The following is a 70,400-nucleotide window of genomic DNA, read 5'->3' on the forward strand; positions in this document are numbered from 1 at the left end:
ACAGATTTGGGGAGCAGTTTATGTTTTAATGACACTGATACAGCAACCAAGTCAAGTTAGAAACCTGAAATGAGCGAGCGGCCGTCTCCCCTTCCGTCGGGATTGTTACCTTTTTCTACCCCTTTGAGATGCCTTCAGTTCAGCTTCATCTTCCACACATTTTATTTCTAGGCACCATGCTACATCCCTGTTTATTTCTTAGTGTCTCCTCCGCTCTCCCCGATCGCTCTCACATACCCACCCCCTCACCTTCTTCCTTCTTTCCCCTATGTTTATACCCTCCCCTCCCATGGCCACTGGCAGTTTTCTCCCCCAGGACTGTTTCTTTCATTGCTTTTATATCCAGTTTTACACTTTTCCCAGGACACTCTGTTTATTTCGTTGTACTTGAACTTTTCCTTTTGTTTTCTCTCTTGCCTCAGGTTTAGCTCCTCCTGCACCAACCCTCCTCCCCCACATTTTGTAGCCTGTCCCCAGCCCAGCCCCCCATCTGCTCCTCCTGCAGCCCCAGGTATTCTCCCCCTTCCTGTCTCATTGCTAGGGCTACAGGAAAAGAAAGGGGGAAGTCTTATAGAGATGAGGAGCTGGGAGCCCTCCAGGGTCGAAGGGTATGTCTACACTACAGCGCTAATTCAAACTAAGGGTATGTCTACACTACCCTCCTAGTTCGTAAAATGAGGAGTAATGGTAGTTCGAACTAGGAAGCCTAGTTCGAACTACCTAGTTCATGCCCCGTGTAGCCGCGCTGCACGGGGTTCGAACCAGCGGGGTTTTAAAAATGGTGGCTCCCCGCTTATGCAAATGAAGCCCGGGAAATTCAAATCCCGGGCTTCATTTGCAAGTGCGGTATGCCTACATTACCCTCCTAGTTCGAACTAGCGGGGTAGTGTAGACATACCCTAAGCTAATTCGAACTAACGCATCCAGACTAAAAAACTAGTTCGAATTAGCGTTTTGCTAATTCGAACTAGCATGTCCACACAAAGTGGACCCTGAACAGGGGTTAAGGATGGCCGGAAGCAGTGCCAGCAGGGAATCAGATGAGGACTTAGAGCGTGGAGCTGCTGTCTCAGGCTAGCCGAGGGCTGTGCTTAAAGGGACCCGACCCCCACCCCAGACAGACAGTTCTCAGGGGTGCCCCGCTTGCAAAGCAGTCCTGGCTTGGATTGCCCAGAGTACCCACACTGCACTCGGCCATCAGACCAGCTGCACTTGCCGCAGGCTGCCATCTGGGGAGAGGGGGTAATTGGGGGGCTGCAGGAGAGCTTCCACTCCCAGAAGCCCACAGAGCAAGGCCAGTCCTCCCCATCGGGGGCTCGTACCGCATTCCTCCCTCACCTCCTTCCATTTACCCCTCTCTAGCTCCCCTTCCTGATGTACAAAATAAAGGACAATTGTGTTCAAAAATAGAATCTCTCTTTATTGAACAAAACTGGGGGAGACTGGGAAAAGGAGGTGGGAGAGGGGAAGAGAGAGGGTGGGAGAGGGGAGGGCAACTAAAAAGATCAGGGGTTTGGAACAGGTCCCATATGAAGAGAGGCTAAAGAAACTGGGACTTTTCAGCTTAGAAAAGAGGAGACGGAGGGGGGATATGATAGAGGTCTCTAAAAGCATGAGTGGTCTGGAGAGGGTGCATACAGAAAAGTTCTTCATTAGTTCCCATAATAGAAGGACTAGAGGACACCAAATGAAATGAATGGGTAGCAGACTTCAAACTAATAACAGAAAGTTCTTCTTCACAAAGCAAATAGTCAACCTGTGGAACTCCTTGCTGCAGGAGGCTGTGAAGGCTACAACTAGAACAGAGTTTAAAGAGAAGTTAGATAAAGTCATGGAGATTGGGTCCATGGAGTGGTATTAGCCAGAGGGTAGGAGTGGTGTCCCTTCCCGAAGTTTGTGGAAGGCTGGAGAGGGATGGCACGAGACAAATGGCTTGGTCATTGTCTTCGGTCCATCTCCTCCAGGGTCCCCAGGGTTGGCCGCTGTCAGCAGACAGGCTAGTGAGCTAGCTGGACCTTTGGTCTGACCCAGTAAGGCCATTCTAAGCTCAGGGCTCAGGGTCGGGGGTCTCAGTGAACCACCTTGATTTTCATGCAAACCTGCTCCTGGGTGGCCAGGCTGGCAGCTCTCCTGCCCTAGACGGCCGCTTTCCTGTGCCTAATGCGGAGGTCGTGGACGAGGTCCATGATTTCTGCACTAGCCCAGGCGGGTGCCGGCCTCTTGCGGTCCTGGGCAAGCTCCCAGGAGCCGCCAGCCTGGTCCTGGGAAGAGGGGGAGGGCTGGGAGGCATCGGGTGGCTGGCTCGAGCCGTGCCAGGTGCAGGGTCTGCTGTCTGGGTGCTGGCAGGCTTGCACCTGGGACGGGCACCGTAGCCAGCCCGTGCCCCTTTAAGGGGTCCGGGGCCGAGAGGGGGGCAATAGAGTTTCCCTGGTGTTGACCAGAGTGGCCACCAGGGAAAGCTGGGCAGGGCTAGCCTCCCACTAGTTCAAATTAAGGGGCTACACACCCCTTAATTTGAACTAGTAAATTCAAACTAGGCTTATTCCTCGTAAAATGAAGTTTACCTAGTTTGAAATAAGCGCTCCGCTAGTTCGAATTAAGTTTGAACTAGCGGAGCGCTAGTGTAGCGCCTATCAAAGTTAATTCGAACTAACGTCTGTTAGTTCGAATTAACTTTGTAGTGTAGACATACCCATAGAGACTAGACAGGCTGATTTAAAGGTCCCCAATGGGATGTCACCCATCCCCATGTCTCCAGGGCTCAGGTTGAGCTGGGATCCTGACCCCACCCAGAGCCAGGGTCGGATTTTCTCCTCAGGGAGGGAGCCCAGCGGGAAAGTGAAGATCGAGGCCTCAGACCCAGCATCGATATATGTCACCAGCCCCCCATCACAATCCAGGAAACCCGAATCCTGCTGGGTGTCTGGCTCAGGGTCAGGATGGTTGCAGAGTCATTGAGAACCTGGAACTGATCCCCCCACCGCCCCATAGCCCAGATCCCCCCTTCAGGGTTTGCTTTGTCCTTTCCTCCTCCCAGACTTCCTGCCCACCCCCACAGCCCAGTGCCCCCCATTTTCCACCACCACCTCCCAGCGATGCCTCCCTGAGGTGAAGCCCTCCCGGCCCAGCATGGAATGATCACTGTCAAATTTTTCAGTGTTGTCGGGCAGCAGCTGCTGGCTCTCTGCCCGGCTCACGCTTTTCCTATCCTCTGACAGGACGAAGTCGTGCTATGCTGTGGCTGGATCCAGCAGCACGTTGTCTGGGGAGAGAGAATCAGAGTATGAAGGGTAGAGCTTGGCCCTAGGGAGAGTTTGAGGGGGTCAGGGACAGAATCTGCCCCAGCTGGGCAGTGACTCAGGGAATCTTCTGCCTCCAGGAGATTCTGCGTGGGGAGCAAACTTGAGGTGTCAGCCCAGTGACGGAAGGACTCACTTACCCGCAGACAGGGAAGTGAGAGAGAAAAAAGTCAAGCCTCAGACACAGAATGTCTCCCTCTAAAGGGGATTAAAGACCTTGAAATTTCAGGAAGCCCTAAAAGACTTCCATTCACATTATTCACAATTATCTTTTCCCTGATGCGCCCTCCCGCCTGGTGCTTAGACACTCGTTGTCTGTCATGGGGGCCAGCACTGTAGCCCATGACAAAATTAAACAAGTCCCCGATTAAAGTCCTGTTGCTCATCACCTGGGCCAGCCAAAGAGAATTATCACCCCCAATTTCAGAGTCTGAAGTTGTGATTTTTGTTTACAAGCAAAGAGCTTTCAGACCTGCAGGAGAGGTGTGTGGCGGAGGGAGGAGGAAGAGAGTTAGAGTCCAAGAAGGAGAAAGTAGAAAATATGGTTTAACACAGTAGAAAGTTGGTGTTGAACATAGAGAGGAAAAAGGGAGGAGAAAAGCAGAACTTGACCGATCACAGGGGGGCTTTGGTCTGAACACTTTGGCTGGTCACTCTTGTGTCCACACAGAGGTTTGCGTTGACTTCACAAAATCAGTTGAATCTCACACCTTAAGCTGGGATGACTTTCTCATGTAGAAAAATTATAACTGTCTTTCCTAACATGAAGAGCTCACTCTGACCACACTGGTTGCGTCTAGACTGGCATGATTTTGCGCAAATACTTTTAACGGACTGTAGCAGTTTTGGTGGTTGCCCTCAGCCTTTTTGGACACCACTGCCTTTTGTTACTTAGTGCCTTTGCCTGTTTTTTTCATCTCCCTTGTTGTTTCTGACATGGAGCCAGGAGTGGCCATGTGCCTGCTCTGGCCCCTTCCGGCCATTTTGGAGTGCCTGCAGCTGGTGCTCCAGGCTGCTGCCCTCTTGTTCCAGGACCTGGAGGCGCAGATCACTTTGGACTCCCTCACCAGGGAGGCCATGGCGTCCCTGTGGCATCTTCACACCAGGGTGGAGAGGCCACTGTGGAGACTGGACACCAGTACGGACTGGTGGGACCAGCTGGTTCTGGGGCAATGGGATGACCAGAAATGGCTCCGGAACTTTCGCATGCAAAAGTGGACGTTCCTGGAGCTATGTGCCTGGCTCTCCCCTGCGCTCCAGAGAGCCACCACCCGGCTGTGGGCACCCATCTCCGTCTACAAGAGCGTCACCATCGCCATCTGGAAGCTGGCCACCAGGGAGGGGAGGGTGTTGCACTCCATGCCCAGGGGCAGCCAAGACTCCAGGCTGGGTCACCCAGGGGTTTGGGCCGTCCCTCCCTTGCACAGGCCTGATGGGGAGGTGGGGGGCTGTGGGGTGAGGGGGCCCTCGTGTGTGTGTGTATGTGAGCACAGAGGGCATCACGGTGGGGGGGTCCCAAGGGAGCACACACTCACCCTGCCTTATGTGATGTGTTCCCTTGTGTTTCTCTGCACCCTTCTGCAGGTCGTCCATGCCATCAACGATGTCCTGCTCCCGAGAGTCATCCGCCTGCGCAACGTGGACACTATGGTGGTCGGCTTCCCCAACTGCTGGGGAGCCCTGGATGCAACCCACATCCCCGTCCGAGCCCCGGAGCATCGAGCGGCCCATTTTATGAACAGGAAGGGATACTGCTCTATCGTACTCCAGGCCCTCGTGGACCACTGTGGCTGCTTCCTGGACATCTACGCGGGCTGGTCCAGCAGGGCACACGACTCCCACATACTACGGAACTCCGGCCTGTTTCGCAGGCTGGAGGCTGGCACCTACTTCCCCCGGTGGGAGTTTACTGTCAGGGATGTGCCTATGCCCATCTGTGTCGTCGGGGACACGGCCTACCCCCTGCTGCCCTGGCTAATGCAGCCCTACACAGGGCGGCCAGACCAGAACCGGGCCCAGTTCGATGACCGCCTCAACCGGGCCCACAATAAAGTGGAGTGCGCCTTGAAGTGCCGCTTGAAAGCCCGCTTCCGGTGTTTGCTCACCTGTCTCGAGATGGGTGAGCAGAATGCCACGGAGGTAGTGGCCGCGTGCTGCATGCTCCACAATCTTGTGGAGCGGAGCAGGGAGGCCTTCCTCCCCACATGGATGGCAGCCGAGGGCCAGGCCTATGAACAGCCCCACACAGCTGCCATCCACCAGGTGCACCAGGATGGGGTGCACATCCGTGAGGCCCTGATGGACATGTTCTCCCAGGCCCCATAGTAGGGTCGCCTAGGTCTCCCTTTACAACCCCCTCCCATCTCTTCCTCTTCCCCCTCCTCTCCCTTTACCTCCCAATAAACACCAAACACAGTTTTTCCTGGAACACAAAAACTTCTTGTTTTATTTACAAGGAGGAGGGGGGGGGAGACCTTCAACTGGGAGGGGGAGGAGGCTTTCAATTGGGAGGGGGAGGAGTTAGTCCTGGGAGGGGTGGCCCCTGCACATGGGGGGCAGGCCGTGTCAGGGCAGGCTGCATGGGAAAGTGGGCAGAAGGGACAGGAGCAGGAGGGGCCATTGCAAGAGGGGGCAGGGGCAGTGCTAGGGGAGGGACGGTGGGTGCATGGGGCAAGGCCATGCCATAGTGGATGGCATGGCCAATGTGGGCAGTGAGGGTCGCAATTGAATCCACCATGCAGACACACTGGGCCTGGAAGGTGCCTCAGGCCTCCTGGCGCCACTGCAGGTCCGCCTCCCCACGCCGAGTGATGGCTTTGTCCAGACTTGCTCCAGGGTCCAGGCTGGATGGCCCTACTGGGTGAGCGCCTGGGCCATGCGGGCAAATATGTCCGCATTCCAGCGCCGGGAGCGGGTGTTATGCAGGGTCTCCTCGTCCTGCCAGAGGTCCAGGAGGGCTTCCAGCTCCCCCGATGACCAGGATGGGGCTCGTCTTTCTCTGCCCCTGGGGGCCTCCTGTGCAGGGAGTGCGGGTGCTTGTTCCCCCCCGGGAGCTGCCATCGTGCTTGGGGTGGCTGACGAGGATGGCAGGGGCCATGTGGCAGACCTCTGGCCAGAGGTCTGAGAAGGGCTCCTGCCTCGTGACCTCAGCAGCCTGCATCTGCTTTAAGGGGGCTCTGGTTACCAGAAAGTCCAGGAGCTGACTGCAGCTACGGAGCCTCCAAGTGTCCACTAGGGCTTTTTTCCATTTAGCCTGCTTTTGCGCAAAACGTCTTAGCTGCCTTTCTACACTGGCCCTTTTGCGCAAAAACATTTGAACAAGAGGGCTTTTTCCTGAATGGGAGCGTCAGAGTATTTGCGCAAGAAGCACTGATTTTGCACAGTAGAACGTCAGTGCTCTTGTGCAAATTCTCGCAGCCAGTGTAGACAGCCGGCAAGTTTTTGTGTAAAAGCGGCTACTTTTGTGCAAAACCTTGCCAGTCTAGACGCAGCCGCTGTGTTTTCCCACAATAGATTAAGATTGAGATGAGTTAAGATTACCTCTTAATCTGAACAGAAAAAGTGTCAGGCCAACGACCACCAACAAAATCACCAGAGTCACACTCCAAACCACAAGCCATGGTGACGTTCTTGGGAAACAGAAATCTGAAACATAGACCCCTCGTTAGGTTGGAAATAAGAAATGATATTCTTCAGTTTGGAAGCACAAGCAGCATCCTCATATTCTAGTACCATGTATCTAATAAGGATTTGTTTGGAACAAGTGTGGGAATGCTCCCTGCAATATAAAAGTGAGCAGAAAACAACATGAGAAAGGGGTTCTGCTCACACACTTGTGATAGCATTGCATGGTGCTTTAAATACGATTGGACCTGCTACCAGCCGCTCTCTGTCCGCCCCTCTCCAGCACAGGTAAGTGGGCCTGGTTACATCCCCTGCGATTAAAGTGGCTCCATCCTTCCCATATTCAGTTGCTTGCTACTTTGCCAAATTTTAACTCTCTGGGCAGAAAAGTTCCATGCTGGGTGCCTACCCCAGACTGAACTTTTCTGGCAAATTTCAGCCAAAGTGGTTCAAATGTTTCTGAGAACGAGGCTAGAGAATGACAGGTTTTATTGACATCAAAAAGAAAATCCAATGAGCTTTTCTAGGAGAAACTTGAGTGGCCTGATTTTGGAGCAGAGATATGAGATGAAGTAACGGTCAACCTCATGGCAGGGATGGGCCTTTTCCCTGGGAAAATCCACCCAACAACTGGCCAAGTGCTAGGCCTCTGAAAAGCTGTAGTTTGTGCACACACGGTAGAGTTCTTAGAGTTCAGCAGCTTCACTAACTGAAGATCGTGTCTCACTGAGCCTGCTCCCTCTGCTCACAGCCCCTGGTGCTGCACATGTCACATCCCCATGCTCCTGCTCAAGAGTAGAAGGACAAAGCTGAACTTTCCCCACAGTTCCTGCTGCTGGCAGCTCCCAGCTTGTGAGGGGTGGGGCTCTAGAAAGGCCAGCAGGGAGCCTGTCTCTCCTGGGCTCTCAGGGTGTGTCTGCACTAGGAACTCATTTAGAAAGAACTAACTTCGAACTACAGGCAGTCCCCGACTTACGCAGATCCGACTTATGTCGGATCCGCACTTACGAATGGGGCTTTCTCGCCCCGGAGGTCGAGGTAGCGGATTGCTACCTGCGAGCTCCGGGGCGAGAAAGCCCCATTCGTAAGCTGCTCTGGTGCCCCTGGTCTGCTGGAGACCGTCTCCAGCAGACCAGGCTTTTGTTTTGGACCCTGGAGCAGAGCAGCTGGGGCACTGCCGATTGGTCCTGCAGCGCCGCTCTGGGCACTACTGGACCAACCCGGCAGCACCCCAGCTGCTCTGCCCCAGGTCCTGATTCAGCCTCTGCTGGTCAGTTTCAGCAGTGGCTGAATCAGGACGCCTGGGGCAGAGCAGCTGGGGTGCTGCTGGGTTGGTCCAGTAGCACCGAGGAGCGGTGCTACTGGAGCAACCCAGCTGCACCCCAGCTGCTCTGCCCCAGGCGTCCCCAAGTCAGCCGCTGCTGAAACTGACCAGTGGCTGACTACAGGAAGCCCGAGGCAGAATTGCTCTGCCCCAGGCTTCCTGGAATCAGCCGCTGATCAGTTTCAGCAGCAGCTGACTGGGGGAAGCTTGGGGTTCTTAAGTTGAATCTGTATGTAAGTCAGAACTGGCGGTCAGTTTCAGCAGCGGCTGAATCTGGACGCCAGTTCCGACTTACATACAGATTCAACTTAAGAACAAACCTACAGTCCCTATCTTGTACGTAACCCGGGGACTGCCTGTAATAACTCCCGAAATAATAAGCGGGTCCCCACTATGGGGCAGCCTCTAAATGAGTCCAGGCCAGGCTCCCTTAATGTGGACAGGCTACCTTGATTTAGAGCCCCACAAGGCACTGGGGACTAATTAGTTCAAATGACTCTGGGGAGGAGCTATTTCGAAAGAGCAGCATGGGAAGGCTGGTGAATGGTGCTTTGGGAAGTGGGGAAGGGGAAGATAATATGTGGCCATGGTACAGAAACTGTATCCTCACACCCAGACACAAAGGGGCCACATTTCGAATGCACAGGGAACCGTAATACCGGCATTTCTAATATCTGAATCCTTTGCTGCCGTAATGATTGTCTCATGTGTTTTGTATGTGTGTTTGCACATGCGGCAGCACATGCTGCTAACTTCTTGTGGATTTGTTTGTTTACATCTTAATTCTGCTGGTCCTTGTGCAGGTTCTTCACTATGTTGGATAAAGGGGGCTTCTGAACCCATCACCCGAACCAGCAGCCAACCCCAGGGAATGTGAGCAAAGGAAGAGTCTCCTTTCTATGGAGCTAGTAGCACAGTTAAAAGAGAAATCATCGTATCGTTACATTTCCCAGCAGAAAACTGCCCCTTAGGTGAAACAAACTTTTGAAACACCAGGGAATTGCAGAGTAAATGGAAGTCTGAAGCAGTAAGAGAGGAAAATAAATAATTCAGGGAGAGCAGATAAATATCCCAAAACTCTTACATTCAGCTGACTCAGAACTGGACCCAAATCCCACTGATTTGGTAACAGGCTTTGGATGAGGCCCACAGGGCTTTGTGGTTATGGCCACCCCTTTCCCTGGGTGATGTTTGGTAATGGGGGAGAAAGGGATGAGACTTCCTATGAAAACTTGGACCTTGTAGGCAGTGACACACTGAAATGAGTGTTTTCGGGGCTCCATACTTTCTTGGCCCTGCCTGGTTCCTGATCTTCTGTGAGCAGAGACTCAACAGCCACAAATTTACTCAGGTTGAACAGATCACATCTCCCTCTCCTCAGTCAAGGGGGACAAGAAGCCTAGTCCTTGATCTATCAGTCCACTAGGAGCCAGACAGTCCAATCAATCAGTAACGCCCGCAATAGACCATCACCTGAACACTGCCCTGTGGTGAATGCACGAGAAGAAAGAATTGAATTTCAATTTAAATATATATTACAAATCACTGTATCAATTTGTAGTATGCAGATCTTCAAACACCAACCAAAATGCTTAAATTATTGTCATGTCCACAGGACCACTGTGATTGTCGAGTCCGACCTCCTGTATCACACAGGCCATAAACCGTGCGTTAATTAATTCCTATTTCAAGCCCAAATGCTGTGGCTGGACTAGAGCTAGTACTTGGGCAGCGTGTCCTGATGCAATCGTAACAGCCATTAAACAAAGTTTGTTTTGATTGTTATGGAGGTGAGGAAAATGTGTGTTTTTCACTGCTGTCCCACCGGAGAGCCACCTGGAACTTCTTAGCACAGACTGATTAAGTGAAAGATTCTTGACACAGAAAAATCTTGCCTCTGTCTCTCATCTAGTAAATACTGAACTAGTCATTGTGCACCAGAGAGGCTGTGCTGCCCAGTGGCTAGCGCTCCCACCTGGGAGGTGGGAAACACGGAGTCTGGTCCCCCTGCTCCAGTCACTCTTCCATCATTATCCCACCTGGAAACACTTCAACAGAAGAGATTAAGGGAGCCCCACATTAGACTCTCAGGGTATGTCTACACTAGAAAGTTAGTTCGAACTAACGGACGTTAGTTCGAACTAACTTTCCTATGCGCTACACTAGCGCTTCGCTAGTTCGAATTTGAATCGAACTAGCGGAGCGCTTAGTTCGAACTAGGTAAACCTCATTTTACGAGGACTAACGCCTAGTTCGAACTAGCTAGTTCGAACTAAGGGCTGTGTAGCCCTTTAGTTCGAACTAGTGGGAGGCTAGCCCTCCCCAGGTTTCCCTGGTGGCCACTCTGGCCAACACCAGGGAAACTCTATGCCCCCCTCCCGGCCCCGGACCCCTTAAAGGGGCACGGGCTGGCTACGGTGCCCGTGCCAGGTGCAAGCCTGCCAGCACCCAGCTAGCAGACCCTGCACCTGGCACGGCACAGAGCCACCCACCCGATGCCCCCCAGCCCACCCCCTCTTCCCGGGACCAGGCTGGCGGCTCCCGGGAGCTTGCCCTGGACCGCAAGAGGCGGGCACCTTCCTGGGCTAGTGCGGACATCGTGGACCTCGTCCACGATCTCCGCACTAGGCACAGGAAAGTGGCCGTCTAGGGCAGGAGAGCTGCCAGCCTGGCCACCCAGGACCAGGTGTGAATGAAAATCAAGGGGGTCCACTGAGACCCCCGACACTGAGCCCTGAGCTTACAATGGCCGTCCTGGGTCAGACCAAAGGTCCATCTAGCCCAGTAGCCTGTCTGCCCACAGCGGCCAACCCTAGGGACCCTGGAGGGGATGGACCGAAGACAATGACCAAGCCATTTGTCTCGTGCCATCCCTCTCCAGCCTTCCACAAACTTTGGGCAGGGACACCACTCCTACCCTCTGGCTAATAGGACTCCATGGACCCAACCTCCATGACTTGATCTCACTTCCCTTTAAACTCTGTTCTAGTTCTAGCCTTCACAGCCTCCTGCAGCAAGGAGTTCCACAGGTTAACTATTTGCTTTGTCAAGAACAACAACTTTCTCTTACTAGTTTCAAGCCTGCTACCCATTCCTTTCCTTTGGTGTCCTCTAGTCCTTCTTTATGGGAACTCAGGAAGAACTTTTCTGAATGCACCCTCTCCACCCAACCCCTGCTTTTACAGACCTCTATCCTGTCCCCCCTCCGTCTCCTCTTTTCTAAGCTGAACAGTCCCAGTCTCTGTAGCCTCTCTTCATCTGGGACCTGTTCCCAACCCCTGATCATGTTAGTTGCCCTCCCCTCTCCCAGCCTTTCTCTTCCCCTCTCCCACCTCCTTTTCCCAGTCTCCCCCAGTTTTTTTCAATAAAGACAGAGTCAATGTTGGAAGAAACGTTATCTTTATTTTGTACATCAAGAAGAAGGGGGGCTAGGGAAGGGCAAGTGGAAGGAGGTGAGGGAGGAATGGGGTACGAGCCCCCGATGGGGAGGACTGGGCTGGCTCTGCGGGCTTCTGGGGGTGGAAGCTCTCCTGCAGCCCCCCAATTACTCCCTCTCCCCAGATGGCAGCCTGCGGCAAGTGCAGCCGGTCTGATGGCCGAGTGGTGTGATGTGCCCAGTGTGGGCACTCAGGGCACTCCAAGCCAGAACTTCTTTGCAAGCGGGGCACCCCTTAGAACTGTGTGTCCGGGGTGGGGGTCGGGACCCTTTAAGCGCAGCCCTCGGCTAGCCTGAGACAGTATCTCCATGCTCTAAGTCCTCCTTTTATGCCCTGCCGGCACTGCTTCCGGCCATCCTTAAGCCCTGTTCAGAGTCCACTCAATGTGGACTTACTAGTTCGAACTAGCAAAACGCTAGTTCGAACTAGTTTTTAGTTCTAGATGCGTTAGTTCGAACTAGCTTAGTTCGAATTAACTAATTCGAACTAAGTTAGTTCGAACTAGCGCTGTAGTGTAGACGTACCCTCAGAGCGAGGGCAGAGCTTAGGACACACGCAGGTTGTTGCCATTTCCCACAGGATGGCTTAGACTCCATCACTTCCTCCTCTGGCTGTGGTGTGTGAAGTGAGGCATTTTCTGCCTGAATTCTGCAGAGGGACCAAGTGAGGCGTCTAAAACAAGTGGAGTTTGGACCAGTAACAAAGACCCAGCTGCTGCTATGGCTGAATAGCCAGGGAGGAGATCCCTCACTTCTGGAACAAAAGGCAAATCCACTATTTGGGAGCATCCCTCGGCCTAATGGGGAGAAAGTATCAGAACGGGGGTTGCCTGGTTCTCATGAGCCTGCTCTGACCCCAAAGCTCCAGGATAGTCTGGTGTGTGGGGCTCTTTCAATCTCTCCTGCTGACGCTGTTTCACTTAGAATCATAGAACACTAGGAGCGGAAGAGACCTCGGGAGGTCATTGAATCCAGCCCCCAGCCCTCATGGCAGGACCCAGCATTGTCTAGACCATTATCTAACCTGCTCTTAAATATCTCCAGAGGGGGAGATTCTTCAACCGCCATAAGCAACTTATTCCAGCGTTTAAGACAGATCATTACACAACCATTCTCTTTCTTCTTCTCTGAACCAACCGCTAGCTCATGTAATGACTTTTTCAGGTTCTCAGGGGGCATGGACATATGCCCCTGACACAGGGAGGTGGGTGCCTAAGCAGTTTTGTGGGTCTGGGTCCAAGAGCCACCTATAAAGAGATGACAGATCCACGTTACGGACCTGCTACTTCCAGCTGCAGGACAGCTTTTTCATAAGAGACACCTTCTCGGACAAAGCAGTGGTACTGCCCTTCGTCGGAGGGCCTGACATTGGCAATCCTCAGGGCCGTGTTCCCATCTGTGATGCTGGCTTTGGAAAGCTCCTCCTGCCGTGGTACTCCGGCATCTGCTGCCCAAACTGATCCTTCCCATGCTGGTACAGGTGCACGAAGGATGCGAACTCATGTCGAAACCATCTCACCTCCATGTGCTCCGCACTGACGCTGGGGACACAAAGGAGCTAAATCAGATTCCCTTTTAATCAATGACACTCCCACCCACCCACAATTCTAATGTACGTCCCATTCCATACAAGTGTTGTGCTGCTCTGTCACTGGCTAGCAAATGTCCACAGAATTTGACAGAGCCCTGGTATTCTCTTTGATTCAATCTTCTTTATTTACAAGAAATGTACAAGCTTACTTCTCCAGACCCAGAGGAAGCAAGGAAACAACAGGAAAAGGAGCTGTTTCATAGCATAGAACCCCAACCCTCTCTACTCTGCAGACCCAAAAATTCTCTCTTCTCAGGGTCCCACTGAGGTCCTGTTGGCTTCCTGGCTATTTTTTATTTTGTTTCCACCTCCCTCTCTGTTCTTGATTCTGTGTGTTCTCTCTCAGAGGGTATGTCTACACTAAACAGCTATTTTTCTGAAAAAAACTTCACTTCCGTCCACGCTGCAATCATGTATGTTTGTTCTCGCTCTCTCGCTCTCAAAATGAAAGAACAGAGGGGTTTTTCCAACATTGGTAAACCTCTTTCTACAAGGAAGACGCCTTTTTGGGGAAAAGCTCTTTTGGAAAAAGGCGTGTGTGAACGGGGAAGAGGGAGTTCTTTTGGAAGAAGAGGAAAGAGGAAAAAGCACAGGTGCCCTGGTGGCCACTCCATGTATAGCAATCGCAGATTACATGTGAGAGAGCATCTATTCAACGTGGACACTATCTTTTGAAAAAGCAGATACCTTTTTCAATGCTCTTTTACTGTGTGGATGCTCTCTTTCGAAAGAAGTTTTTCCTGGAAAAGCTTCTTCCAAAAGAAGCCTGCAGTCTAGACATAGCCTTAAACCCTCCACACACACCTGGTCACAAAACCCAGTGGAAAACCTCCTCTCTGTCTTTGCCACCCCCTTCTCACACCCAACATATCCACAGTGCTTGGCTGTGTTTACATGAGCACTTTTGTCCATCAGACTTTTGGTGGGGAGGGATGTGAACTCCCAACCAATAGACGTTTCACCAATAGAAGTGCTGTGATGGACAGGGCTATGATGGCAGGATATAGTCTCTTGCCGACGTAGCTACTGCTTCTCGTTAGGGATGGTGTAATTATACCAATGGGAGAGCTCTTTCCTATTGGCAAAGAGCAGCTACATGGGAGACTTTTCAGTACCGCTGTAGAATCAGTCGTGTAGATGTAGCCCTAGCCTCTGTGCAGACTCTTTCAAGCTTTGTTTTAGGTGCGGCTACTTCACTTTTATTGCTGCTAATTAATTATGCAAATAAAGTGCAGCAATATTCCACTCTGTGCTTCATTTGCATTAGTTTTTCAGGAAGAAGGCTACAGTGTATATGTAGCAACAGAGTCACCCGGAGCAGAAGCATCTTCCATTCTGTGCTAGGGAGATCCAAAAGGGTGTGATAATGAGACAAACAGGACACACACATCACAATGCTGTTTCTTGGTTATGGCTCCAAAAGAGCATTCACCAAATCATCCAGGACAACAGTCTGCCTGGCTCACAAGGGGAGATGGCTCGTGAGGTGAACACACGATTCTCCACTGGAAGGACAGTCCCTGAGCAAACCTCCAGGACATGCTGCCCGGAAGGCAGAGAGACCCTTATTCCAGAAATGCACAGACTGGATTCTAGTCTGAACAGCAAGAGCTGCTGTCAGCCTCCATTGTGTCTCACATAACTTTTCCTAGCTAGTCAGCTGGGTCAACCCAGCCTGAGCAAAGGCAGAAAACAGGACTCTGAGGAGAGAGATTCAATGGGGGAAAAGAGCGTTAAAAAAGTGCCTCTTCTGAGAGCCATAAACCAGAAAGTGCCCAGTGTCAAAAGACGGTTACAAACGGGATTCTGTTCTTGGACTGTAATTGTAATCTAGACTCTGTTGACTGGGTGCCAATAAAGATAGGTAGGAGTCAAAATTAATGAGCGCCTGGGCTTATCCATCTAATGGCAGGAACAGCTAAGCAGGGCACAAATGGCAGCTATTCCAGACAAATTGATTCAGATGCTTCTGAATCTGGCCCACAAGGCCTCTTTCTGACAGAAGCAGGAAGGGGAGAGGGAAGCAACTAGTTGACTATCCTGTCGACTGTCCGATAAGCGTTTGACTGGCCCTTCACATCCCTAACAAAGTGCCTGCATGTCACAGCCAGTCAAGGTGAAATGTGACATACCATCCGCACAGGCCAGCTGACAAATTGGGAAAGCATTTGGAAACCTGGATAGCCAGGGAGGTGTGGGAACAGGTGCTAACTCAGAGACTTCTCAGGCAGGGGACACCCTAAGGAAGGACTTAGCAAACTGGAAAACAGCTTCTATAAGACCCCCTCATCTGTGGGAAATTACAAAAGTTATGGTGCAATAAGGAAATAGACGATGGGAACGCTGGCCCAATCCCCACAGCTTCTAATGGTTTTTAATCAGATAACTACAATTAACTCCTATCAAAGTCCTTCCCCTGGTGCACTGAGACAAGCCACACACCCAGTTCCTAATAATTGCTCACAGTTTAAAAAAACAAACAAACACACACACACCACACACAACATAAAAAAAACCTAATGATAAAAACCCAGCCGTTAGGAACACAATGTTTGATCTGGGTGTATCAGTGAGTCCAGACAATTTTTTCCATCACTGAGGGTATGTCTACATTGAAGAGTTTTTTCAGAAAAAAAGCCATTTAAAAAAAAACCCCTTCACTTACACCCACACTGCAAAGTTAATTTTTTTAATAGTATCCTTTGGTATATATGGTTGTGACTATTGTCTTCCACTATTTGATCTGAGGAAGTGAGTCTGGCCCACAAAAGCTCATCATCTAATAAGCCATCTTGTTAGTCTTTAAAGTGCTACATAGTCCTGTATTTTGTTTCAGCTACACCAGACTAACACGGCTACATTTCTATCACTGTGTCTTTAAGAGACGCCTCCAATCTCTTCCCATGACAGCCAGTGAGACAAGGGCCTCTTTGCACAGCCTGCCTGTGGGACTGAACTTTCTCTCTTGTCCATGCTGCAGGCGGTAGGCTGGGAAATCCCTTTGGAAGGGTTAGAAATGTCGTGTAAAAAGGGCGAGGAAAAGCCGTGAGATAAGAGAACTCTGCAGCTGTTCTGTAGCCAGGGGCTTGGCCGTGCAGGGGGATGCACTGAAATAATGACTTGGAGTGTCAATTACTGCAGCAGAATGAGTGAAGTTTGATCCCACCCTGAAGACTGGGAAAGTTCTCAGAAGGATCAATCAGGTGGGTTAATTTTGCTTCACAAAGCCCCTTCTAGCCCCTCACATACTTATGCTGCGTGTTGCTTCATCCGATTGCTACTAACCCAAGGTTCAATAATCCCCCGAGGCTTGTTTTACTCTTTCTGTGAATGCTACACTACGGCTGCATTGAAAATGGTACATATGCCGGTGTGGTTCAGATCACTTTCCTAGCCACGTAAACTGAGATTCGGGCCTCAGGCGGAATTAATCATTTGTTTCTCTTGTGGCTTCCATGGCCAGTGGGTAACAAAGACGAGGGGTGGCATTGCCTTCCCAAAAGGAAGGGATGGCCCTGACCATGCTCTGACCCTGCTACTCCCAGGGGCCAGAGACAAGTCAGGGCTGCATTGCTGCCTGGCTACTCCAAGGGAGCTGTGCTGGGGCAACATGGCTGCTTAGCTGCTCCCGGGGCTGGAGCTGGTGAAATTATGAGGGGACTGGGGATGCTTGGCACGCTAGCTGTGTGCGTGGTGGGGGAGATGGGGCTGCATGTCTGCCTAGCACTGAGGCAGGGGATGTGTGTGTTCCTGCTAGGCTTGGACAGGGCCAGCAGCCATGAGCAGGGTTGGAACCTGCAGCCAGGTGGCATAGAAAGGCAGGTCTGTAGGTGGAGGGGTGTTGCCTTCCCCAGCCAAACATTGATTTGCCCCCCACCAGGGTGGTTGTGTTTTATGCAAGACCACTGGGCCTGATTCTGTTCTCAGTCGTGTCTGAGGGAAATCTGTCACAAAATAACCTCCTCTATTTAGATATTGGCAGAGACGTACGGTGCCAATACCCAACTGCGACCGATCTGCCTTATTGCCTGTTCACTTTACAATCTTTTGTTTCTGATACTTTCAAGGGGGAAAAAAGAAGTAATTATTCCCACAATTGGTCCTAACAGAAAACTCATTCATTTCCCCTTCTGTCACAAGAGGGAGCCAAACGTGCTCAAAGCAAATCTGAGTTCAGTTGTACGGTTGGATGCACATAATTTTAAAAAGAGGCATTTGATTTGCTAATCAACAGCTATTTCCTACTGTGTGAGCACCCATTGGAGGGGAGATGCTCTGGGGAAATCTCCTCGAGGGCTGAAGCTAGTCAACAAATGGAATTCATGGTCTAAAATAAAAATTTAAAATTATTTTGTTTTGATTTAAATATTTTATAGACTTTTCTATGGGTATGTCTACACTAGCCCCCTAGTTCGAACTAGGGTGGCTAATGTAGGCATTCAAACTTGCAAATGAAGTCAGGGATTTAAATATCCCAGGCTTCATTTGCATGTTCCTGGGCAGGCGCCATTTTTAAATGCCTCATAGTTCGAACTGACTGCCCGCGGCTACACGTGGCAGTCAGAAGTTAATCCGAACTAAGTCCTTAGTTTGGATTAACTGTTACACCTCATTGCAGGCTGTTACACTGTCTTGTGTAGCCGCGGGCAGTCAGTTCCAACTACGGGGCTTTTAAAAATGGCACCTGACCGGGAACATGCAAATGAAGCCCGGGATATTTAAATCCCGGGCTTCATTTGAAAGTTTGAATGCCTACTTTAGTCTCCCTAGTTTGAACTAGAGGGCTAGTGTAGATGTATCCTATTTTAATGAAATATTATTTAAAGGAAATAGATTATAATCTATTTCCATTTTCAGAGTTTTTTTTCCTAAAAGAATAAGGAAAGGAGTCAATAAAATATTTTCAATGTACTTGTCTAGAATTCTCATTTTGAATCAATAAGAAATGTCTCTTTTCTCATTGAAATGATCCTCAAGAAAAAACAGAAACATTCAGCTCATAAGAAAATGAATGGCAATGCTTGTCTGAAACTAATTTTTATTACAAAATCATTATAACATGTTTTTAACCAGTTACAGTGTGATCAGATCAGAACTTCTAGTCCTCAGTCATCTGCTCGTCCTCTCTGGGAAACCCCAGCTGTCACCTTACTCTCCTGTGAGAAGTTTTTCACTCTTCATTTAAGCCTTGTTGGCATTTATATTGAGCAGCACACAGCCCCCTTTGGGTTTTTGGGGTCTTTCACTGTTGTTTCCATGAGGAGATTGGCCATACAGAGCAGATTGATTGGTGGTGTCAGTGTCTTTTTTTACAGAACAGATATGCCAAGTGTTCCAACTGCCACATTAGTCCTGATGCTGGACTCCACACGTCAACTTTATCTCTGTTATCGAGGGTTTTTTCAGGGAATTCTTGTTTTTCTTTTTGTCTGGGAGAATAACCATTCGGGGTGTCCACATGTTAACTCCCACAAGGATGATTCGCAGAGCTGAGAAGGTGAGATGGCTGGTGGCCTGGTGGAAGGGGTGTTTGGCAGGCATCAGCTGGTGCATTACCTATAGACAATTTTAGTCTAGATCAAAATGGATGGTTCAGCTCACCAGTCCCCAGGAGCCCACATCTGTCTGGTTTTAAATGAAGGGAGTTCTGCCCCTTGGCACGAAGAATATTCCATGAAAGGCTGGAGTTGATTGTAGGCAGCATCCAAAGTGATTGTGTTATGCAGAAGCAGGGAAATGCACTTAAGTTGCATGTCAGGCCTTCTTCTGTGTGGCCAGGAATGAATACTGCTCAGAACTGTCTGGCTGTGTCTAGACTGGCAAGTTTTTGCACAAAAGCAACTGCTTTTGCACAAAAACTTGCCAGCTATCTACACTGGCCGCTTGAATTTGCGCAAAAACACTAATGATCTAATGTATGATCGTCAGTGTTCTTGCGCAAATACAATGACTCTCCCGTTTGGGCAAAAGCCCTCTTGCGCAAATGCTTTTGCACAAGAGGGCCAGTGTAGACGACGCGGTATTATTTTGCGCAAAAAAGTCCCGATGGCTAAAATGGTGATCGGAGCTTTTTTGCGCAAAACCGCGTCTAGATTGGCCACGGATGCTTTTGCGCAAAAGTATCCGTGCCAATCTAGACGCGCTTTTGCGCAAATACTTTTAACAGAAAAACTTTTCCGTTAAAAGTATTTGCACAAAATCATACCAGTCTAGACTCAGCCTCTGTGGTCCCTGAGCCCAGGTTGTCCGAAATCACTGTGACTGATACATTCAATATATTGGTTTTTTTGTTGTTTTCTCTCTCCTCTCCCATCCCTGGATCGTCTCAGGGTGAGATGAAAATTCCCTCCATTTATGACAGCTCCAGAGTGAGATCATGTCTACCTCATTTCATCATTTTCTTCCTCACATGTTACGTGCACAGGCTGGAATCAGGTAGGAATGTCCATGGCTGCTTCTGCTTCTTACAGGATTTGTTTATTTGCATTGATCTATTCAATCTCCCCGAGTCACTATTTGACACAAACCAGAACAAAAAACAGCATCAACTGCTCAGTGTGTCAATCCAGTCCAAACAAACAGTCACTGTTAGGAGTGGGGTAAAACCTGGTTACAGATTGAATTTCAGATCTCAGTCACACTGCTGTGGGAATGCAAGATTTCCTTTAGACCAGCTATAAGTGTGACCCTTCTGCCAGGGAGCACCAGCAGCAGCCAGGGCTGGGTTCAATGTCTAGAGGCTCCTCTCCATCCTCTAACACAGAACTGGCTCCAGCTTCCCCCCGTAACCTGGGAAATTCATGTACAACTCCCGAATGCCTCTGGGAGCAATGCTCCCCAACTCCCACGCACTGAGTCTGAGTGTGGAAAAGACACTTTCCATAAAAGGGCGGGAAGTGACGTGGGGTTAGTTTGGGAAAACACTACAGACAAGTTCTTAAATACAAACCACTAGTGACAGCCCCACCCCAAGAAGGCCGGGCGATGCGCCATTCCTCTCAGGGTCTTAAGTCCAGCAAGACAAACTTCCTTTTCACATACTCCTCCCCATGCTTGCCGACAGGGCAGGCTGGGGCTGCATGCCTCCTGCCATGGGGTGGCCTGCTCCTACAGTGGGGGTGGGAGGGTTGGGTTCCATTGGAGCCCAGGGAGGGGGGGTCAGGTTCTCCTGTCCTAGGTTCCCCACCTCCATGTCTGCTCCCTAGTCACAGTTGCGGCCCTTGGCCAGAACAGCTCCAAAATGCTGAGAGGCAGCCGCAGGGTTCACCGCCTATCTGGGGGAGGGGGCAGTAAAGAGGCAGGTTACTTGCGCTCTGGCCACTCATCACCTTTCTGCTGCCAGCCTGCTGCAACTCACAGCGCCTCTCATCGCCCCCTCTGGTTGTACCTGGCAGCAGGGCCAGGGTCACTGTGGCAGCACAATGGGACGTGCCTGGAATGGGACTGAGTCTCACAGTTGCACAGGAGAGAGACGGACTCACCAGGCTGGTTGCCCCCCCATCTGAGACAGTCCTAGCCCTGAGCCTTCTACCCTGCCAGTGCCCTAAAGGGGGGTAGAGGGGACTGAAGCCCCCTCCCCATAGATTTATACAGGGACTTTGCTGGCTGTTCCCCTTTGTCAAGGAGTGAGGGGAAAGTGCCCAGTTTGCTGAGTTCCTCACTGTCTGGGGAGCATGGAGAGAAGATGAGCTGCGCACTTTGGTCTCACTCCATGGCAGGAACAGGAGGGGGAACAGTAAGCAGCCCTGGTAAAAATCTCCAGGGAGGGTGGTTCAACCCTCTGCTCTCCCTGCCCACCCCTGCTACACACACACAGAGTCCCCTGCCCAGAGCTCCACCTCACTTCCCCCAACCCTGACTCCTGCACCTCCTCATGCCCCCAACCCCTCCTTAAGGGCCCAAGCAGGGTAAATGTGCTAGTGTGAAATATGCAAATTAGAAGTGTAGAAGCTATTTTATGTTTAGCTAGAAGCCATCTTGTATATCAGAAACCATTTCAGCTTTTCTCTCAAGCACGTAGACCAGAGTGAACTTTCTGTAACCCCGTGAGAAGAGGCCTACAGGATGGGCTATTGGTATGTGTTAATTGGGCTGGTTGGGACAGGAGATGTACTCCCTCGTACCTGTCCGCCATCTTGTTGATAAGGCTTTGTTTTTCCAAATTTAATTGAGGATTTCTGTAATTGGATGCCCTGACGTCAGACTGTTTGGCTAAGAGTATAAAGATACTAGGATTGATTATATTAGCAGCTTTACTGGGCCCAACTTTGCTGGGACCACGCTTGGCTCATACTGTGCTTTATTAATTAATAAAGCTGTTTGTTAGCTGCCTAAACAGAGAGGAGCTTTTTTTTTGCTTCAACAGAAGCTTGTGTGACTAACTGATTCACTTTCTATTAAATTCCCTTTTGTTTGTTTGTTTTCCTCTTTTCTGTGCTCTGGTGAAATTACAGCTCAGTTCACTGTGGCTGGGCCTGGTCACCCTGTCACGGCTGTGGTGGGGGAGGAGATCGTGTTACCCTGTCGCCTGTCCCCCAGGATGAGTGTGGAGCACATGGAGGTGAGATGGTTCCAACGTGAGTTCACTCCCTTTGTGCACCTGTACCAGCATGGGGAGGATGAGTTTGGGCAGCAGATGCCCGAGTACCACGACAGGACGGAGCTTTCCAAAGCCAGAATCATGGAAGGGATAGTGGACTTGGGAATTATCAATGTCAGGCGTTCCGATGAAGGACAGTACCACTGTTTTGTTGGGGATGGGGCCATTCAAGATGAAGTCCTATTGGAACTGAAGGTCGCAGGTCAGTAAGATGTATCTTTTCACTCTTTTTAAGTGGCTCTTAGACCCTGACCCACAAAAGTAATTAGGGACCTAATTCCATACCCCAGTCCCAAATGTAGGTGCTCCTGGGATCCTCAAAACAGTCATTACATTAGTTAGCCCTTATGAGAGACAGAGAAAAGAAGACTCTGTAGTTCTGTGGTTAGAAAGTGGGATACCAAAGGCTAGTCCCCCTGTTCTGATTAATCTTTGATTATTTATCCAATCTGCCAAGTATTTAAATAGCCACTAAAGCAGCAGACTAGATATGAGTTTTCCCACCTCCCATGGGTGACTCTAACCACTGCACTACGCTCTTGCTGTCTCTTTGGCCCAATGGATATTTACACATTTATAAACAGTTGATCAGACATTTGGCCAGACAGAAAGAGAGACAGGAATTTTCTAGGTCATCATAACCCTTAATGTTATTTGGTCACACTAAGACATTTTCAGTTAAACAGTTCATGTTGCAGGGTTGAGATTTATTTAGTCAGCAGTTAGATCAAACAAATCTTAGAGCAAAAGACTCAGCAAGTAGTGAACAAACACTCACAAGTGGGAAAAACATTGGGACAATCCCATCATAGTCACCTCCAACAATGGACAACGCAGCGTCAACCTCCCTTTATTATACAAACTCATTTATAACTTCTTGTTATTTATACATATGTTGTAGTCTTCCATGTCCATGTTAGCTCTCCTCCCCTGTCAGCACAGAGCCAGTATGACTTCAAACAGGCCTCTTCTTGCTTTTTTGTTACTTTATCTTTTTGTTTTAGTTTTTCACAAATATGAAAAATATGTAGATTATTTCTACAACTGTTCACACCTACACACTACTGCTTCTGCTATTAAACATTATCAGAACAGACTCTGAAAAATCACAGCAGGTTTCTGTCAGGTCTAGGATGACTTTGTTCCTAGAACGGCTTTCTTCAGTGCAGATATCTGTCCATCTGCCATTGGTCTGGGCTGGGACAGGAATGAAGAGAGAACATTTCCTCAGCTCAAGTGCATTTAAAGCAGCCCCAAACTGTAATTTAGTGCAGCATTTCTCAGAGGTGACCACAAGGGGCTTTTCGTACAGCCACAGCCTCTGGGCCCTGACAATTTCATTGAGTCAAGTTTCCTCTTTCCATGAACATCAGCAATAAAGTTTATTCAATCATTTTATTGGAAATGTGAACATTTATACACTGAGCTATAGGCTCATTTCATTGAACACTACTTCATTTTAGCTTCAGGCTCTGTACCTCACATCTCTGTTGAGGGTCACCAGGACGGAGGGATCCGAGTGGTGTGTCAGTCATCCGGATGGTACCCACAGCCCCAGGTGCTCTGGAGAGATCCCAAAGGGCAGCCTTTATCTGCAGCCACTGAAACAAAGTCTGAAGAGGAAGATGGTCTCTTGGAAGTAAAAAATTCTATCATTATAACAGAAAATTCAAACAAGAATTTGTCCTGTTCTATAAGGAACACCCACCTGGATGAAGAAAGGAAATCAATAACTTTCTATATATCAGGTCAGTTACTACCAAAACCCCCACTCTGTCATACCAGTGAGAATTAAAACTCAGGTTGCTAAATTGTACAAAAGTCCCAGTGTGAATACCTCCTCACAACAACTATGTTTCAGATGAAGTGAAGGTGGAAGGAACAATGTTGGTTAAAATGTACTCCAAGGATTTTGTACTTATCCCTGAAACAAGCATTTTAAATCCAGACAATTCAGGGTTACCATTACATTTACAGGACATCCAAATATGTTAACACATGAAAGTTCCCTGCAGAGACACCAGATAGCAGGTGGGATTTGGGGGTGGTGGGAGAGGAGGAGCTTTCCAAAGATCTCCAGTCCAGCTAAAGTGCAGGGGAGTTTTGTGAGCCGCTTAACCTGGGGCCCTGAGCTGTAGCCACAGAAGCTTCCATGTATTATCTGGCCCTGACTGGTGGGGGCAAGGGAGTACATGTAGCTCTGCTGGCTGCATTCCCCTCCACTGTGCTGAAGCCATGTTGCTGCATGTGCCAAAGGAAGCTCCATCCCTGCACTGCCCTCGCCTGCAGGATCTGCTATCGCAGCTCCCATTGGCCAGGAATTTTGGTCAATGGGAGCTGCAAGAGATTTGCCAACCAGTAAGCACAGGACATCATGACCTCCACTGAGCCGCCAACTTCCCACCCCCAGACAGCAGCCTCTGGTAAGTGCCTGAAACCCAACATCCTGCCCCAGCCATGCGCCTTCTTCTGCACCTTAACAATGTGCTACTTCTCACCCTTGTCTCAGCAAGAGTTGGCCCATTCTGACTGACACTTTTCCAAAATGTTCAGTCTGAGACAGACACCGCACATGGACCCTTCTGCCCAGATTGTTTGAGTCTGGAAATTAGTGAGCAAATGAAAAGAAGGCCCTGCCAGGGGAAGCATTGATCAATGTTCATAAAGGTGATTTGATGAGAGAGAGATTGAGAGAAGTCAATGGAGGAGGTGTGGGGGTGTTAGGACTGGTAGCTCTGTATAATAGTATAATATATGGAGATATACCTGTCTCATAGAACTGGAAGGGACCTTGAGAAGTCATCACATCCACTCCCCTGCCCTCAGAGCAGGGCTAGGTACCATCCCTGACAGATTTGTCCCAGATCCCTAATTGGCCCCCTCAAAGATTGAAGTTGCCACCCTGGATTTAGCAGACCAATGCACAAACCACTGAGCTATCCCTGCCCTCCCCGATGGTATTTAACACCCTGTTCAATTCTATCAAACGTGGATGAGCAGAAACTGGGTTCAAAATTAGTTTTTGCCAGTTTTTATATTGCAGGGAACAACTTTTCCCACATGTATTTCACACAGAGTCTAATGTGAAACATTTTCCTACAAGGCCGCCTGTCGCTACTGTTTCCAAACTTTGTGTTTCAGACTCCCTTTTCCCAAGAGCCTCTCCCTGGATGGTGGGCTGGAGTGTGACTTTGGTGATTTTGTTGCTGTTTGTCTGCCTGGCTTGGTTTCTGTTCCGATTAAGAGGTAAAGCTCAAAGGAGGGAAATAGTGTGTCACTGGAGAGTTGGAAATGCAGGTTTGGAGTAGGAAGGAGTCTTACCATGGACGATGGAATAAGGCAGCCTCCCCAGAAATCTTGAGAGAAGCTTCATGGGGATGTGCAGGGAAGGTTCCTGCTCCTTTTCCAGGCACATTAACAAGCAGATCTCATCCGATTGTGTTAACTCCCTTTTAGCAAGACAAGCCCACCAGAAGTGCCTTCTCCAGAATCAGTGCCTGGCGATGAGACATCCTAGGGGGAATTCAGACGTCTCTAAAGTTATAACAAGTTCTTGGCTCTCGGTGACTCAGTCGCCTGCTGATCATTTTCCCCTCCCTCACCTCGCTGTGCTCCAAGCCACTGCCCGAGTGTTGTGGGAGGAATCCAGGGACTGGCTGGGGAAGCTGGTTGGTTCCCCCCAACGGTCCCATGCAGCTGTTTACAGAAGCAGCATGTTGGCAGGGCTGATCCAGAACATCCCTTTGCCTCCTTTGTCTTTTGATGTGACTGGCTCAGCCCCTTTAGTTTCAGGTGGAAAATCAACCTCATGTGGCTCAGGTAGAACTAAAGAGGAGTAAAATGCAGGACAATGTAGCACTTTAAAGACTAATTTTAAAGTGCTACATTGTCCTGCATTTTGCTTCAGCTACCCCAGACTAACACGGCTACATTTCTATCACTATTCTAAAGAGGAGTAAGCAGCCACCTAGGCTGTGTCCAGACTCAGGGGTTTTTTCGAAAAAAGTAGCCTTTTTTCGAAAAAACTTCACCTACGTCCAGACTCAAGCCGCGTTCTTTCGAAATTAAATCGAAAGAACGCGGCTTTTCTTTCGATGGCGGTAAACCTCATTTCACGAGGAAGAACGCCTTCTTTCGAAAGTTCCTCTTTCGAAAGAAGGCGTTCTTCAATGTAAATAGGGCTTCTTCGAAAGAGAGCATCCAGACTCACTGGATGCTTTCTTTCGAAAAAACAAGCCGCTTTTTCGAAAGTTCAACGTGCAGTCTAGACGCTCTCTTTCGAAAGAGGCTCTTTCAAAAGTATCTTTCGAAAGAGCCTCTTTCGAAAGAGGCTTGCAGTCTAGACATAGCCCTAAGGTTTAAGCTAAAGAAGACAGAACTCTCTCTCTCTCTCTCTCTCTCTCTCTCTCTCACACACACACACACACACACACACACAGACAAGCAAGCAAGCAAGCACACACCCTTCCATTCACTCACTCATTCACACCCACTCATTTCTTCCCTCAGGCACTCACACACTTACACAGACATATAGGTTGCAGAAGGAGCCTAGGCATGTGGATCCTGGAGGATCTGTCTGCTCATCATGGCTGGGGAAGCTGGTCAGGAGGAAAGACACTGGAGAGGAGCTTCTCAGAATCAGTGGAAGGAAAAAGAGAGAGCCTCACATGTGCTCCTTCTCTTTATATAGTGTCTGAATGGCTCCTAGTATCAGAGGGGTAGCTGTGTTAGTCTGAATCTGCAAAAGTGGCAAGTAGTCCTGTGGTACCTTATAGACTAACCAAAGTGTTGGAACATAAGCTTTCGTGGGCAAAGACCCACTTCGTCAGATGTAAGTAGTGGAAATTTCCAGAGTCAGGTATAAATATGCAGGCCAGAATCAGGCTGGGGATGACGAGGTGGATCCAATCAGGGAGGATGAGGTCCACTTCTAGTAGTTGATCTGGAGGTGTGAATTCCAAGAGAGCAGAAGCTGCTTTTGTAATTAGCAAGCCATTCACAGTCTTTGTTTAATCCTGAGTTAATTGTGTCAGACTTGAAGATGAACTGTAGCTCAGCAGTTTCTCTTTGGAGTCTGGTCCTGAAGTTTTTTTGCTGCAGGATGGCTACCTTTAAATCTGCAATTGTGTGTCCAGGGAGATTTAAGTGTTCCCCTACAGGTTTTTGTATGTTGCCATTTCTAATATCTGATTTGTGTCCATTGATTCTTTTACGTAGGGACTGTCCAGTTTGGCCGATGTTTATAGCAGTGGAGCATTGTTGGCACATGATGGCATATATTACGTTAGTATATGTGCAGGAGAATGAACTAGTGACAGTATGGCTGATCTGGTTAGGTCCTGTGATGGTGTTGCTGGTGTATATATGTGGGCAGAATTGGCATCGGGGTTTGTTGCATGGATTGGTTCCTGAGTTAGAGTTATTATGGTGAGGTGTGTAGTTGCTGGTGAGAATATGCTTCAGGTTGGCAGGTTGTCTGTGGATGAGGACTGGCCTCCCTCCCAAGGCCTGTGAAAGTGAGGGATGGGTTGTAGATCACTAATGATGCGTTGGAGAGGTTGTAGCTGAGGACTGTAGGTGATGGCTAGTGGTGTTCTGTTGGTTTCTTTTGTGGGCTTGTCCTGTAGCAGGAGGCTTCAGGGTACACTTCTGGCTCTGTCAATCTGTCTCCTCACTTCCTCGTGTGGGTATCGTAGTTTACAGAATGCTTGTTGAAGATCTTGTAGGTGTAGGTCTCTGTCTGAGGGGTTGGAACATATGCGGTTGTACCTCAGTGCTTGGCTGTAAACAATGGATCGTGTGGTGTGTACAGGATGGAAGCTGGAGGCATGCAGGTAAGCATAGTGGTTGGTAGGCTTTCAGTACAGTGTGGTGTTTATGTGACTGTCATTTATTTGCACTTCTAGGAGGTGTGAATTCCAAGAGAGGAGAAGCTGCTTTTGTAATTAGCAAGCCATTCACAGTCTTTGTTTAATCCTGAGTTGAATGGCTCCTGTGATTCATTCACCTTGTCATCAGGGAGCATGCCCAGACTTCCCTTTATCCAGCAGAGAGCATGCCCATACTGTGATAACTCATTGCCATGTGGTCCATTGTTCCAAGCCTTCTTCAAACACACTCACACTCACACTCTCTCCATTCACGGGGGGAGAATGCAGCTTAGGGAAAGTTACAAGCAAGGTGGCTGCATGTTACAAAGATTACAAAATTGCAGTTTACAGTAAATTTGAGAGTTACACAGATTACAAAGATTGACAAGGATCACAATAAGTTGCAGTTTAAAACCGTAGACCTTATAGTTTGGTGTAGCTTTAGAAAATCCATGTATATAAAACTAGTGAGCTCAGGTGGAGACTTTTTTATGCAACACAGACCAGGCCTGAGTTTCAGCTCCCATTGACATTCAATGTGCTTGGCACTGGACTCCCTTGGCTCCACAGAAATGCCTGCCCTCTGTGTGTGGGGGGGAGTGGAGGGTTCATTTCCCATGTTCAGATCATTCAAGCATGAATGGATGGCTTAGTCCTGGTGTTCTGGGAGCTCTGTCAGGTGGCTTCAGTATTCAGTCACATGTGAGCGACTGTCCAGGCTAGGGGCAGACTGACAGACACAGACAGACAGACAGGCTGTATTTCGGAAGAGGAAGCTGAACAAGGAACAGGACAGTTTGCTCTTTATCTTGGGCTCAGAGGCTGTGTCTACACAGCAGTCTTATCTCAAATTAAGATATGCAATTTGCGCCGTGCAAATGGCATACGTAAACGGTATTTTGATTTTATTATGAAATAGGCTATTTCAAAATTAGAGACTATCTACATGGCATCTAATTTCAAAATAACATCCTACTTCGAGACATCCCTTAACCTGCATAGAATGAGGGTTACTGGGATGTCGAAATAGCGCACTTGTTATTTTGAAAAATATTTCAAAACTAGCCAATTAGCCTGTCATAAGACAGGATTTTCAGGTCTATCTGAGCACTCTCGCTCCGTCTGTCTCTCTCTCTCCTCCTACTGACTCCCCTCCCTCTCTCAGCTCTCCTCTGCCTCCTGCCTCTCTCTCCGTCTTTTTCTTTCTCTTCTCCCCTTCCTGCCTCTCACTCTCCCTTTCTCTTTCTCCTCCTCCTCCTACCTCTCTCTCCCCTCTGTTTCTCCCCCCCCTTTCCTTTCCCCTTTCTCTTCCCTTCCCCTTCCCCTTCCCCTTCCCTTTCCCTCCCACCATGGTGCTTGGCTGAGTGTTGCCTGCTCAGCCTGGCTGCCATGAGGGAGAGGGGCAGGGCGGTGAAGTACACTGCCAGGGGGCGGAGCCGTGTATGTCACTGCTCTCCCTTCCCCTCCCACCCCAGGGGAGCCCAAACAGCCCCTTGTGCCGCTGGCTCCCCTGGCGGCCCGGCTGAGGGGCACAGCACTCATCTGAGTGCCACAGCGGGATAATGATAATGGGTGGCTTGTGAAGACCTGGGGTAGCTATTTTGCGATACCCGTGGTATCCTGAAATAGCTTTCCTATGTAGACATAGAGTCAATTGTCAAGGCACCAAGTTTTGAGGTTCTCTAGGAACCAAGTATCATGGATCCATTGGATCGGTGTTAAGTCCCAGCTGAGTCTTGCGGGAAGCTCTTTAGCCAGAGCCCAGAGGAGTCTCACTCTTCCTTCAGAGTAAGTCCCTCAGTCTCACCACCTCCTCAGCTGGGCCTCTAGGCTCTAGCTCTTCTGATTCACACCAAGAGCTCTGCCCAGCGAGTCCACACTGGGATAGGCTCTTGGGATGTACCTGTGTGCACCGTGGGATCTAATTCAACCCCACAAGTATTTGCTGTGACATAAACCAGCCTTTTACAAATAGAGCAGGATTTGTTCATCATCTGGCCTCCGTCCTCGGCCTTCCCTATGGGCCAAGCCTGGGTGCGATGTTCCTGAAAGAAAGGCCTGTCCCGGTGTGGTGTGTGACTATCACTGGAGAGCTGCAGTAGCTTGGTAGAAGGGCAGCCTGGTCATTACTTGAGAATTCATAATAGAAAGATTCCTTTAAATCTAGAGCAATTGAAACATTCTCTAAATAATTGTGTTTGTTTTCTGTTGTAGGGAAACATCTCGACACCATCAGTAAGTTCCTTCCTTCTCCTGGGAGAATCAGTTTTGTGTTATGGGAGATTTTTACACGAATGTGACAATGACGATTTGACAGCCCAAACAATGCTGCCCATGCTAATCGCGTAACTAGTCACTGCAGTAATAGGGTAGGAAGCCAGCCCTGTGCTGCTAGTGTCTTAGGGCAGTGGTGCGCTACCCACTGTCTTCCTGGTGGGTCACAGCGCTTTGATTCAAACTGTCCGGTATTTTCTTTTCCTGCCTTGGTGACCAACGTATACACTATGTGTGGGAGTGGGGTAGGGGAGCAGACCAGCGCTTTAAATTAAAAGGGCTGCAACAAAATGTTCTCTGAAGGGTGGTTTTTGTTTTTTTGTTTTTTTTGTTTTTTGTACAAAAACTTTCCCAACTCCGAGGGCTGCAAATGAAAGAAGGTTGAGCATCACTGTCTTAGGGGACTCAGAATGGAGCCAGTGCCCCGGGAGGAGTGTGTGTGTCCTTATACTAGATGCTCATGACAGAAATATCTCCCTATAAAGACCCTCAGGGTATGTCTACACTACCCTCCTAGTTCGAACTAGTGGGGTAATGTAGGCATATCGCATTTGCAAATGTAGCCTGGGACTTGAATTTCCCGGGCTTCATTTGCATAAGCGGGTTGCCGCCATTTTTAAAACCCTGCTGGTTCGAACCCCGTGCAGCGCGGCTACACGGGGCACGAACTAGGTAGTTCGAACTAGGCTTCCTAGTTCGAACTACCATTACTCCTCATTCCACGAGGAGTAACAGTAGTTCGAACTAGGAAGCCTAGTTCGAACTACCTAGTTTGTGCCCCGTGTAGCCGTGCTGCACGGGGTTCGAACCAGCGGGGTTTTAAAAATGGCGGCGCCCCGCTTATGCAAATGAAGCCCGGGAAATTCAAATCCCGGGCTTCATTTGCAAGTGCGGTATGCCTACATTAACCCGCTAGTTTGAACTAGCGGGGTAGTGTAGACATACCCTCAGAGAGGAGCTGGTGCAGCTCAGGAGAGAAGTAAAGATGTGGCCACTGGAGTCGGCTTCATGGAAAGTCAGTGTATGTTGGCACTTCATGAGTCAGAATTGTGACTTTTTGCCAGACTCGAAAACTGGCCACAGGAAGACATAGCTCACACCCCTCACACCGCTGCACCAATGTGAAAACTGACTTGCACCAGGATGGTTTATCCTAGACTTGTCTGGTCCCTAGACTTGTACTGGCACAAAACAATGCCCAGGAGATCAGCCTCAGTGATCAGTAGTTGGGGGCCTGCAGTTGTTAATTTCACACAAGAGATTTTACAGCCTGGCCTTCTTTCTCTTCATTATTTAGATAAATTTTGCACAGAGCTAGGTAAGGATCTTTTTGTTATTTGTTTTATTTCTCTCTCTGATTCAGTCTTTTCTGCAATAGTGAAGCTTATTGATACTACGTTTGTCTGACTTAATTCTCACCCGCGTCTGTGTATTGACTTTCAGACTGGAGGAAAGCCCTACGAGATGCAGGTAATTACAACAAATGTCTAATCAGTGGATGATCCTGCTCTGTCACTGTGTAAGAAAGTGAAAATAAAATAAACAGAATAGAGAATGTTCCAGGTGGAACAAAAGAGAAGGTGCTGAGGTTTGAGGAATAAGAGGCAGAGAACAGCCAAGTGTGTCCTGGTTACAAATTGCTCCCTACCTCCGGAAATAATCCCCAGTCTGCGTGTCTGAGTGGGTGTTCCTCCTTAGGATCCCAGCCCTAGAGTCAGGAGAGGAACGAGAGCGGGGACCAGACACAAGCGTTCAAATCCAGAATCCCCCTGATCCGTGTTCAGCTTGTGCCTGTTTCTCTTCTCTCTCTGTCCACAGAGATCTCCTGTTTCTCCCTCTCTGTCAGATCCCAACTTTCTGCTGGTTTTAACCCTCTCCATCCTCCAGTCCTTCATTTGTACCAATGAAACCCTCTTTCCCCTCTCTCCACCACTGAACACCTTCTCTTGTAGAAGCCCATAATTCTCTGTCTGCCCCGAGGACTAGCCGTAGACATTTAATTAGGGGTCTATTGACTCACGTCACTATCTTCAGATCTCAGACATGTGGGAGGATGGAGCCAAAGTCAGGTCGGTGTCAGAAAGAGACGTCCAAACTCCAGGGCTACGTCTACACTGGCATGATTTTGTGCAAAAGCAGTTGCTTTTGTGATAAAACTTGCTGCCTGTCTACACTGGCGGGGAGTTCTTGTGCAAGAACTCTGATGTTCTAATGTGTGAAATCAGGGCTTCTTGCACAAGAACTATGATGCTCCCACTCAGGAATAATCCCTCTTGTGCAACTGTTCTTGCCAGTGTAGACAGGCAACATGAATTTCTTGCGCAAGAAAGCCCTATGGTTAAAATGGCCATCAGAGCTTTCTTGTGCAAGAGAGCGTCTACACTGGCACGAATGCTCTTGTGTAAAAGCACATCTCTTGTGCAAAGGCACATGCCAGTGTAGACACTCTCTTGTGCAAATACTTTAACGCAAGACCTCTTGGCTACGTCTAGACTGGCATGATTTTCCGGAAATGCTTTTAACGGAAAAGTTTTCTGTTAAAAGCATTTTCGGAACAGAGCATCTAGATTGGCAGGGATGCTTTTCCATAAAAGCACTTTTTGTGGAAAAGCGTCCGTTGCCAATCTAGACGCGCTTTTCCTCAAAAAAGCCCCGCTCGCCATTTTCGCGATCAGGGCTTTTTTGTGGAAAACAAATCTCAGCTTTCTACACTGGCCCTTTTGCGCAAAAGTTTTGCACAAAAAGGACTTTTGCCTGAACGGGAGCAGCATAGTATTTCCACAAAAAGCACTGATTTCTTACAGTAGGAAGTCAGTGCTTTTGCGGAAATTCAAGCAGCCAGTGTAGACAGCTGGCAAGTTTTTCCAGAAAAGCGGCTGATTTTCTGGAAAAACTGGCCAGTCTAGACACAGTCCTTGTGTTAAAGAGTATTTGCGCAAGATCATGCCAATGTAGACGTAGTGCAGGACTTTAAATACAAGGGAGGAAGGGTGCATTATGGAAGAGTTGGTTGTGGCTGTGTAACTGATCAATCTCAGAAGGAGTCGTTGTGTTAGTTTGTCTGCAAAGACAAGAAGGGGTTCTGTGGCACCTTAGAGACTAACAGGTGTATTAGGATATCTGCTTTTGTGGGTGTAAACTCCAGTCTAATTCATCTGATGAAGTGGGTTGTAGAGGTGGGAGGTTGATCTATAACACACCAATAGAAAGCTGGTCTAAGCACCCTCTCTCTTTTCTTATCTATCTACACTCCTGACTCAGTTTTACCCACAAAAGCTGATGTCCTAATAAATCTGTTAGTTTCTCAGGTGCCCCAGGACTCTGCTCCCCCACTCCCCCTCCCATATTGGGGAGGAATCCCCTGGGTGTTCCCTGTGAGCCCAGGGCATGGGCAAAATATAAGGAAGACACGAAGGATCATATGCCTCCAACACTGTGAGAGGGAGGGGAAAGGGGCTGGCCTGTGGGGCCACTGGTGGGGGGGGGGCTTGGTGGGTCAGCAGGGGTCTGGCCTCCCCACACTAACCAGTAGCAGTGGGGGAAGCAGAGGGATGGGGCCAGGGGAGCAGAGTGAGGCGGGGTCACTTGCTCTGTCTCTCCCTCCTGCTGCTGTTGAATGGGGGGGGGGGAGACTCCCACTGCTGCTACTGGTCCCCCCCAATGCTGCTATTCCCCTGGGGCTGCCTCAGTTGGGGGAAGAGGCAGGGCAGGGACAAAGCAGGGAGGTGGCAGAGCAGTGGCAGGGGGAGGCGCAGCCTGTGTGGGAGGGGAGTTGTCGCAGCCCTTCTCTGGGCTGGTGGGGGCGGGGGAGAGTCATGTGGCTGGTGGCCTAGAAGTCCTCCCCGCACCAGTTGCCTCTGCAGGGCCCCTAACAGGAGCAGACTGGTCCGGCGGGATACCGGGAATTTCGTCCTCTGAAGGGCCACCGCTCCTGGGAGCAGGGCCGGCACATTGCCAGGGGGTGGGGTGTCATTCTGGCCCGAGGAGGAGCAGATGGGGAGCCCCATGCCCGCCTGCTTGGAGCCTGTGCCTGGCCCCGGGGCGCTGGGAGCTCTCCGCAGGCAACCCTGAGGCACAGCCCCTGCTGTTGCGCTTCCTGGAGGGTGGTATGGGGTGGCTACGGCTACTGCTGGTGACGTCAGAAGCAGCAGCCACCCCACGCCACGCTCCAGGAAGCACCCCAGTAGGGTTGCAGTGGGCCAGGAGGTGGGGTGCTGGGTTGCTGGACAGAGGCCAAGCTGGGGGGGGGGGGAAGAGAAGAGAGGGGGGAGATGAGGAGGTCGCGGGACAGTAAGCAGGGGCACACTGGCGGGGGCGGCATGGGCGGGGGAGTGGGAGTTGTGGGAAGGGCACATGGGGGGGTCGCTGGGTGGGAGGTGGTAGAAGGGGAGTTGCAGGGAGGGCGCATGTGAGGGAGGGGTTGCTGAGGGGGCACCCGGTTGGGGGAGGGCCGCACTCATGAAGGCGAAGAAGAGGCCGCCCCGCGCTGCCCTCCAGAAAGCTCCCCAGTAGGGGCCGGGCCTCGGGGCTGCCCGCCCAGAGCCTGTCTTCTTTGCCTTACAGTGAGTGCGGCCCCCCTGGCCCGTGAGTCCCCTCCAGCCGGCCACAACCCCTCCCCTGCAACTCTCCCTTTCCCTGCCCGAGCCCCCCCCTCCCACGGCCGGCCACCCCCGCCTGTGTTCTCTCCCCTGCAACGCCCCTGCCTGTGAACCCCCCCTTGCCTGGCTGTCCCCCCCCACCTGAGTGCCCCCGCCCCCAACCTCCACCCTCTCTTCTCCTCCCCCGGGCCTATTTCCTGGGCCTATTTTGATTGCCAGTCTGCCCCTGGCCACTAATCCCCACCCAGGGACAGATGGTGCCTGAGGGGAAGAGTCTCAGATCGGGGGCAGTAAATCTCTTCGCTCTGTCACTGGCCGGTGGGATGAACCTCTGGGGTGAAGGCCGAGACCTCAGGGCTGCTCCCCACTCAGAGCCGGGCGCCCCTGGAGGCAGGAGAGTCCCTGAGTCACTGCCCAGCTGGGGCAGATTCTGTCCCTGATGCCACCGACCCCCCAGGGCTGAGCTCTGCCCCTCACGCTCTGATTCTCCCCCAGCCAACGTGACTCTGGATCCAGATACGGCGCATCCCCGGCTCCTCCTGTCTGAGGATGGGAAACGTGTGAGATGGGCAGAGACATGGCAGCCCCTGCCCGACACCCCGGAGAGATTTGACACTTGGCTCTGTGTGCTGGGCCGAGAGGGCTTCACCTCGGGGAGACATTACTGGGAGGTGGAGGTGGGGGATGGGCAATGGGCTGTGGGGGTGTCCAGAGAGTCTGCGAGCAGGAAGGGATGGATCAGCCTGAGTCCCCAGAGGGGGGTCTGGGCTGTGCGGTGGTGGCAGGATCAATTCCAGGCTCTCACTGACCCTCGCACCCCCCTGCCCCTGAACCCCCCCAGCAGGATCTGGGTTTGTCTAGACTGTGACCGGGGACAGGTGACATTTATCGATGCTGGAACCGAGGTCCTGATCCTCACTTTCCCGCCGGGCTCCCTCCCTGGGGAGAGAATCCGACCCTTGATCTGGGTGTTGGGGGGAACCGAGCTCCGACTGTCTCCCTGACACCAGCCTCTGGCCTCACACCCCCGGTCTCTGTGACCCTGGAGGACTCCCCTGTACCCAGCCCTTGGCTCCTCCTCTCTATTACCCTGAAACCTCCTCCCTCCCCTCACAGATCCGGACAAGGGAGGTGGAAGGAACCTACTTCAGCCCCAGGGAGCAGACAGGCCCTCAAGGGCAGAGGTGGGGGCTGGGCAGGGACAGAACTAACAGCGGCGCTGGGGACAGGCAGAGGTGAGGGCTGGGTAGGTGTCTCCCCAACAGGCACCAGGGGGAGAGACTGGCACAGCAGGGGTTGTGGCCATGTTTGGTGCAGCAGTGTCATGGCGCAGCCTCCAGCTGCCAGTGCAGAGCAGCCAACAGGTGTCACTAGAGGGCGCTGTGATCCGGTTGATCAAGCCATGTCACACAAGGCATTTGGTTCATTATTCCCAGAGCAAAAGAGTCTTCCTCAGTATCTCAGACATCCCTGTAACGAGTTTTACTGCACTCAGTTCAGGAGCAGTTTGAAAAGCTCTCTATGTATGTGGATGGAACCCCAAGGAGATGACCTGGATTCCTGGGGCTCTGTCTGCTGGCAGCTCAGGGACAGGCGCACGGAGTTTGCCTTGGCTCCCCCTCCCTACCAGGGACAGAGTCTGCCCAGCAACCCATAGGGAGTGAGATGCCCCTCCCAGGGAGTTCAGGAGGGGAAGGAGGAGCCATTGGCTGGAGAGTCTGGAGGCAGCCAGGGAAGGGGAAGCTGGCTGTGAGGGAGCTAGTGAACCCCAGGCCTGCATGCAGGGTTCCCCCTGAGAACTAGCCTCTAGGGACCGGAAGGCAGGATCCCTCAGCTGGGTGTTATGTCTCCACTGTTGATTCCCAGTTTGTGGAGTTTGCTGGGAGGCTGCCCCAGCGAGGCAGAGCTGGCTCTCCCGCTCCCTGGGTGAGACCAGCCACCATGGTCAGCTCTGCCCTGTCTGCTGGTTCGGGGCTGCTGCCTGCTGTGTGTGTGTCTGAATGCTGGGCTAGGAGATTATAGTTTGAATTTTGGTGCAGTTGTGTGGCCTGCACCTTGAGCCCAGCACCCCTTTGGGGTGAGGGGAAATTCCGGGATTGAAGCAGCCTGATTCCTGCCTGAAGAGGATCCCTGCCAGAAGAGACCAGCCCCTCTGCAGTGACCGAGTCATCTCTGAACCTGAGGCTCATCCATGGAGTGTGTGAGTGCAGCATCTTTTAGTTAGTAAGTCAGGGAATTTGTTTGGGGATTTTATTACCTGCTGCATATTAAACCTGTGGGGGATTTACCACCTTCTCCCGCTTGTGAGTCCTTTGGGCTGTACTGGACCCAGTCAGCCCCACTGCTAAACCACTGCAGAGAAGAATTTTGTGATCAAAAGTCATCAAGGGCCCCAGCAAAGTGCACGTACCAACGGGACACTGACCTTACAGTTGTTGGGCACCGGTGAACTTAAAAATAGTGTTTCACCCTGTTCGGTTCTATTTGTCTCCTGTTTAATATAACTGTGTTTATTATAGTGCATGTGTTTGTGTTATTTTCTGGGAGTCTCCAACTACCTGGCAAGTATGTGGGGATTCCCCTGGGTTAGAATTTTTCTCCCAAGCTGCCCTGGTGACCCTGCCAGGAAGGAGTGAGGGGGGTGGAGGCACCGCCAAATAAATCCATTGGAAAAAATAAAGTTGAGTGGGTGGCGGGATCCAGAAGAACCCAGACCTCTCCATCAAAACCTGTAAGCAGATTGGCCTTAAAGAAGGTAACCAGGTGGAGAGGGGCGCTACATGTATATTTAGTACTAAGCAATTAAAACAACAATACAAGGCATCACAAGCATTAAAAGGCATTAAGAGCAATATTTAAATGGAATAACAATCTACATCTACTCCTTAACCCAATTTAGCAGCTTAATTCTTAATTCAATTTAACACACTCACACACACTCACCCTCTGGGGCTGGCCAGACCCCAGGGAATGTTGGTTAATTTGGTTGAGGTGGAAGTCCAATGTGCACATCACACCAATATGCCGAATCGATGGACTCCAACTCCTGGGGGGAAATGGTGTGGTATATATCCCCTCGGCAGGGGCCAGGCCGGTGGGATGCCATCCACTGGCTGCACACAGTCCAGGTGGGGTGATGTCCGTTAGTGACACCCCCTTCTTCTTACTGGTGTGTCCACGACCGATCCAGAAATATCCGGTTTTTGCACCACTTGCCTCACCACTAGTGAGAAACAACGGTCTGTCCTTGGTTAGACTCTTCTCTTGTTACTTTTCTTATCTGGCAATGCTGGAAACGCTGCCTCAGCCACATACACAGAGTTCTTTTATTTCCCACGGTCCTTCTTCTTAAAGTTGTAAACACGTCCATAATCCTCCAGGGGCTTTGTCCAGAACAAACAAGTCCATAATTCTCTGGGGCTCTTGCCTGGACCTCAGCATGGCCTCTCTTCAGCTCACTTACTGTTGATTCACTCATGCACTCGTGCTAACCATTCACACTACCCATGATTCATGACACAGGTGACAGAGGAAGGCTGGTTCAGTGGTTAGAGAACTGAGCTGGGTTCAGCTCCCTGCTCTGGCCTCGTTCCTGGGACACTCGGGGTAAGTCACTGGGCTGGGATTCCCAACCCAACTCCCCTTAAGGTCAGTCAGTGTCAGGCACCTACACAGCTCTGTGAATCCCATAGTCGTGTCGTGCTTCTGTTCCCCCACCTGTAGCACGGGGCTAATAGCCCTGCCCTGCCTCACAGGCAGGTGAGAGGATCAGTACAGCGATGCCCAGGAGGTGATCACTATGGTAGTGGGGGCCAAGGCAGCACCCTCAGCCTGGTCCGCACCAGGAAGTGTTGCTGGGGCAGTGGAAACTCCCCAGTGTGGACACAGCTCTAGCCCTGTGTAAGTGATTCTCCTCCCCTGGCACCACTGATGATGTCCGAGTGAAATAATCCCATTGACACTGGACAAAGCAGCCGCAGCATTTACCTGGCACCCACCACCTGACACGGACAGAGATGAAAACTGGCTGAGGAGTTGGGGGGGACAGTAGATCACTGCTCCTGCACCTGAAGCATCACAGCCCGTTAAACAGCTTCTCAGCCACTAAAACCATCGCCCCAGTGTCTGAACTTGGCTTTCCTGGGGCAGGCAGGAGGAGACCCGGCTGGGAAAAAAACGGCCTTTTTTCAACATGAAATTCTTCCCGGAACCAGCTTTGAATTTCAGCTATTCTAGGTGTTGTTGGAATCACCTTCTGCCTCCTGAGGCCTGTGACTGGAACAGAAGTATTTACTTCTCGCATTGGCCCCCTGCACACTGTGTGGCCATTTGTCGTCTTTTTCTCATGCATCCTGTGAACTTTGTCATTTGCTTTTCAGCCCCAGCTCCCAGAGTCAAGGGATTCAATGAGCCTCTCAGTTTCGTTATCAGTTCTCTCCAACCTTTTTACACCAAAGATCCCTTCTTCAATGTCAGGGCAAGCCAAGATCTACTCCAAGCACCCACCACCTTCCCCAAACACCCATCCCTTCCCTGAGGCCCAATCCTGTCCATTCCCCTCCTCTCCATCACTTGCTGTCCCCAGCCCTTATGCACTCTCCCTGGGTTGAGACAGGAGGTGCGGGCTCTGAGGTGGGAATGGGGGATTTGGGTGTGGGAAGGGATGAGAGATGTAAACTCTGGGAGGGAATTCAGGTGCAGCAGGAGCTTGAAAACGGACAGATGTCTCAGGAAGGGGGGTGTGACATACTGGACCGGCCTGGGCACAGTTGAAGGTGTCCATTCAGGGCGAATTGCTCAACTTTGGGGCTCCTTACAGACCCCAGACTGGAGACCTTCCCAAACAGGCTGCAAATCAGTCCCACAGAGCGCTGTAGCTGCTTGCCTGAAGCCTCACGAGCAAAACCCCTCCAACATCCCAGCAATATCCGTGCCCCAGATGGCACTGGGCCTCATATTCAGGTGAGGGGTCTTAGAACCCAATTTCACCTACCCCGAACAAGTTCTGTCCGGTTCCAAGAAACCAGCCACAGATCCCTGGTCAATTTACACTCTGGACCTTACCACAAATCACACTGAGCCAATCCTTTAGCATCTGACATCTAAAGATTTATTGCTACCAGAAAGAAAAGCATGAGAGTAAGGGTGCTAAAGTATCATACGCTAGATGCATTGCATCTCCCAGCTCTCGATGCAGGCACTAGCAGAGAAGTTATAGCTGCTGGCTTGGAAGTCCTTATTGTACAACCTAGATTAAAACGGGTCCTCAGTTCTTTCCAGCTCTTCGATCCCTGCACTGCTGCCTCTGGGATGAAGTGCTGAGCTGATTACCAAGATGGAGTCAGCTACATGTCATCTTTATACATCCTTCCTGGTCTCTTCTTGGCTGCAGCAGGTCACCTGGCCAGTGGCCTATCACTGTGTTCCCTGCTGGTAGCCCCAAGGCGTGTCGTTGGCCCATTGAGTGCTATTGTCCCACAGGGCCTCACTAATCAGCATGTCCATAGGCCGGGCTCTGCCCACTGCTCAACCACATTCAGAGAGACTTCCAGTCTCCATACAGATTACAGATTCCTAACTACACACACACACTTTTTACAGATATGTGAAGAGCAGATACAGAATCAGGAGAAAGCAAGCTTTTGTTTGCCCCCTCATATGGCCCCCTTTGTACCACTTTTGGGGCGAACACCCCCCCATGGGTGCAGCAGTGACCCGGCTGCTCCCCTCACAATCCAATAATGTGACACTTCTGAGGTGCGACTGTGCAGCCGGCTGACTTCCTAGGAGGAACAGGCATTGAGTGGGGGGAGCACAGGGAATGGCTCAAACATCCCAAGGGGTGGCCAGAGTCAGGACACTCGCCTTGCAGCGTGGGGGGAGGGGGCGGCCGTGACATCACACAGGCCTTTGGCAGGCCCTCCCCATATTAGGCAAAGATGGTGGGGAGGTGGTGACCTCACTGAGAGATGGTGACATCAGCCAGGCACAAGAGGGGCAAGGCCGGGATGACCTCGCAGACCCCTGTGGCATTTGCTAAGGCAAGTCTCTGTCTTGCGATGTCTCTCTGAGGACTCAGAGCTTCCTGGTTCCTGCACGTGAGCACATGGAGGAACCTCTGTCGAGCTTCCTCCTCCTTCTCCTGATTTGCCTACGACCCAGACATCCCTGTGGAGAAGGTAAGAGCCTCCAAGGGGGTTGGAACTGCTCAGTCTGATCCACCTGATCCCGGCTGGATTCTAGGCACGGAACACTGGGTGAAAGGGTCGGAATTTTATTCCCCACCTGGGGCTTTGTCCCTTAGAACCACTGGGGCCGTGGGGGTTTCTCCTGTTTGGTTTCTCTTTCCCTCCGTCCTGCCCGCATTTCTCTTCTTTTCTTGCCTCTTTTGTCCTCTTCTACTCCCCTCCCCACATCAAGAGCAGGTCTCCCGGGAGGTCACACCAAAATGGTGGGGCAGAAATAGTGCTCTGACAGGGATCGCCCCCATGATGTGGGCCATGCTTTGGGCTTTTTGGTGAGAACGTTCTACCGCCCTTCCTCCGTCTCTCCGATTGGCAGGACAGGGGCATTGATGGGGAGGAGTCTCAGGTCCTTGTCCTTGTGCAAGTCTGAGCCAGTACGTCAGACCCAAGGAGATGTTTCGCTAAGGTTGGTGGTTCTCTGTGTTCACTGTCTTGGGGCCAGACCCACTTCCTCAGATCATATTCTGGAAGACAATTGGCATTACCATATACACCAGGGGTCTCCAAACTACGGCCCGCGGGCCGGATGCGGCCCGCGAGGCCCTCTCATCCGGCCCGTGGAGACCTTTTTGTCTACGGAAAAAAAATTATGGAAATTTACGTGTATCATTTTCAAGAATGAAATACGTGAAGAACAACTTGAGAACAAACTTGTCCGATGATAATCTCAGGTCACTGTTGATGTTAGGGACAACAAATCTAAAGCCAGAAATGTCTGCTATTTTGGCATCCAGGAAACAATTTCACCATTCACACTAATACAGGTGTTCATGTGTAGTGTATCAATGTGTTATTAAATAATAACTGAATAAAATAATATTAAATAAATAATTAAAAACAACATCCATGTTTTGATTGTTTTTTATTTGGACCTCAAGTGTGTAGTCGGCCCCCGAACTGCTGTTTGATAGTTAATGCGGCCCTCGGGCTGAAAAGTTTGGAGACCCCTGATATACACCAAAGGAACAGAATGAAAAAAGTGAACACATTATTAACCTGACAAATTATATTAAGTACAGAAGGTGGGGTGAGGGAGAGAAAGGGAGGGAATAGCTGTTAATGAATGGCTAATCAGGGGCTGATGAGTGGGGAAGCTATCATTATAATGGGCAAGGTAATTAGCATCTTTGTATCTTTGGCACATCTCTTATTTTGAGTTCAGGGAGCTGTGTAGACACTCCCTAAGGTGCTACAGGACAAGTCCTTGTCTTTTAAAGTTACAGACTCGCAGGGCTGCCCCTCTGAAACTAGTTCTGTGACATTCTTTGGAAGCACTTCCCAGTCTGCTGTTGTTAAATGGGAGGGAGGGAGATGCTCTCTTATAACCTCAGCCCCTGATTTCCCCTCCTCTCCTCCTGCCAGGGCAGAGCAGGGCAAGGGCCCGGCCGGCCACAGGGATGGAACCAGCTCCCTGCTGGGCACGGGGCTGTCCCTGCTTCCTGAGAGGAGATGCCCAGGCCCAGCCCCTGAGGAGCCAGCTGCACTACAGGGGTAGGACCAGGCTATGGGGAGCATCTCTGAGTCATGAGCTCTAGCTGCTCCTTATCGAGTGAGGCTGAGTCTAGGCTGCAAGTTTTTGCAGCAGAGAGTATGCTAATGACTCATTAGCATGAGTTGTGATGTCATTAGCATATACTGTGCTTTTTTGCACAAGGGGTTTTTGTGCAAAAAGGAACAGTGTAGCCACTTCCGTTTTTCGCCATAAAGCCCTTTAGCACCAGATCCAGAGAGTCATAAGGATCTTGTGCAAAAAAGAGGTTTTGAGCAAAACAGAAACGACTACCCTGCTTCTTTTTGTGCAAAAACCCCCTTGTGCAAAAAACATTTGTCCCTCATTATCATACTCTCTGCTGCAAAAACCTCTCAGCGTAGACAAGCCCGAGAGCAGTAAAACCAGCAGCTAAAGAAGAACAGAAGCAGCAGCAGAAGCAGCAGCAGAAGGCTGCGGAGCAGCGGAAGGAGCAGAAGTAGCATCAGCAGAAGAATCAAAAGAGGAAGAAGCAGAAGAAGTAACAGCAACAGAAGGTACAACAGAAAGAGGAACAACAGGAAAAGAAGCTGCAGTAGCACAAACAAAAGAAGAAGAAGCATGAAAAAAGTAGGGGCAGAAGAAGTAGTAGAAAAAGAATAGTAGAAGAAACAGGACGTAGTAGCAGAAGAAGAAAAATTAAAAGAAGCAGCAGTGGCACAAGAAGAAAAGTAGCAGCAGCAGGAGAAAAAGCAGAAGAAGGAGGAACAGTAAAAGCATCAGTAGCAGAAGAATCAGTAGCAGATTAAAAGGAAGCAGAAACAGGAAAGAAACAGCCGCAGAATCAGCAGCAGCAGAAGAAGAGACAGCATCAGATTGAAGCAAAAGTGGCAGCAGCAGTAGCAAGACTAGAAGAAGCAACAAAAAAGGATGGAGGAGCAGAAGCATATGAAGCATCAAGAGAAATAGAAGAAGAAGCAGTGGCAGCAGTAGAAGATGCAACGGAATAAGAAACAGAAGAACAAACAGAAGAAGCAGCCTGAAAAGAAGTTGGGGCAGGGAAAGTTGCAGAAGCTGATGAAGCAGCAGCAGCAGCAGAAACAGTAGGAGAAGTAGCAGAAGAAATGTGGCAGGAGGAGAAGAAGAAATAGCAGCAGAAGGAGAAACAGCAGCACAGGAAAAGAGCAGAAGAAATAGGTGGTAGCAGCTACAGCAGTAGAAGAAACTCAGCAGAAGAAGCCGTGGCAGAAGAAGAAAACTAGCAGCAGAATAAGTAGTAGCAACAAAGGAAGGAGGAGCAAAAGCAGCAGAAGAAGAATCAACAAAAGAAACAACAGAAGAAACAGCAGCAGAAGAAGCAGCAGCAGAAGTAGCATGAGCATCAGAAGAAGAACAGCAGCAGGAGAAGAAGAAGGCAGAGCAGCGGAAGGAGCGAAGTAGCAGCAGCAGAAGAATCGAAAGAGGAAGAAGCAGAACGGCTGTGTCTAGACTGCATCCCTTTTTCGTAAAAGGGATGCAAATTAGACATATCGCAATTGCAAATGAAGCGGGGATTTAAATCTCCCCCGCTTCATTAGCACAAAAATGGCTGCTGCTTTTTTCCGGCTAGGAGCTTTGCCGGAAAAAAGCGCCAGTCTAGACGCGGATATTTCGGAAAATAAAGCCTTTTCCGAAAGATCCCTTATCCCTCTTAAAATAAGGGATAAGGGATCTTTCGGAAAAGGCTTTATTTTCCGAAAGATCCGCGTGTAGACTGGCGCTTTTTTCTGGCAAAGCTCCGAGGGAGAAGGGATCTTTCAGTGTCTTCTTTATGACTCGGCCGTGGCACAATATAGTTATTTCGCGGGGAGGGGCAGGTATCTCACAATATTGCAAGCCCCAGACCCCTGCTACTCTGGGTCCCAGTCCAGGCTATTGGATTCTGCACCTGCTGCCTAACTCTCTTCTCCATTATTAAGGGCAAAGCAGCAGAGACAACACCAGCAGCTGCCCTTCATAGCTCAGCTGGCAGCGTGGAGAGCGGTAGTGGGGTCACAGCAAGTTATCCTGACATGGCTGGTTCTGCTTGAAGGAGAGTTTCTTTCCCCTCCCCGGCTGAGGCAGGGCAGGGGAAGGAAGGCAGGGCATGCTGGGCCCTAGGGGGAGCAGCAGGGCAGGCAAGGTGCTTCCAGGGAGCTGCTGAAGGGCAGGAATTCTCAGCAGCCCAGGGGCACAGCTGTGATGCTGTAAAGAGCCCAGCCCTAGAGGCTCAGGGGAGAAAGAGCCCAGCCAAGCCCTGGGACTAAAGCAGGGACCTTTTGATCTTCAGTCTAAATTGGGCCCAATGGAGCTACCTCAGCAGGAGCTGCCCAAGTGCTTTGGTCACCACCTCAGATGAGCGGGGGGAGTCTCTCCGCCGTAGCACACCAGGAAGAAGCTGTTGCAAGGGGCCCTGTGAGGCAAGATGAGTTTTTCCGGCTTCCCTCAGCTTGACTCGCTTCCTGCCTCATTCCTGCCTGGGGTCACCGGACCTGGAGATCATGGGTTTAATTCCACCTGGCGTAAAGACCTGCATTTTCCCCCGTCTACGGCAAAGTAAAGTGACGATGGAAGTGTGGTGGGAGCTGCAAAGTGCCCCAGTAAGTACCAGATGCCTAGATGGGCTGAGAGAGCAGCTGGGTCTTGCTGAGTGGAGACTGGACAGAAAGGTCTCAGGCCCTGCAATGGGGTTCACTCCCCTGGGCAGCGCCACCTGCTGGTTGCCTCAGAGTCTTATTTATGACTGGGCCGTGCCACAGTCGCCCACTGGGGCAATGGCAGGTACATCGCAAAGCCCAGCACCCCCAACATTCTGGGTCCCAATCCAGAGCTATTGGATTCTGCTGCCTCTTCTAACTCCCTCCACCATTATTAAGGGCAAAGCAGCAGGGGTAACCCTTGGGGCTGCTTTCAGTAGCTCAGGTGGGAGAGTGGAGGACTGGAGTGAGAACTCAGGAAATTATTCTTGTCTGATTTCCCTCTGTGTCTGTGCCCTCCTGAGGCAGGGCAAGAGAAGAAAGGCAGCTTTTGTCTGAGTGAGATGTGTTCCCGAAAAAGCAGAGAGCCCAGAACCCACAGCAGCCAGCTTAGCAAAAATCACAGCCCCCCACCTCTGTGAATTTCTGTTGTCACCCGCTGGTACCCAGCACGCATGGAGGAGAAGGGACAGAGCTAGGTCAAGGGAAGGTTCTGCCTCCTGCCTTCCTTCCCATTAGCTTTCCAGTATGAACCAGCTGTGGGTGTTAGCGCTGCCCCCTACCTGGCCGTGTTATGGGATGAGTTACCTGGGCAGGGGGTGTCTCTGTATGGAGGCCTGAGTGTATTGTGATGTCATGTGTGACAACAACAAAGAATGTGGCTGCAGCATTCTTGTCCTGCCTCCAGTCCAACTGGTTGGCAACGGCTGGTGCCCAAGGATCTGAGAGACGTGAACTGAGCCTCTGTCAAGAACCTCAGGAAGCCGCTGTCCCCGCGGGCGTGAGAGAGGATGAGTCTGTACAGAAGGTAATTCCCGGAGTCTTTCCCTGCCCCCGAGAGCCCACCTTGGAGATTGGAGCCTCCTCGGCCTAGGACGGGTGGGGGCAGAGGCTGCAACAGTCAGTTCCCAACACTCCGTTTTGATTTGACTCGGGGCATCTTCCCTTCTCTTTCTGCTTCAGCCTTTCCCGTGCTCCTGAGGCAGATGGGGATGATTTTCCCTCCCTGCCGACCAGTGGGGGTGAATTTCCATGTTTCTTACTTAAAGGGAACGTAGCAAAACTTGAGTAGAATTTGTGTTTATTTCTCCATGGAGCTTATTCCTCTTGGAGGTGCCCCTAAGGCATCCCCTGCCTTCAGGGTGGGTAGAGAAATGTTTGGTGTCAAGTAATGATTGTCCAATATCGATGTGTTCAGACAACATCCAGCTCAGAATGTACAGAATTAGAATAACAAAGTGCTATTTTAATTATATTGAAAGTGCTACAGCTCCATAGCCAGTCCCAAGCTCTCATGTGGGTGCTTCTCTCAGAAACTCAAAGCCCCATATGAATTCTCCTGTACCCCCTCCAGCCTATAAAATATCTGTGTAAATTCCCTCTGACATTCCATTCCAGGTAATGGGTTGAAATAAACTGCTACCTCATTTTGTCACGAGTCTCGGTGTGTTTTCTTTGTAATTTTTTGGTGACCTCAGTTCTGATTCGATGTTCTAAATAGTGTGTAAAACTCTTCATTGAATGCTCACTGGTTCTTTTCCCCCTGCTAACAAAATCCAGATTTTGAAATACTTGACAGGAATTAAACACATTTGCAGCTGATACTCTGTCCTTGCAGGGCTTCAACCCCGCTACTTAACAATCTTTTATTCCTTTTACTGGGTTTGATGGGAACAGAGGGTTCCTCATTTTCAGCTTGGCCCCTATCTGTAGCCAGAGTCCCAACATTCTGAGCACAAAGCTGTGGGGTTTGAGAGAATGCCCAGCTGAGAATCATAGAAAATAGATGGGACCAGTGATCCCTCTAAGATTCTCCAGCCACGAGTTTTGTCTTGTGCACCAAGAATGAGGTCGTGTGCGGTTGTTTGGATTTGTGCCACTGTGGCACCAGCAGTTACTAACAAATACCTTAGATATATTTAAAATGTTATGGAAGAAAGAATACTACAACAAGGGATCGTTGGCAAGGTGCCTGACTTTAAATGTTTGTTTACTATGAAATCAAATACGTTGTTTTCAGTAGCCATTTGGTATCTTACAGGTGTCCTGTTACTCTGAGGCATAACACAAAACTGCTATTTCTTGGCATAGCAAACAAAATCTGTTATCATTTGTACTGACATATTAAATGAAAAATGTGTTACAGTTTATGCTTGAAATTAAAGATTATGTCTCTTGGCTTGATGCACATGAAAAAACTTTCTACGGGCAAAAGTGTTAGAGAGTCTCTGTCGTTGTGACTTGTGAAACAAAAACTAAATCATTTGGTTTTAACACAAAAAATCACTTCATTTATTTGCTGTATGTAGAAGAGCACTAATCACAGTTCTTGTCTGTCTGTCACATGATTTTCAATTGGACCCTCATGAGCACATGCCGACCGCCCCCACCAGCTCCTGCAGCAGCTCCTGCAGGCATGTGCATGTGTGTGTATATGTGTGTATATGTGTGTGTGTGTGTGTGAGAGAGAGAGAGAGAGAGAGAGAGAGAGCTCACCGTGAGTTCTGGGTGTGTGAGTGATACCACTGTGGCCTGCAGAGTGTGTGTGTGTGTGGGGGGGGGGCTGCCCTAGACTAACTGCCACCAACTGGCGCCCTAGGAGATCAATGCAGTAGGCGCCCCCCCCCCATCCCAAAGGCAGATATTGACTGAGGGTTTTGGTTCTGTGCTGGGGAGAGGGGGGCTGGGGATGGAGTTCTGTGGCTGGGGGCCAGGGGGTTGGGGTTGGGAGTTTAGGATGGAGTTGGAGTTCGGGGGCTGCGGGCTGGGGGCTAGGAGCCAGGGGGTTGGGGATGAAGTTGGAGTTCTGGGGCTGGGGGACAGGGGTTGGGGATGGAGTTCTCTGGCTTGGGGCCAGAGGGTTGGGGGCTTTGGGCCAGGGGGCTGGGGCTGGTGGCTGCGGGCCCGGGGATGGCCGGGGAGAGGGAACAGGGTGCCAGCCGGGGGACAGAGTCCCCTGCACCCGCCTCCCCCCAAGATCCCACCCCCCCAGAGAGAAACCCCCCATGTTCTTCCTCCCCCGGGGCCGACCCCCCCGCGTTCCTCCTCCCCCGGGGCCGACCCCCCCGCGTTCCTCCTCCCCTGGGGACGACCCTTCCTGCGGCACAGGGGAACCCCCCCCCCCCACGTATTCCTCCTCCTCCGGAGCTCCCTCCCCCCACGGCACAGGGGAAACACCCCCACCCCACCCGTGCGCTCCCACTCCCAGGACATTCCCCCTCCTGGCCGCAGGGAAGCCATGCTCCAGCTAAGGCACAGCAAAGGGAATGGGACATGGAAGGGGCAGAGTTTAGAATTTGGTGCTCCATGCAACTTGGCACCCTAGGCAGCTACCTAGTATGCCTATAGGCACAGGTGTGTGTGTGTGTGTGTGTGTGTGTGTGTGTGTGTGAGAGAGAGAGAGAGAGAGAGAGAGAGAGATCATTGTGGCCTACAATGTGTGTGTATGTCAGTATGCTTGTGAGATCACAGTGGCCTGTAGACTATGTGTTTATGTGATCACTGTGGTGTATATCTGTGTGTGCTGAACATGGCCTGCAGTGTGTATGTGTGTATGTGAGGCACAGCAAAGGGAATGGGAAATGGAAGGGGCAGAGTTTAGAATTTGGCGCTCCATGAAACTTGGTACCCTAGGCAGCTGCCTAGTATGCCTATAGGCACGGGCTGCCCGTGCGTGTGTGTGTGTGTGTGTGTGTGTGTGTGAGAGAGAGAGAGAGAGAGAGAGAGAGAGAGAGAGAGAGAGAGATCATTAGATCATGGTGGCCTGCAATGTGTGTGTATGTCAATATGCTTGTGAGATCACTGTGGCCTGTAGAGTATGTGTGTATGTTATCACTGGTGTATATCTGTGTGTGCTGAACATGGCCTGCAGTGTGTATGTGAGTATGTGATCACTGCGTGTGTGTGACAAATATTGATCACTGTGCAGGGTGTGTGTGTGTGTGTAAGTGATCACCGAGGCACACTTAAGAGCAAAATGACAAAAGTTTATACAGAGATAGTTTGGATATTCTAGAGAAGACTAAAGCCAGGCTCACAGACAGCACTGGAAGTTTGAAATGTTGCCCGTGTATCCACTAGTTGTGACACTGCATTGCATTGTCCTACATTCTGTCACCATAAAGTCCCCATTTCCTGCAAATTTGTCATGAGCTTTGCTTCATTATTTCTCTGCAATGATTTATTTGTAGCCCTTGTTCTGGTTTGCAATGAACTCCTCCTCCTCCTCTGTGGTCTTTCGGCTGATGATTTCACTTGACTACTGCCCCAAATTGTTCTGTATTTGTTAGCTCGCTTGCTAATGATTTCAGTGCCAAATTCATCCCTGAATTGATGTGTGGAAAGTGAGGCAAAGCTGCCCATTCATTTAGTTCATTCTCTGGAAACCTCTTATGCAGAGGCTTACACAGCAGGGAGATGAAACATAGAACAGGTTCACTGCTGAATGTTCATCGGTTGTGCTTGATTTGGTTCGATTTTTCACACTGTTGCTCCAAGAGACTGTTTCCCCGATATCCTGCCCTCTCATCCTGTGGATCTGAGCCCTTGCTAATTTTACAGCTTCACTTGTTACAGCTTCACTTCTGTGCCAGCTTGTACATGCTGGTGCGTTCCCATGTGGAGCTGTTCATTTGTATTGGAAGCAGAAAATTATCCATGAGAATTTTTATTTCTTCTGGCTTTAAATGTTTTCTTTCCATCAGTTCCAGTCTCTTCTGTTTCTCATTCGTGGTTTCTAAGAGCATACTTCACAGGTCAAATCCCAGGGGATGAGAATTTCTGCTCCTAAGAATATGTACAGCAGATTCACGACTTTGGCTTGCAAAATCAACCTCTTGTAGTTCAACGGCCTCTCCATTCCCATTTGTGGCCTGGGGAGAAGTAGCTGGATATTGTAGCCTTAGCACAAGTTTAGAAGGTCAAGTCTACATCAGCCCTGTACAGGAACATGTCTCTCCTCTGTACACAGATCTTGCCTTTAGATCATTGAGATTCTGCTTCATCTCTTTCATTCAGCCATTCTCCTTTGAGCGTGGGGCAGCATTTCTTAGGATTTCCCGCTGTGTTGGTCGATGCTCTTTGCCTCCATTTACAAATGACTGTTATATGCTCCATTATATTTCCTGGCATAGAAGTTAAGCCGAGTGGTCTCTACTTTCTTCGGTTGTTCCTATTTTCCCTTTTATAGATAGACACTGTATTTGCCCATTTCCAGTCTTCTGGTATCTCTCTCAACCTTAATGACCTTTCAAAGACAATAGCTAAAGGCTCAGATACCTCCTCTATCAACTCCTTGAGCATCTAGGATGCGTTTCATCCATCCCAGGTGACCTGAAGACATTTAATTTTTCTTACTAATTTTTCATTTCTAATGTTTTTTAGTTTAACTTCTAAACCTCCCCCATTCCCACTAGCATTCACTACCTTAGGCATCTCGTGGTCATCAAACTTGTTGGTGAAAACTGAAACAAAGTGTCAGTAAGCACCTTTGCCATTCCCAGGTTTCCTGTTATTGTTTCTCCCTCCTCACTGAGCAATGGGCTTACCCTGACCTTTGTCTTCCTCTTGCTTCTCACATATTTGTAAAATCTCTTTTTGTTACCCTTTATGTCTCTAGCTAGACTGAGTTAGTTTTGTGCATTCGCCTTTCTCATGTGGCCCTGCCTAGCTGTGTTGTTTTCTTGTATTCATCCTTTGTTATTTGACCTAGTTTCTACCTTTTACACAACTCCTTTTTAATTTCTGGATCGTGTAAGAGCTCCTGGTGAAGCCAAGGTGGTCACTTCCTGTACTTTCCATCTTTCCTGCTCAGTGGAATAGTTTGCTTTTGGGCCCTAATAATGTCCCTTGGACAAACTGCCAGTTGTCTTCTGCTCTTTTTCCTCTTCATCTTGCTTCCCATGCAAATCTTACGTACCACCTCTCTGAGATTACTAAAATCTGCCTTCCTGAAATCCACTGTCTCTATTTTGCTTTTCTCTTTTCTACCTTAGAATCGGGACCTCTATGATGTCATGATCTCTATCACCCAAGCTGCCTTCCACTTTCAAATTTCAACCACTTCCTCTCTATTTGTTGAAATCAAATCTAGAGCAGCTTTCTCAGCCTTCTGAAATAAAAAATTGTCTCCAATGCAGTCCAGGAATGTATTGGCTAATCTGTGCCTTGCTGTGTTAGTCTCCCAACATGTGTATTGATCGTTGAAGTCCCCCATCACCACCAAATCCTGTGCTTTGGGATGTTTTTGTGAATTCTTTTAAAACAGCCTCATCCACCTAGAATCATCGAATCCTAGGGCTGGAAGAGACTTCAGGAGGTTATTGAGTCCAGCGCCCCGGCCCAATACAGGAGCAACCCCAACTCAATCATCCCAGCCAGGGCATTGTCAAGCCAGGGCTTACAAAGCTCTAGGGATGGAGATTCTACCACTTCCCAAGGTAACGGATTCCAGTGCTTCACAACTCTCCTAGTAAAATAGTTTTTCCTAATAGCCAATGTAGATCTCCCCCACAGAAACTTGAGACCATTGCTCCTTGTTCAGTCTTCCATCACTACTGAGAACAGCCTCTCTCCATCCACTTTGGAACCTCTCTACAGGAAGTTGCAGGCTGCTATCAAATCTCCCCTCACTCTTCTCTTCTGTAGACTAAATAATCCCAAATCCCTCAGTCTCTCCTCATAGGCCATGTGCTCCAGCCCCCTCATCATTTTGGTTGCCCTTGGCTGGATCCTCTCCAATGTGTCCACATCCTTTCTGTAGTGGGTGGCACAAAACTGGATGCAATACTCCAGATGTGGCCTCACCAGGGTCGAATAAAGAGGAAAACAGGCTTTCTCGCCCCGGAGCTCGCAGGCGGCGGGACCGCCCAGAGTGCAGCGGTCCCACCACCTCGACTTCTGGGGCGAGAAAAGCTGCTCCCGGTGCCCTGGTCTGCTGGGGACCGTCTCCAGCAGACCAGGGCCACCGGGAGCGAAGCCGCAGCCACGGCGGGGTACCGCGCTTCTGAGGCTTTGCCAGAGCTTCGCGGCTTCGCTCCTGGTGGCCCTGGTCTGCTGGAGACGGTCCCCAGCAGACCAGGAGCACCGGGAGCAGCCCTAGAACCAATGCTTGGGGCTTTCCGCTTGAAACCGATCGCCATCCAGACATCAAGCAATTTATCACTAGCTGTTGGGCCCGACAATCTAGCTCACTTTATATCCACATTACAGTCCATATGTTCAATCCACCCTTCCTGAACTGCTGGCAAGAATATTGTGGGAGATCAAATGAAAAGTTTTGGTAAGTCAAGGTATATCACATCCACTGACTTCCCCATGTCCATGGAGCCAGTTACCTCATCATAAAAGCTAATCAGATTGGTGAGGCACGACTTGCCCTTCGGGAATCCATGTTGACTATTCCTGATCACTTTCCTCTTTTTTAAGTACTTCAAAATGGATTCCTTGAGGATGCCCGCCATGCTTTTTCTGGGGACTGAGATAAGGCAGACTGGTCTGTAGTTCCCTGGATTGTCCTTTTCCCCTTTTAAAAGATAGACACTGCATTTGCTTTTTTCCAGTCATCCAGGATCGCTCCAAATCTCTATGAGTTTTCAAAAATAATGGCCAGTTCTGCAATGACATTTGCCAACTCCCTCAGTATCCTCGGATGTGTTAAATCCAGATCCATAGATTTGTGTATGTTTAGCTTTTCTAAATATTTCTTAACCTGTTCATTTTCCACGGAGGGCTGCCCATCTCCTTCCCATACTGTCTTGCCTAGTGCAATAATCTATGAGCTGACTTTCTTTGGGAAGACAGAGGCAAAGAAAGCATTGAGTACTTCAGCTTTTCCCACATCACCTGTCATTAGGTTACCTCCCTCATCCAGTAAGTGCCCCACGCCATCTCTGAGCACCCTCTAATTGCTAACATGCTGTGACGGACTGGGCCATGTCTGGGCACAGCTGAAGGCATCTGCTCAGGGCGAATTGCTCAAATTCGGTGCTCCTTACAGCCCCCAGACTGGAGACCTTCCCAAACAGTCCACAAACCAGTCCCACAGAGCGCTTCAGCAGCCTGCCAGAAGCCTCACGAGCAAAACTCCTCCGACACCCCAGCGATATCCGTGCTCCACATGGCCCCGGGCCTCGTACACAGGTGAGGGGTCTTAGAACCCAATCCCACCTACCGTTAGCAAGTTCTGTCCAGTTCCAAGAAACCAGCCACAGATCCCTGGTCAATTTATCCTCTGGACCTTACCCACAAATCACACTGAGCCAAACCTTTAGCATCTAACTTCTAAAGGTTTATTGCTACAAGAAAGAAAAGCATGAGAGTGAGGTTGCTAAAGTATCATACGTTCCATGCATCGAATCTCCCAGTTTTCGATGCAGGTTCTAGCAGAGATTAGAAGTCCTTGTTGCACATCCTAGAATCAGGACGGGTCCACAGTTCTTTCTGGCTCTTCAATCCCTGCACTGCTGCCTCTGGGATGAAGTGCTGAGCTGAGTACCAAGATGGAGTGGACCACATGGCATATTTATATACCTCCTTCCTGGGCTCTTCTTGGCTGCAGCAGCTCACCTGGCACAGTATCCCTGTGTTCCCTGCTGGCAGCCCTTAGGTGTCAGGCCTCATTCTTGAGGTGTGTCCTTGGCCTATTGAGTGCCATTGTTCCACACAGCCTCGCTAATTAGCATGTCCATAGGCCAGGCTCTGCCCAATGCTCAAGCACATTCAGAGAAATATTCAGTATCCATACAAAGTACAGTAAAACTCCATTGGTCCGGCATCTGATGGTCCGGCACTCCTGATGGTCCGGCACCATCAGGAACCCGGAAGTGCTCCAGGCAGCCGGACCATTGGAACTGGTCTGCCCCCGGCTTCCCTGATTCAGACGCTGCTGAAACTGACCAGCGGCTGAATCGGAGAAGCTGGGGGCAGAGCAGTTGGAGTGCTGCCCAGTAGGTCCCATAGCTCTGCCCCTTCGGGCTGCGGGACCAACCGGCAGCACCCCAGCTGCTCTGCCCCAGGCATCCCCCAGAGCAGCTGGGGTGCTGCCGGGTTGGTCTCCAAGGGGCGGAGCTACCGGACCAACCCGGCAGCACCCCGGCTGCTCTGCTGCAGGCGTCCCAATTCAGCTGCTGCTGAAACTGACCAGCAGCAGATGAATCGGGGATGCCTAGAGCAGAGCCCGACCATGGGAAGAGGGGGGCTAAGACGGGTGTGGGGTGGCATCTCCCCCCATCCGACCCGTCATAACCCACCTTTCCAATAGTCCGGTATATCTGATAATCCGGCATCCCCTGGGTCCTAAAGGTACCAGATTATCAGAAGTTTACTGTACATGCTTATAATTTCACACACAGACATTGTACAATCACATGAATAGCGTACATAGGATTAGCAGACAGTAAACTTCTATTCAACACCTCACATGGCCCCCTTTATACCACTTTTGGGGCAAACACACCCCTATGGGTGCAGCAGTGATCTGGCTGCTCCCCTCAAAATCCAGGAACGTGAGACATGCCTGTAGAAACCTTTCTTGTTAACCGTCACATCCCTTGCTAGCTACAAATCCAATGATGCTTTTTCCTTCAGGACGACTCCCTTGCATTCTCAAGTATATTTAGACTCCTCCCAAGTCATCTCTCCAAGTTTCCACTTCTTATAAACTTCCTGTTTTTGTTTAAGATCACGAAGGATTTCCCTGCTAAGCCCATCTGGTTGTCCACCATATTTGCTTTTGTTACTGTGCATCGGGATGCTTTGGTCTTGTGCCTTCATTAAGGCTTCTTTAAAATCCTGCCAGCTCTCCTGGACTCCTTTCCCCTTCATGTTAGCACCTCAGGGAATCCTGCCCATCACTTCCCTGTGGGAGCCAAGTCTGCTTTTCTGAAGTCCAGTCCCCTCTTCTGCCTGGCTTGGTGGGCTGGAGTGGACCCCTAGCATGACATCACCCTTCTTTTTACCTCTTTTTACCTAACCCAGACACTCTTAACAAGTCTGTCTTCTACGCCTATCTCCACCTCAGCCCCGTGTACATTCTTAATAGATACGGCAACACCTCCTCCCTTTTATCCCTGCCTGTCAGTCCTGGGCAAGCTGTACCCTTCGGTATCAATATTCCAATTGTGTGTATTATCCCACCAAGTCTCTGTGATACCAACTGTGTCATCCTTGTGTTTCTTTATTAGCACTTCAAGTCCTTCCTGTCTATTCCCCGTCCTCCTTGCCTTTGTACACCGGCATCTAAGATACCAATTGGATTTTGCCCCCCACTTCTGCCTTGTCCCTCCTTTCTCTCTGCTGTTATAGCCCATGCTCCCTCCCATTTCCAACCCATCTCCCAGGTCTCCATGATTATCATTTGCCTCTGGGCTTTGGTCACCTGCCCCCTCAAAACTAGTTTAAAGCCCTTCTCACTAGGGGTATGTCTACACTACAATGTTAGTTCGAACTAACGGACATTAGTTCGAACTAACATTCATAGCCGCTAAACTACCGCTCCGCTACTTCGAATTTGAATCGAACTAGCAGAGCGCTTAGTTCGAACTAGGAAAACCTCATTTTACGAGGATTAAGCCTAGTTCGAACTTACTAGTTCGAATTAAGGGGTGTGTAGTCCCTTAATTCGAACTAGTGGGAGGCTAGCCCTCCCCAGGTTTCCCTCGTGACCACTCTGGCCAACACCAGGGAAACTCGTCTGCCCCCCTCCCGGCCCCGGACCCCTTAAAAGGGGCACGGGCTGGCTACGGTGCCCGTGCCAGGTGCAAGCCTGCCAGCACCCAGCCATCAGACCCTGCACCTGGCACGGCACAGAGTCACCCACCCGATGTCCCCCAGCCCACCCCCTCTTCCCGGGACCAGGCTGGCGGCTCCCGGCAGCTTGCCCTGGACCGCAAGAGGCGGGCACCTTCCTGGGCTAGTGCGGACATCGTGGACCTTGTCCACGATCTCTGCACTAGGCACAGGAAAGTGGCCGTCTAGGGCAGGAGAGCTGCCAGCCTGGCCACCCAGGAGCAGGTGTGCATGAAAATCAAGGGGGTCCACTGAGACCCCCGACCCTGAGCCCTGAGCTTACAATGGCCGTCCTGGGTCAGACCAAAGGTCCATCTAGCCCAGTAGCCTGTGTGCCGAGAGCGGCCAACCCTAGGGACCCCGGAGGGGATGGACTGAAGACAGTGACCAAGCCATTTGTCTCGTGCCATCCCTCTCCAGCCTTCCACAAACTTTGGGCAGGGACACCACTCCTACCCCCTGGCTAAGACTACTCCATGGACCCAACCTCCATGACTTGATCTCACTTCCCTTTAAACTCTGTTCTGCTTGTAGCCTTCACAGCCTCCTGCAGCAAGGAGTTCCACAGGTCGACTCTTTGCTTTGTGAAGAACAACTTTCTGTTACTAGTTTGAAGCCTGCTACCCATTCCTTTCCTTTGGTGTCCTCTAGTCCTTCTTTATGGGAACTCATGAAGAACTTTTCTGAATGTACCCTCTCCACCCAACTCCTGCTTTTAGAGACCTCTATCCTGTCCCCGCTCCATCTCCTCTTTTCTAAGCTGAACAGTCCCAGTCTCTGTAGCCTCTCTTGATCTGGGACCTGTTCCCAACCCCTGATCATGTTAGTTGCCCTCCCCTCTCCCAGCCTCTCTCTTCCCCTCTCCCACCTCCTTTTCCCAGTCTCCCCCAGTTTTGTTCAATAAAGACAGAGTCAATGTTGGAAGAAACGTTATCTTTATTTTGTACATCAATATGAAGGGGGGCTAGGGAAGGGTAAGTGGAAGGAGGTGAGGGAGGAATGGGGTACGAGCCCCCGATGGGGAGGACTGGGCTGGCTCTGCGGGCTTCTGGGGGTGGAAGCTCTCCTGCAGCCCCCCAATTGCCTCCTCTCCCCAGATGGCAGCCTGCGGCAAGTGCAGCCGGGCTGATGGCCGAGTGCTGTGATGTGCCCAGTGTGGGCACTCCGGGCACTCCAAGCCAGGACTGCTTTGCAAGCGGGGCACCCCTTAGAACTGTCTGTCCGGGGTGGGGTCGGGACCCTTTAAGCGCAGCCCTCGGCTAGCTTGAGACAGCATCTCCACGCTCTAAGTCCTCCTCTGATGCCCTGCCGGTACTTCTTCCGGCCATCCTTAAGCCTGGTTCAGGGTCTACTTAATGTGGACATGCTAGTTCAAATTAGCAAAACGCTAATTCGAACTAGTTTTTTAGTCTGGATCCGTTAGTTCGAATTAGCTTAGTTCAAATTAACTAATTCGAACTAAGTTAGTTCGAACTAACGTTGTAGTTTAGACGTACCCTGCCTTACTAACTAAAAGATGCTGTACTCACACACTCCATGGATGATGCTCTGGTTCAGAGATGACTCGGTCACTGCAGAGGGGCTGGTCTCTTCTGGCAGGGATCCTCTTCAGGCAAGAATCAGGCTGCTTCAATCCCGGAATTTCCCATTACCACAAAGGGGTGCCAGGCTCAAGATGCAGGCCACACAACTGCACCAAAATTCAAGCTATAATCTCCTAGCCCAGCATTCAGACACACACACAGCAGGCAGCAGCCCCGAACCAGCAGACAGGAAAGAGCTGACCATGGTGGCTGGTGTCACCCAGGGAGCGGGAGAGCCAGCTCTGCCTCGCTGGGGAAGCCTCCCAGCAAACTCCACAAACTGGGAATCAACAGTGGAGACATAACACCCAGCTGAGGGATCCTGCCTTCCCGTCCCTAGAGGCTAGTTCTCAGGGGGAACCCTGCATGCAGGCCTGGGGTTCACTAGCTCCCTCACAGCCAGCTTCCCCTTCCCTAGGGGCTGGCTCCAGACTCTCCAGCCAATGGCTCCTCCTTCCCCTCCTGAACTCCCTGGGAGGGGCGTCTCACTCCCTATGGGTTGCCAGGCAGACTCTGTCCCTGGTAGGGAGGGGGAGCCAAGGCAAACTCCGTGCGCCTGTCCCTGAGCTGCCAGCAGACAGAGCCCCAGGAATCCAGGTCATCTCCTTGGGGTTACAGACACATATAGGCTGTGTCTACATTGGCACCCTTTTCTGGAAAAGGGATGCTAATGAGACACTTCCGAATTGCAAATGCCGCAGGGATTTAAATTTTCCCCTTGGCATTTGCATGAACATGGCTGCCGCTTTTTTCCTGCTTGGGGCTTTGCCGGAAAAAAGCGCCAGTCTAGACGGGATCTTTCGGAAGATAAAGCTGGATGGGGAGCAGCCTCTGGGGTACCAGGGCCAGGACACCAGCCTAGCAGAGGATGGGTGGGAGGTGGCAGTGACATCACAAAGGGCCTATTGTATGACCACAGCCTATTGGGGGACAGTGATGACCTCACAAAGAGTCTCTGGCAACAAGCACTCAGGACAGAGGTGCACGGCCGGGGCAAACGCCGAGTTTCCTGCGGCTTGGCAGCAGCATGGCCCCTTCGCAGGGTCTCTGCAGGGGCCGGATGGAGAAGTGGAACTGAGGGGCGGGGGCAGGAGCCTCGTCGACATTTTCTCCTTCCCTGCAGCTGGTCCTGTCGTCCCAGGTGACAAGGTAGAAGCCTCGGAAAGGTTTGGAGCCTGCTCAGTCTGGTTCCCCTTTTCTCCATTCCCTCTCTCTGTCTCGCCTTCTCCTGCGTCTTTTCCCCTTTCCCTGCCCCACCAAGCAGGAGGAGGTGTTGGGGAGTTGGGACAGTGGGAAGCCTCACACAGAACTCAGACTGGCAGAGTTCTCGGAGCAGGTGACCTGGCCCTCCATTTGGACGTGTGCTGAGACCCACCCCCCACCTCCTAGCTCCCAGAGTCTTGCTCCCGAATGGCCAAGCGGGTGGTTACTGACGGAGGACACTTGCAGCCTTTTGTTCTCTTTCAAACCGATTTCGGGGAGTCATTATTAACAGTTCCCAGCCATGCGGGAAGTGCCTAACACCTGGGGTTCCACAGGGGTTCCACCTGGGGTTCCACAGGGGTCTGCTTATTAAGTTTGCAAATGACCCCAAGCTGGGAAGGGTGGCAAGTGCTTTGGAGGACAGGGTCATACTTCAAACTGATTTGGACAAACTGGAGACATGGGCTGAAGTTTAATGAGGAGAAATGCAAAGCGCTCCACTTAGAAAGGAACCACCCATTTCACACATGCTGAATGGCTAGGAAGGAGTCCTGCAGGAAGGGATCTAGGGCGTCAGAGTGGACCACAAGTGAAACAGGAGTCAACAGTGTGACACTGTTGCAAGAAAAGCAAACATGCTTCTGGGAGGCGTTAACAGGCATGTCGTGAGCAAGATTCGAGAAGTCATTCTTCTGCTCTACTGTGCACTGATTAATCCTTAGTTGGAGTCTCGCTGTTGATTAGGCCTCTGTTGGAGTTTTGTGTGCAGTTCTGGGCATTGCATTTCAAGAGAGTGTGTTCTACTTCCAGGGGAAAAAAAGGAAACTGTGAACCGTAATTTGAATACCTTTCTTCCAGGACAGGGTTTTGTTTTTGTTTTGTTTTTTGAAGAGGCATTTCTGGGGCCAAATGTCACAAAAAGCCCTCTTTCGGAAGCTCCCTTCTTCCTGATGGGAGGAGGAAGACTGGGATTCCAAAAGAGTAGTTTTCCACTTCCAGCTGAGCAAACGTGTTCCCTGGATGTAGCGGGGGTGGGGATGGGCAGGTGTGTGTGTGTGGGGGGGGCGTGTTTCTGTGATACAGCAGTATATACCAGCCTGAGAGGGGACACGAGAGCAGTTTTCAAGTGCCTAAAATGGGGTTATAGGGAGGAGGAGATAAATTGTTCTCCTTGGCCTCCGAGGAGAGGACAAGAAGCAATGGGCTTACCTGCAGCAAGGGAGGTTTAGGCTGGACATGAGGAAAAACTTCCTGTGAGGGGGGTTACACTCGGGAGATATTTCAGAGCAGACACCTGTCAGGGATGCTCTAACGGTGCTTGGTCCTGCCGGAAGGGTAGGGGGCTGGACCCAATGATCCCTGATGGCTGGTGCCCATTAGTGGTGGCTGGGCTGTGGCCTGTTGGAAGGCCTCTGTGTGTCCTAAGGGGGTGCTTGGGGGCAGGACATCAGCCTGACTGGGGTTGGGGGGGCAATGACACCACAAAGGCCTATGGAGGGGAGGGGCTAGGGAAGGGCTGAGCTCATGGAGATCCCCTGACAGCTGCACGGCAGGGCAGCCTCAGAGACACCCCCCAGCCCTTTCTGGCTGTGTGAGGAGCCCTCCAAAGAGGCGGGGCTGGAATCGCTCTGAGACCGACCCTGCTGGGGGTGACCTGGGCCAGCCCTTGGGACGTCCCCGGAGACCTCTCGCCCGCCCCCCTCTCCCAATCTCGCTGCTGATTGGCTGAGCCGGGGGCCACGGACAGGGAGGAGGTTTCCCGGGTGTGACCCCCCTGCCCTTCCTTTGCAGGCTCTGCACGGCCGGGGTCCAGGCCTCCAGCTGGCCCTGCAGGGGGACCGGCAGGCACAGCCCCACACAGGTGCCAGGAGAGCTGGTAGGTGAGCATGAGCAGGGGTGTGGGGGCAGTTTTCCCTTAGCACTGGGGTAGGGGGGCATGGGAACCCTGGGCCAGGGCCGGCAAGACAGGGCTGTATTCGGCCTTTTCTCCATCCAGAACAGGTGAAGGGGATGGAAGTTGAAGTCAGGGCCTGGCTGGCTTTGGGATAGGGACCCTCAAATCCCATACACCTGGCGGGGGGGGGGGCTTGTTGGCACAGCCTGGGCACTGGTCTATTGACCTGGCTCTACCTCTCTCCCCCGCAGCACGTCAACTCCTGCATCACGTCCACGGTGTCCTAGGGGAGAGCCAAGGCCCAGGGAACAACAGAGCCGTTGTAACCCCCCCCCCCCCAATCCCTGCATGGGAGGTGAGTGACCTCTGAGCCGGCCCCGGACCCTGGGGTGGGCAGGCGGCTCCCGCAGGGCCGGCAGCGGTAGGGCTGCGGGCTGGCAGCAACCCCTGGGGAGGGCCAAACCCGAGCCGGGCCTGAGCAAGGTGGCCGGTGTCCGGTTTGGAACCGGACAGGCCAGAATCTGAGGTTTCTGTGTGGGAAAGAAATGGAGACAATAGAAATGAGACAATGGGAATGGCCGGGATTTCCCTGGGGAGACGGAATGTCGATTGTGATGTCATGTCAAGTGTGTCCAGTAGTTTTGTTGAGACCATCTGGCAACCCCAGGCCTGAGCCAGACTTAGACCCAGTTCAGGGGAGACCCTAGGACGTTAAGGGCCCATGTTCCAGCCAGACTCCTGCCCCGACCTGGGTCCCTCCTTGTCCCCCTGGAGCATCTGGGGTGCAAATCCCCATGGAGGGCCTTGCCCACCGCTCTTTGCCCCAGGAGCTGGGGGTCTCGTTAGCTCCTCTCCCCAGTGCCTTCAGCGGAGGGATGTGGGGAGGGAGGCGCCTGGCCCAGGGGGGGTGGGAGCTGGCAGCAGGACTGCCAAAAACCAGACTCTCCAGTAGAAAACTGGACACCTGCCATCCCTAGCTGGCTGCAGGACACTGATGGGCCCCGTCTCCTCCCTTCCATCCCAGCTCAGCACAGCCCCCACTAGGGAGCTTGGGGCCCAGCTGGGACTGTCCCTCAGGGGCCCAGCCGAGGACACCGGCCGGCCGGCCAGGGAGGGTCCTGACCCCTGTGCCCACTGCTGCTGCACCAGAGGTGAGGGACCCCGCTGGGCAACGGGCCCCCAAGCACTGACACCGACAGACGCCAGGCCGGGGGCCCTGCTGAAGTGTCGCCCCCTGATCCTGCCCCCCCCCCCGGGAATGGGAGCCTGGTTGCTACACACCAGACCCTCTGGGACCAGCCCCACGGGAGGGTGAGTCTGTCTCTCTCCCCTCCCCCCACACTCCATGTAGGACCAGCCCCTCCCCAGGCCCCAAGGCACCTGCTCTTTGTGAGGCCAGGGATGCAGCCCGCTGGGTACCCAGCCCCAGCCAGGGCCCTAGGGCAGCTGGACGCTGCAGGGGAACAGCTCGGGGGAGAGGGGCATCACCAGCTCCTGCACTGATAGCCCCGGAGTGGTCTGGCCCTGGGGGCACTAGAGAGGTGCTACGCCCATCCCAGGGCCCAGCTCCCCCTGCCCCCTGGTTCCCAGGCACCGCGTCTGACAGGCCCTTGCTCTCTTGGGACAGGAGGAGCCCGGCCACGGGGACACGCCAGCTCCCCTGGTCTGACCCTGGCCCCAGGTGCCTGCAGCTCGGCAGGGGCTGCCCCAGGGCAGGTGACGACAGCTGGGGAGGGAGCCGCCTGCGATATCAGCACCTCGCTTTTCCTGCTCACGCTGGGAGTGGAGCCGCAGCCGCGGCCGGGCACCGGGGAGAGGGAGGGGCTTCCCCCCCCGCCACTGGGGATAGAACCATCCACCCATCTCCTGTCTCTGGACAGGGACCTGCACAGCCTCGTGAGTCAAGGCCAGCTTATGGACTACAGCCGTTAGGCTGAACTGCCTGACTAAAGGGGCAAAACACTGGCCATTGGGCCACACTGCCCAGAGGAGAAGGGCAAGGGGCTAACTCCGGCCATTGGGCCACACTGCCCTTAGAAAAAGGGGAAGGTGCTGTCTGGCCATTGGGCCACACTGCCCAGAGGAAAGGGGCAAGGTACTGACTGGCCATTGGGCCACATAGCCCTTAGAAAAGGGGCAAGGTACTGACTGGCCATCGGGCCACACTGCGGTTACGGACTCCACCCACTAGGCTGCCCTGCCCTATGCTGGGCTCTGCCAGAGGGAAGCTGGGAGCCCGCAGGCTTTGTGGCCAGAGAAGCTGCCGTCCCCTCGGCACCAGGCGCGAGTTGGACCCAGGGGCCGGATGGTGACGATTCCAGCCCAGGGACGGGGCGTGTCGTGGCACAGACTGAAGGCTGAAGAACCAGCCCAGAGGCCAGGACCAGGCGAGGTCACACACGGGACCAGGGCAGCGGAGGAGGAAACCGATCGGCCAGGGGAGAGAGGCCAGACGGGGGCTGCACCTTGGGACCTGCTGAAGCCTGGATCAGATGAAGGGGCCTCCCCGTTGCGCCGCTTCTCCCAGAAGACGAGCTCGGTGCCCTTCAGCCAGGACGCCAGGCATAGAAGCCACCGCGAACCCGGCGCCTCGCAGCCCTGCCCTGGGCGTCGGAGGCCTGGCCAGGCCCTTCCCAGGGAGACTCCCATCCAGTGCAGATCCCTACGGCGGGGGTGGGGAACCTCAGGCGCGGGGGCCGGATGCAGCCCCGGCTGGCGGGGATCCGGCCCCTGAAGGTCGGGGCTACACCCTGCATTGGGGGGCCCACGCTGGGGAGGGGAGGGGGGCTGTTTCTCACTTGTGTGCAGCCCCCCATGGATTTCTCTGTGGGTCAGTGGCCCCGACCCAGCAAAGGTTCCCCACCCCTGCTCTGCGGGGGGTAAAGGTCCCTGGGAACCTGACTAGGGCCCCACCCATTTCACAGCCAGGAGACGTGCAACGGGGGGAGAGGCGGGGATGGGGGAATGGCGAGGGGAGTCTGAGCTCCCCACGTGGCGAGGGGTCTGGGGCACCAGCTGCTCGCCTGACTCGGCCGGGATGGGACAGGAGTTGTCCTGTTCCAACACGGGCACTCTCGGAGGGGGCAGATCAGAGCCACCCTGAGGGGCAGGGAGAAGTGAGGGTGGAACGGCTCTAGCTCTGCCCCACAGGCTGCTGGGAAGTGAAATTGGCACTCTTGGGACGCCCCCACCCCCATTGCACACAATCCTAGTTTGGGCCAGGACCCAGCCGGTCAGAGAGACGGAAAATTTCCCACGGAAGCCCCCGGAAGTGTGCCAGGGAGCAGCGTGGACACGGTCTGGCTGTGAAATGGGCGAGGTTGCAGGGGGACGCGATGGGGCCCTAGTTCCGGCGTATTCCCTGGAAGTTGTGGGAAAGGGTCTGCCAGAAACTCCTGGCCCTGTTGGTCTCCAGGGTCATTGGGGAATCCCCTAGTGCAGCCTTTCTCCAGCTGGGGCTCCCCACCCACAAGGGGGTCCCAGGGCCAGGGGAGGGGGCTCGCGAGCAGGGTCACTGGCCGCCTGGGTTTTCCCAGCCATGACCTCGACTTCGGGCCTCAAATCTTCCTCTGGGCAGATGTTTGGAAATATTAAAAACTGTCGGATTTCTCCCGGCTTTCCCAGCTGAGTGGCTGGAGAGCAGCAGCCGCTGTCTGGATACCCGGTTCGGATGGCAGGGCCACTGCCAGCAGCAGCACAGGAGGAAGGGAGGCCTGGTCTGTTGTTGCCACCCTTCCTTCTGCACCGCTGCTGGCGGTGGGGCTGCCTTTCGATCTGGGTGGCAGCAGAGCGGTGGCCCCTGGCAGGTCACCCAGCTCAGAAATCAGCATCACACCCAGCCGCAGCCCAGATACAGTCTTGGCTCGTCCCCTTCTGCAGGGTGTGGGGCTGGCTTTTGAGCTGGGTGGCCAGGGAGTGGTGACTGCTGGCCAGGGGCCCAGATCAGAGGACGGCGTCCCTGCCAGCAGCAGCACAGAAGCAGGGTGGCTCCGTGTTGTGTCACTCCTACTTCTGCACCACTGCTGGCGGTGGCCCTGTCCTCCGAGCTGGGCGCTTCAGGAGCAGCCACGACTCTGGTCACCCGCTCGGCCGTCAGTGCTGCCCCAAGAGCGGTGCAGCAGGAAGTGCAGGAGGGGCGGGATTGCAGCACTTCCTTCGGCACCGCGGCGGGTGTCAGCCCTGCCTCCCAAACCGGGTGACCAGAGAGCAGGTGCCACTGGCCAGGGCCTACCTCAGAGGGCAGCACCGGCGCCAGCAGCTGCACTAACTAGGGATGTCAACGTGTGTCGTCAGCTACATGATTAACCGATACGCCTGGGCTTACTGGTTAATCCTGTTGACTCCACGCACCCCTCCCCTGGCTGCCTCATTATCAGAGGCAGCAAGGGGTGGGAGTTGGAAGCTGATGTCTGGGGGAGCCGGATTTTAAGCTGCCTCCCCATAAGCACCAGATGCCACAGAGCTGCCTGGCCTCCTACCCCTGTGCGGCTGCTGATCGAGGTGCAGCAACACGGAGGGTGAGGGGGGCTGGCGGGAGCTGGTGCACACGGGAAGCGGCTTTTAAGACAGCTCCCCATGTGTATCAATTCCCATGGAGCCACTTCTCGGCCCCCCCCCCATCCCACTGCTGCCTCGCTATCAGAGGTAGCGGTATGTGGTGGGGCAGACAGGAGCTGGTATGTGCGGGGAGCCACCTTTTAAGCAGGTTCTCCACCCATGCCACCTCTGCAGAAGCCCCCTTTTCCCCCTTGCTGCCTCCCACAGAGGCAAGGGGGGAATGGGCACAGGCAGGAGCTGGGGCTCCGGGGTAGCTGGCTTAAGAGTTGGTTCCCCATGAGCACCAGCTCTTTAAAGCCGCCTGCTCCTGCCCCTCATGCTGCAGAGCAGCGTCTGTCCGGGACAGTCTCAAGCTCTCGGCACACAGAGGCTGCTGCGTGGAATGCAGGTGCAGCCTCCGTCTGCAGGGAGCTCGGATGCCCTGTGGACAGGGGCTGCTTCCACCCCGCACTGCTTCCTCGTTATCAGAGGCAGCGGCATGGGGTGGTCAGGGGCTCCCCGGGATTGGGGCAGAAGCACATTGGCCCGGCAACTCTCGAATAACCATGGAATTGCTACGGCTTGATGCAGTGCCCCGATTATTCAATGACTCCCTGTCTGACATCCCTAGTGGAGAAGGGAGGGCGGCCCTGGACGGTGCTACTCCTCGTCCTTCTCTGCCACGGCTGGCGACGGCGCCACCTCTCCCGCCGCGCAGCTGGACAGTCAGCGCCGTGGCTGGTAGCCGCGCAGAGGGGAGGGTGAGCCTGGTGCGACAACGCGACTAATTGATGGGCACTTTGAAATGTACAAGGGCCCCAGGGGGGTTGGAACATGCACAGCCAGGGACATCCGGAGGCTCTTCTGCGTTTCAAACAGAAGAGCCTTCATGGAGCCTGGGGTCCGCGGGGGATCAGAGTCCCCTATAGACCCCACGCTCCATGCGGCGCTGAAGTTTCCAAATGCCAGGCAGAACCCGGGGTCAGCGGCTCCGCACTGCATTTCCCCAGAACCCAGGATAAGCTGGGGACCCTCCCGATCAGTGGGGGAGCCCCCAGCTGATGACGGGTTCCGGGGTAATGCTGCATGGAAACGAGGTCAGCTGGGGACTGCTAATCCCAGTCACCGCTTGGCATTTCCAAGCAGCAGCCCCACTCGGAGTCTGGGGTCTGCTTGGGATCCCCCAGCTGACTCCGGGTTCCATGTGGCGCTGCCACTTTGAAGTCCCGTCTGTTCCCTCCCCTTTGCCACCTCTACCTGATAGAGGCAGTAAGGGGGGAACTGCCGAGTCGACGTGACTATCCAATAAGCATTTGCTTGTCAGCTAGTCAGCTAGTCCTTAACACTCTCACTGCAGGGCGGCAGCCCCTGGCCAGGCACCTGGCTCGGAAGGCAGCAGGGTCACCAGCAGCAGTGCAGAACACAGGGCGGCATTCGATGGCGTCGCTGCCCTGACTTCTGCACCCGGTGGTGGCAGCTCCCTCTGCCCATGTGGGCGGGTGGAAAGGCAGCACCACCCCCAGCAGCAGTGCACAGGGAGGAGGCCTGGCGTGGTTTTGCCTCCCTTCCTTGTGCACCCCTGCTGGTGGGGGCGCTGCATTTTAAGGGGAGGGTGGCTGGGAAACAATGCAATGGGTCGGGCACGTGGCCAGGGCAGCAACTCCGGCTCCAGCAGCAGCACAGAAGGAACGTGGCCTGCTCTGTGACTGCCGCCCTCCTTCATTGCCACGGCTGGGGGCAGCCCGACGTTCCGCGCTGGGGGCTGGAGAGCGGTGGCTGCTGGCAGGACACCCAGCTCGGAAGGCCACACGGCTGCCAGCAGCAGCGCAGAAGGCAGGAGGTGAGACCTGTTGTTGTCACTTTCCCTCCTGTGCTGCAGCTGGGTGTGTGGCCAGAGACGGGCCACTGGCCAGGTGCCTACCTGAGAAGGCAGCGCCAGCACCAGCAGCAGCGCAGAAGGGAGGGTGGCCTGGTGTGGCGGTGCCTCCCTTCCCTCTGCACTGCTCCTGGTCATGGCTCTGCCTACTAATGGGGAGGCTGGGGGCAGTTACAAGGGGCCAGGTGCCCAACCTGGATGGCAACCCCACCGCCAGCAGCAACGCAGGAGGGAGGGGAGCTGGTCTGGTGTCGCCACCCTCCCTGCTGTGCCGCTGCTGGCCGTGCCTCTCACTTCTCAGCTGGGCAGCTAGAGAGCGGAGGCACCATGTGCACAAGGCCACCTGACCCAGCAGAGCCACCCTCCCTGCTGTGCCGCTGCTGGCCGTGCCTCTCACTTCTCAGCTGGGCAGCTAGAGAGCGCAGGCACCATGTGCACAAGGCCGCCTGACCCAGCAGAGCACAGAAGGTCTGCGACCTCCGCCCTCCCTCCTGTGCCGCTGCTGGGGACAGCCTGGCCTGCCACACGGAGTAGCCTGAGAGTGGCCCAGCTGCAAAGTTAGCGCCACCGCCAGCAGCAGCACAGGAGGAAGGGAGGCCTGGTCTGGTATCTCAGCCCTTCCTTCTGTGCCGCTGCAGGCGGTGGCGCTGCCTTTGGACCTGGGCAGCAGCAGAGCAGAGGCTGCTGTTGTGGGGCCCAGATCGGAGGGGGCCCCACTGAGCAGCGAGTGAGGGGTGGTCACTGACGGGTCCCCCAGCTCAGAAGTCAACGCCGCCCCAGCAGCAGCGCAGAGGCAGGGTGGCCTGGCATGTTGTTGCCACCGTTCCTTCCGCACTGCTGCTGGCAGGGCTGCCTTCTCCGCTGGGGGACCACAGAGCAGGGGCCACAGGGGAGGTGCCCAGCTCGGAGGGCAGCTCCGCTCCCAGCAGCAGCGCAGAAGGAAGGGGGTGTGGCTGCCATTGCATCCTTCCCTCTGCCCCCTGCTGGGGGCATCGCTCCCTTCCAAGCTGGGTGGCCAGAGCGAGCGGGATCCCAGCTGTGGGGTCAGTGCCAGCAGCAGCAGCAGCGCAGGAGAAGTGGAGGCAGCGATGCCGTTGCCACCCTTCCGTCTGCGCCGCTGCTGGCCAGGTTGGGGGCAGAGAGCAGCTGCCCCTCCAGCCGCCCAGCTGGGGAGGCCAGGAGAGATCAGGGACATTTCTTCTTATTTCCAAACTCCGCCGGGATGGGGACCTGGGGACTGAACACGAGGCCACGGCTGGGAAAGCCCAAACGTCCGGTGCCCCCGTGAGCGACCCTCCTGCCCTTGCCTTGCCGCCCCCTTCTGGGCAGGGACCCCCAGGGGGAGAAACGCTGCACTAGGGGATTCCTCTACGACCCTGAGGGCCACCACGGCCAGGAGTTCCCGGCAGCCCCTTTCCCACCACTTCCAGGGAGGAGGCGGCAGGTTCTCAGGGGAGGTTTCCCCAACTCAGAGATCTGCCTGGATGGAGAGTGGAGGAGCAAAGGGAGGGCCTGGCCAGGAACGCCCAGGGCCAGGGCAGGGCTCACACGGCAGCACCCACGGCAGGGAGTGGCCAGAGACTCCTGGGAACCGACGGGTGTGAAAAGAAACCTGCTGCTCAGCCAGGCCCAAAACTCTGTGTCTGCCGGCCACTGGGGCCAGCCCCGATGTATCCAGCCTCCTGCTGACTCTGGAGTCCCTGCTGCCTTCTCCTGCATTGCCGGGAAGAGGAGAAGTGATTCGTGGTGCCTGAGAGATGCTCCTTCAACGCCAAAATCTCCACCCAGCTCAGGTGCAGCAACAGCAGGAGCCAAGTAAACAAATTGTGAGATTGGTTTAAAATAAAGAGATTGAAGAGAAATCAACCAGTAATGGATTGTATGAGCTTTGATTTCTGGGCCTTAAGTGCACGCGCGGGTCGGTCTCAGCCATTCCCTGCAAACCGAAGGACTTGAAACACTTTTCCCATGACAGCCGAGAGGGCGGCTGCACCCCAGGGCCTGTGGGGACAGAGCGGTGCCAGCAGAGCCCCTCACTGGGATGCAGCCCACAGGCACAGCCCCCTCCCCAGGCAAAGCCCTCCCAGACTCCTGGCTGGAGCAGTCATGCCTAGGAGTCAGAGCAGGGGCTGTGGGTCACAGCTGGGGTCAGGAGTCCCAGAGCAGCCCAGAGGCCGGACTCATGGGCTCAGATTTGAAGGGCCAAAGGAACCATCATGAGCATCTGGTCTGACCCCCTGCACCTTGCAGACCCCAGAACCTTCCCCACCCCTCCGGTCCCAGCCCCACTCGCCCTGGCTGAGTTACTGAGGCCCTCACGTCACGGCTCAGCAATGGCAAGGGATGGAGAATCCCCCATTGCACGACTTGGACTCTGCAGAGGGGGGCAGCCGCATCCACCCAACACCCACAGGCTCTGCCCGTCTGACCCCTTGACAAGCCCTTCCCCCCCCAACACGGGGTCAGTAGGAGCAGGCGTGTTCTGGCCGGAGCCCCCAGCCACACGGCGGGGAAAGAATTGTCTGAGCAGCTCAGCACTGGGGAGCCCACGTTTCCCTCTGCGGAGCGCGGGGCAGCCGGTCCAATTCCTCCCACCCATGTCAGTCCAAGGGCCGCCGATGGGAGCTGGCAGCACAAACGCTCCCATTCCCGCCCCGTCGCCTGAGCCCCCGTGTCCCTGGGCCCAAGCCCTGGGCCCTGCTGGCCGAGGAGCAGGGACTCCGACCGCCACACGCTGAGCCCCCAGGAACAATCCCCGCCCTGGGCCCCTTCCTAGCAGCCCTGGCGTCTCTCCCCTCATGCGGCCTGTGGGCACGGCCCGTCTGAGGGCCTCCCTGTCCACGGCTGCTGCTGGAGGCTCCTGCCCCCTCGGCTCCCCTGGGCCCGGAGCTTCCTGCGCATCCTCCTCCTGCAGTCGGCCCGGCCTGAGCAGCTCCAGAGGCTTTTCTACTCCGCTCCCTCGGGGGGCAGGCCCAGCAGGACTGGGGGGCTGATTCGCAGGGCAGGGTTGATGCCCCCCCCAGCCCCCGGTCATCTGAAGCAGGGGGCTGAGCCCGCCAAAGCTCATGATCCCAGCTCCATGTTTTATTGGTCTGTAAAGTGCTACCAGGCCATTTGTTGTTTGCCCAGAGCGAGGGCTGAGGAGGAAGGTCCGGCCTGGGGCTCACAGCCGGTTGTGCTGGGGGTGTGTGAGGCAGAGGATGCAGGCCAGGCAGAGGCCTAAGAGGGTCTGTCCATGGCCAGAGGGGATCCCAAGGAGCGACTGTCTCGAGTTGCAGCTGGGGAGCTCTGGGGTGGGTATTAGGGGAAACGATTTCACTGAGGCTGGTGAAACTCTGGAGCGGGAGGCCTGGGGAAGGGGGGGAATCTCTGTCCTGAGAGGATTTTAAGGCCAGACCTGACAAAGGCCTGGCTGGGGTGAGTGAGTTGGGCTGGGCCCTGCTCTGAGCAGGAACAGGACGAGCTGACTCCTCAGGGC

General features: G+C 52.6%; 1 protein-coding gene across 1 annotated transcript; it reads left to right on the forward strand.

Annotated features, from left to right (window-relative positions):
* Positions 1-19,489: 19,489 nt before the first annotated feature.
* Positions 19,490-37,029, forward strand: LOC142823251 (butyrophilin subfamily 1 member A1-like). Its single transcript, XM_075914082.1, has 8 exons — positions 19,490-19,709; positions 21,728-22,075; positions 23,337-23,621; positions 25,015-25,119; positions 29,961-29,981; positions 31,318-31,338; positions 31,464-31,490; positions 35,114-37,029. The coding sequence occupies exons 1-8, from the start codon at positions 19,610-19,612 to the stop codon at positions 35,620-35,622; spliced, it is 1,416 nt and encodes a 471-aa protein (XP_075770197.1). The 5' UTR covers positions 19,490-19,609; the 3' UTR covers positions 35,623-37,029.
* Positions 37,030-70,400: the final 33,371 nt, after the last annotated feature.

This window comes from Pelodiscus sinensis, chromosome 32 (assembly GCF_049634645.1).
Source record: "Pelodiscus sinensis isolate JC-2024 chromosome 32, ASM4963464v1, whole genome shotgun sequence".
NCBI classification, from domain to species: domain Eukaryota; kingdom Metazoa; phylum Chordata; order Testudines; family Trionychidae; genus Pelodiscus; species Pelodiscus sinensis.

Coding starts and splice junctions, on each gene's coding strand:
- LOC142823251 (XM_075914082.1), top strand. CDS start 19,610: ATGAAAATTCCCTCCATTTATGACAGCTCCAGAGTGAGATCATGTCTA. Junction 25,120..29,960: donor GTTTCTGTTCCGATTAAGAG/GTAAAGCTCAAA, acceptor TTTCTGTTGTAG/GGAAACATCTCGACACCATC. Junction 29,982..31,317: donor GAAACATCTCGACACCATCA/GTAAGTTCCTTC, acceptor TTCATTATTTAG/ATAAATTTTGCACAGAGCTA.